We start from the raw sequence: 61,160 nt of genomic DNA on the forward strand, positions 1-61,160 counted from the left end.
TAAGCTATTTTTAAGGTATAAATACATCATAAAAAAAAATTTCCACATACGTTTTTTACTAATTTTTATAAATACCACTCAGAAAAAGTGCATTGAAATGTGTAATCAGGCAGCCTTCTAAACAACTGGTGTGTCCAAAGGGGACATCACTCAGTGCTATCTGAGTGTGAGCGGAGACCACACTTGGGCTGCCGTATCTGGGAAGGGAGAGAGGACACGCTGCTCCTGAACGGGAGCTGTTCATGGGACTGTCTGCCTACGGACACCCCACCAGCTCTGTGTCCCAGCTTTTCCGAAGGGACGCCTTTGAAAGCAAGCGCCGCCTTTCTGGAAGTCTGGTTCAGTCTCTAACCAGAGACTAAGGCAGTGCCTGGAACCTTAGTACAGGGGGTGTAGTGAGCACTCAGCAAGTACTAGCCAGGTGAACCCCCCGAATGAAGGCTTCATCAGGTGACGTTCCTATTCAGGGTGGAACTCCCAAGCCACATCCACAGAACAGGGTTTAGGGTCCTGCACGCGTCTCACTGGGAGTTGGCAGCATGTCATTCCCTGTGCGGTGTCTGCTCTCGCAACATGGGCTAAAAACTCTACTGACGTAGTCTCTGCTTAGAAAAAGGGCAACAGGAGATTACTAGCCTTTTGAAGACTGTGGGCACATCTCTTGGCACTCCGGGTTGCTCTCTGCTCGGATGCACTCTCCGAAGGGTTTCCTGGAGGGGGGACGCTAACCTTTCTGGATCGCGAACCCTTGGGGTCTGAACGTCCCGTCCCTTCTTTCTCTTCCTGCTTCTTCACCGGGATGTCCACCCTCCCCTCCCTCGCTTTCTCCTCTGCAGCCTCAGGCAAAGGCGTCTGGTTCTGCCTCCCAGGTCTCGAGCGCGTCCTCCTCTCTTCAGCTTTGCCCCCAGAGGCAGGCTTCTCAGCTCCATCTTCAGGGCTTTGGAGCTTCATCTCCTGGGAGGTCTGCACAGACTTCTTTTCGCTTCTCTTTATTTTTACCTTTTCTGCTGATAGAAGAACCTCAGGTCTTTGCTCCTCTACACAAGGTTCTAGCAGGACGCCTGGAACGCAGGGACACTCCCTAAAAAAATTCAAAAGACATCCACAAAATGTCAAGAATGAAGAATACCAATTACAAATCTCAACATGGAAAACATCATTTGAAAGTGAACTCAAAGGAGAATCAATTGCAACATCTTCCACTGATTCGTGTCCTAACATGCAAGAAAGTCTAAGCAAGTCAGGGTGTACCTGTCAGTTTGCTCCTGCAGAGAAATCACCATTTCCACCAATAAACCCTAAGTAAGGGATTCAGTATGAACTCCAACCACAATGTCTGTCATAGATGTCAATGTGATTATAACAAGTGCTAAAAGGGTATTCCAGGAAAACACCCCATTATTCAGACAGTAAATGAATTCCTACTCCTTCAAGTCATTGCTAGAGCAGGACAGGAAAATTTCAATTTCTGGAATCCAATGTACAAACCTCTCTAACAACACTTAGAGCTTCCCTAGTGGCTTAGATGGTAAAGAATCTGCCTGCCACGCAGGGGACCTGGGTTCAATCCCTGGGTCGGGAACATCCCCTGGAGAAGGAAATGGCAACCTACTCCAGTATTCTGCCTGGAGAATTCCATGGACAGAGGAGCCTGGCGGGCTACAGTCCATGGGGTAGTGAAGAGCTGGTACACGACTAAGCGCCAAACACTTTCACTGACAACCCTGACAGTTATGGTCTTCCCAGGACACGTGCACCCTGGGTAAACTGTCCTCATGTTTAAGCACTGATGTAGATGCTACTTGCACTCAGCACTCGGGGTCTCAGTGTCTAGAACAAGGTAGGACTGAGTCGCCCACTTTTTCTTGGCACAAAGCTCCATACCTTTGAAGATGAACATAGGAAGATCCCCTGGAGAGTGAAACAGCAACCCACTCCAGTATTCTTGCCTGGAGAATCCCATGGATACAGGAACCTGGAGAGCTACAGTCTATGGGGTCGGAGTCAGACACAACTGAGCAACTAAACAGCTCTGTAAGTCCTAAGGGGATGCTTTCCAGTGGTCTGCAGCTACTCACTGTGTTGACTGTGGACCCCGAGGGAAAAGGGACCCACACTTACAATGGGGTTACATACAACTGATCACAAATTTACGCCAGAATGGAGAGCATCCACCCGAGTTGCCACGCTGTGCCAAGTCATTCAATCATGTCCGATTCCTGCCCAGCTCCTCTGTCCATGGGATTTTCCAGGCAAGAATACTGTAGTGGGTTGCCATTCCCTCCTCCAGGGGATCTTTCTAACCCAGGGACCAAATCCGCATCTCTCACATCTCCTGCGTCGGCAGGCGGGTTCTTTTTGACTGTCGCCCCCTGAGAAGCCCACAGGGCACAATCACATCACTCCTCCCATCACCTTATTCGGAGCCTGTGCGACTTCTCCTCGTGGATCCGTAGCTTTAGTTTTCAGGTCATCGTCCGGCAGGTTTCCCACAGGCTCAGTCCTTTGTGCCAAAGTCCGCAGGCTTCTCTTCTTCACTCTTGAGGGTGAGGGGGGCCCCCGTGTCTCCCCGGGGGCTGTCCTCTGCTTCTTCTGGAGTGGCCTCTCGTCCTCGGGGTCCTGGGCAGCTGTCACGGGGCGCAGCCTCTTCCTGCCTGTGACCCTCCCGTCTTCTCCCTGGTCCCTCTCGGGGGACGGGGAAACGCAACTTTCACCAGGGAGTTTGGCCGGGTCTCTGCTGCCCACAAGGTCTTCTGTGAATCTTACTTTACGGGCCCTGAGAACTCTTCGGGATGTTTCGACAGGTCTTCTGTCCGCTGTTTGCTTTGGGGCTCTCTTGATGGCAGTAGCATTGCTTTCCAGTTCCTCGGCCTGATCGGGCTTTTGGAAGGGCTCCTGGAAACAGGCCGCGTCTTCCACGGTCTTCTCCTTAAATGCTTTTCGCCGACTCCTGACGCCAATGACGTCTTCTGCAGAGTCTGGGCTCCTCCTTGACGTTTCCTTGGCCGTCCTCATCTTGTTCTCATCGCCCATAGGTTCTGTGTGCGTGGTTTCCCCTGGAGTCTGTGCGGGCCTGCTGAGCGCTGAGGGTTCATCTACAGCCGCTTTTCCTGGTGGTGACCTGAGCTGTCTCTGTCTGCCTGTTCTCCTGGTGACTGGCTGTGCTGGTGGAGACTGGCGGGGCGCCGGAGCCGTCGTAACATCACTCACTGGCTCCTGGGCCCCATCTCGCCTTTGGAAGAGCTCTTTGACACCGGCCGGGTCTTCCAGGGGTTGGGTCTCTTCCTTCAGGGTTCTTAGCCGGCTCCTGACCCCGATTACATTTTCTGCTGGATTGAGTTTCTGCTTTGAATCTTCCTTCAATACTCTGTTGTCTTTTTCATCACGTACAGGCTCACTGTGTGTGGTTTCCCGCGGTGTTTGTGTGGGATCTCTAAGCGCTGAGGGCCTTTCTACATCCACTTTCTCTGGCAACGACTTAAGCTGCCTATTTCTGCTTGTTGGTCTGGTGACGGGTTTTGCTGGTGGAGACTGGCAGGGCATTGGAATGGTTGTAACATCACCCTCTGGTTCTTTGGCCTGATCTGGGTCTTGGAAGAGCTCTTTGACACTGGACGGGTCTTCCAGGGGTTGGGTCTTTTCCCTCAGTGTTCTTAGCCGACTCCGGACTCCAGTTACATTTTCTGCAGGATTGAGTTTCTGCCTTGGATTTTCCTTCCGCACTCTGCTGTCTTTTTCATCACCTACAGGCTGGCCCCACGTGCTTTCCCCTGGTGTTGGTGTGGGCTCTTCTTTGTCCACTTTCTCTGGTGATGACTTGGGCCGCCTCTTTCTGCTTGTTGGTCTGGTGACTGGTTCTGCTGGTGGGGATGGGCGGGGCCCTGGAGCTATTGTAACATCACTCTCTGCTTCTTTGGCCTGATCTGGCTTTTGGAAGAGCTCTTTGACACTGGCTGAGTCTTCCAGGGGTTGGGTCTTTTTCTTTAGTGTTCTTAGCCGAATCCTGATGCCTGTTACACTCTCTGCAGGACTGAGTTTCTGCCCTGAAGTTTCCTTCAACACCTTGATGTCTTTTCCTTTGCCTACAGGCTCTGTGTGTGTATCCCCGGGTGTCTGTGTGGGCCCTATGGATGCTGAGGGCTCTTCCATGGCCACTTTTCCTGGTGGTGACCTGAGCCGTCTCTGTCTGGTCGTTCTCCTGGTGATTGGTTTTGCTGGTGGAGACTGGTGGGATGCTGGAGCGATTTTTACATCATTCCTTAGTTCCTCAGTCTGGTTGGGCTTTTGGAAGGGCTCTTTGACCCTGGCTGGGTCTTCCGTGGGTTGGGCCTTTTCTTTAACGTTTCTTAGCCGACTCTTGACGCCAGTTACACTTTCTGCTGAGACCAGTTTCTGCCTTGAAGTTTTCTTACACACTTTGGTGTTGTTTTCATCCTTTGCAGCTTCTCTGTGCATGCATGTGGCTTCTCCTGGAGCCTGGGAGGGCCTCCTGAGTGCTGAGGGCTCTTCCACACCCACTTCCTCTGGGGATGACCTGAGTTGTTTCTTTCTGCCTGTTCTCCTGGTGACTGATTCTGCTGGTGATTTACAGGGTATGGTGGGGGGCTGGTCATCGATCATTATGGGTTGCTTTGCATGATCTGGGGTTTGGAAGAGCTCTTTGAAGCCACTCAGGTCTTCCAGGGGCTGGGCTTTCTCCTTAGGTGTTCTTGGCTGCCTCTTGCGTGCAGTTATGTTTTCTGCAGAGTCTGGTTTCTCTTCTGGAGCTTCCTGAGACACTGCAGGAAGCTCACTGCCTCTGTGACCACCTTCTGGTTCTCTGTGTGAGTATGTGGTTTCCCCTGGTGTTTGCTGAGGCTTCCTGAGAGCTGAGCAGTTTTCCTTCCTGTCCACCGTCTGGGAAGGTGTCCTGAGAGGTCCCCTTCTACCTGGTGTTATGGTGACTGGTTCTGGTTGTGGAGACCGGCAGAGCATTTCAGGGATACTGTTATCAGTCACTGGTTCCTTGGATCGATGTGGGGTTTGGAAGAGCTCTTTAAAGCCATCCAGGTCTTCCAAGAGTTGGGCCTTTTCCTGGGGTGTCCTTGGCTGCCTCTTGCTTGCAACTAAATTTCCTGCAGGGTCTGGTTTCTCTTCTGGAGTTTCCTGAGATGCTGCAGGGCTTCTGTCACCACCCTTTGGTTCTTTGGGTAAGTGTGTTGTCATCCCTGGTGTCTGTGTAGGCTTTCTGAGAGCTGAGCGGTCTTCTTGCATGTCCACTTTTTGGGAAGGTGTCCTGAGACTTCCCCTTCTACCTGGTGTTATGTTGACTGGTTCCAGTGGTGGAGACTGACAGAGTATCTTGGGGGTTTTGAGAACAGCCCTTGGCTCCTTGGTGTGATCTGGTGTCTGGAAGAGCTCTCTGAAGCCAGTCAGGTCTTCTAGAGATTGGACCTTTTCCTTGGGTGTTCTTAGCTGCCTCTTAATTCCAGTCACATTTTCTGCAGGGTCCGGTTTCTGCCTTGGTGTTCCTGTGAACGCTTTGATGTCTTCCCCATCACCTGCTGCTTCTCCTTCTGAGTGCCTGGCTCCCCCTGGAGTCTGTGCAGGCCTCCTGAGTGCTGAGAGCTCCTCCTCTGTGCCCACTTTCCGGGGAGGTGACTTGAGTCGTCTCTTCTTACTGGCTGGAGTGTTGATTGTTTCTACTGGTGATTTATAGGGTGTTTTGGTGGTTTTGTCATCAGTCATTGATTCCCTGGCTTGATCTGGGGTTTGGAAGAGCTCCTTGAAGCCAGTCAGGTCTTCCAGGGGCTGGGCCTTTCCCTTGGGTGTCCTTGGTCGCCTCTTCGCTGAAGGTACCTTTCCTGCAAGGTCTAGCTTCTCTTCTGGGGCTTCCTGAGACACTGCAATGCCGCTGTCACCACCCTCTGGTTCTCTGGGTGACTGTGTGGCTTTTCCTGGTGTTTGTTGAGGTTTCCTGAGAGCTAAGAGGCCTTCCTGCACATTCACTTTCTGGGAGGGTGTCCTGAGATGTCCCCTTCTACTTGGTGTGTTGACTGGCTCCAACTGTGGAGATTTGTAGGGTGTTTTGGTGGTTTTGTCATCAGTCATTGGTTCCTTGGCTTGATCTGGGGTTTGGAAGAGCTCCTTGAAGCCTGTCAGGTCTTCCAGGGGCTGGGCCTTTTCCTTGGGTGTCCTTGGCCGCCTCTTACTTCCAGCAGAATTCTCTGCAGGGTCCAGTTCCTGCTTTGGAGTTTCCTTAAACAATTCACTGCTTTTATCACCATCACCTGGTTCTCTGCACCATGTATTCATGGTTTGCCCTGATGCTCGTGTGGGTCTCCTGAGCACTGACAATTCTTTCTCTGTATCCACCTTCCCAAGAGGTGTCCTAGGCTGTCTCTTTCTACTGGTTGGTGTGACAATCAACTCTGGTTGAGAAGATGTGCAGAGCATTTGAGGTGTTTTGAGAACAGCCCTTGGTTCTGTGGTGTGATCTGGGGTCTGGAAGAGCTCTCTGAAGCCAGTCAGGTCTTCTAGAGATTGGACCTTTTCCTTGGGTGTTCTTAGCTGCCTCTTAATTCCAGTCACATTTTCTGCAGGGTCCGGTTTCCGCCTTGGTGTTCCTGTGAACGCTTTGATGTCTTCCCCATCACCTGCTGCTTCTCCTTCTGAGTGCCTGGCTGCCCCTGGAGTCTGTGCAGGCCTCCTGAGTGCTGAGAGCTCCTCCTCTGTGCCCACTTTCCGGGGAGGTGACTTGTGTCGTCTCTTCTTATTTGTCGGCGTGCTGACTGGTTCTGCTGGTGATTTACAGAGTATTGTGGTGGGTTTGTCATTTGCCATTGTTTCCTTGGCTTGATGTGGAGTTTGGAAGAGCTCCTTGAAGCCAGCCAGGTCTTCCAGGAGTGGGGTCTTTCCCCTGGGTGTCCTTGACCTCCTCTTGGTTGCAGGTACATTTTCTGCAAGGTCTAGCTTCTCTTCGGGAGCTTCCTGAGCCACTGCAATGTCTCTGGCACCACCTTCTGGCTCTCTCGGTGACCGTGTGGTTCTTCCTGGTGTTTGTTGAGGTTTCCTGAGAGCTGAGAGGTCTTCTTGCAAGTCCATTTTCTGGGAAGGTGTTCTGAGATGTCCCCTTCTACTTGGTGTTATGTTGACTGGTTTCAGGTGTGGAGACTGGCCGAGCATTTTTGGATTTTTGACAATAGCCCTTGGCACCTTGGTGAGGACTGGGCTTTGGAAGAGCTCTCTGAACCCAGTCAGGTCTTCGAGAGATTGGACATCTTCTTTAGGTGTCCTTGGCTGCCTCTTTATTCCAGTCACATAATCCACAGGGTCCATTTCCTGCCTTAGCGTTTCACTGGACACGTTGATGACTTCATCACCATCTGCTGGTTCTCTGTCTGAGTGCCTGGTTCCCCTTGGTGTTTGCTGAGGTTTCCTGAGAGATGAGAATTCCTCCTCAATGTCCACTTTCTGGGAAGGTGTCCTGAGACCTCCCCTTCTACTTGGTGTGTTGACTGGCTCCAGTTGTGGAGATTTGCAGGGTGTTTTGGTGGTTTTGGCATCTGTCATTGGTTCCTTGGCTTGATCTGGGGTTTGGAAGAGCTCCTTGAAGCCAGTCAGGTCTTCCAGGGGCTGGGCCTTTCCCTTGGGTGTCCTTGGTCGCCTCTTCGCTGAAGGTACCTTTCCTGCAAGGTCTAGCTTCTCTTCTGGGGCTTCCTGAGACACTGCAATGCCGCTGTCACCACCCTCTGGTTCTCTGGGTGACCGTGTGGTTTCTCCTGGTGTTTGCTGAGGTTTCCTGAGAGCTGAGAGGGCTTCCTTCACATTCACTTTCTGGGAAGGTGTCCTGAGATGTCCCCTTCTACTTGGTGTGTTGACTGGCTCCGACTGTGGAGATTTGCAGGGTGTTTTGGTGGTTTTGTCATTAGTCATTGGTTCCTTGGCTTGATCTGGGGTTTGGAAGAGCTCCTTGAAGCCTGTCAGGTCTTCCAGGGTCTGGGCCTTTTCCTTGGGTGTCCTTGGTCGCCTCTTCGCTGAAGGTACCTTTCCTGCAAGGTCTAGCTTCTCTTCTGGGGCTTCCTGAGACACTGCAATGCCACTGTCACAACCCTCTGGTGTTTGCTGAGGTTTCCTGAGAGCTGAGAGGCCTTCCTGCACATTCACTTTCTGGGAAGGTGTCCTGAGATGTCCCCTTCTACTTGGTGTGTTGACTGGCTCTGGTTGTGGAGATTTGTAGGGTGTTTTAGTGGTTTTGTCATCAGTTATTGGTTCCTTGGCTCGATGTGGGGTTTGGAAGAGCTCCTTGAAGCCAGTCAGGTCTTCCAGAGGTGGGGCCTTTCCCTTGGGTGTCCTTGGCCGCCTCTTACTTCCAGCAGAATTCTCTGCAGGGTCCAGTTTCTGTTTTGGAGTTTCCTTAAACAGCTGGATGCTTTTAGCATCTCTTGTTTCTCTTTGAGTGGGCGTGGCTTCCCCTGGCATTTCCGAGGGCTTCCTAAGGTCTGAGGAACCTCCTACATCCACCTTCTGGGAAGGTGTCTTGAACTGCATGCTCACCCTGGTGGGCGACCTGACAGCTCCTGGCTTGGGAGACTTATAGCTCATCTTTGTGGCTCTGTTCTCGGCATCCGTCACTTCCTTGGCATGACCAGGGGTCTGTAGGAGACTCAGGATGTCCACCTGGTTCTCCTCGGCCTCTGTGTCCTGCGACCTCTGGAGAGGAGGTCTGCCTCCAGACCTCCTGACCTCCTGACCTCCAGTGGTCAGGTCTGCCGCTGGTTCACACTTCAGCTCTGAGGCTCTTCTTGATCTCCTCACAGCTATCGTCTTTTCAGAATTTTCTTTCGATTCGATGTTTTGCTTACATTTTTCGAAAGACTTTTCACTTTCCTTTGTGTCTCTCTCCAGCTTCGGCTCTGGTTGTGGTGTTTTCTCCAGACGTCTTCCCAAGATGTCTTCCATGGGATCAGGTTTTGCGTCTTGGTTCTCTGGCCCTGTTCCCGGCGTCTGCACACCACCGAGCTCCGCAGACCTTCTAGACCTGTTTGCACTTGATGGTGCCTTTGGAGTCACTGCCGTGGACACTGGAGTTTTCTTCTCAGCAGCTGTGGTTTTATTCATGCTCCTTGGTGTTTTCCCAGTATCTTCGCTCATTTTAATGCTGGGGCGTCTCAAAGCAGGGCTCGCAGAACTCTGATCAGATGGCCCTTTTGCTGTGTCTTGAGTCCTAGGAAACACATTCTCGCCTGTAAGATATTAAAACACACATGACCAACAGATTCTGTTCTCTATGTTGTACCAATTTGCTATCTGATTCTCATAAAATATTACTTAAAAGCTAGTATTGGCTCCCATCCACCCCAGGATATGAGGCTGTCTCTATCAGACAGAGATAAATCTGCCTGACGTGAACCACACCCACGTATGAATAATGTTACGGGTGACAAAGAGTGGGGTCATCATAGGTGGTAGTAAGGAGCTACAGGAATTAGGTAAAAGGAAAAAAAATTCCTTAGCAGGGGTTCCCTGGGACTTCCCTGGTGGTCCAGTGGTTAAACCGTCACCTTCCAATGCAAGAGGTATGGGTTCGATCCCTGGTTGGGGAGCGAAGATCCCACATGCCTCTTGACTAAAAAGAAGAAGAAAATATGATACAGAAGCAGTATTGTAATGAATTCAATAGACCTGAAAAATAGTTCACATTACAAAAATAACCTTAAAAAAGAAGAAAGAAGGGTCCTCTGAAGGCTGCCACTCAGGTCTCAGTGACAGACATTTTTTTCATCAAGCCAGAGAAACTGCTGCTCAATCCGCTGGACCACCGATGCAAAAACGGGGATTATACTTAGCGCACTCAGGGTCCACAGGAAACATCTATTTTTTTAGCGACAGGAAGCACCTCAAGCACAGCATGCCATTCTCTCTACGACAGGCACATGGTGATCAGTGTGAATGGCAGAGAAGATAGACATCATATGTCCATCTCACACGCATCCTGCGGCAGGTGTCCACACAGGAGATGTGGCAGCACCTGCGCGGTGCCCACCTGCTGCCCTTCTCTTTGCTGACCGCACTTTCACATCTGAGTAATTTACATACAAGTAAGATGAGCGCTTCCCTTGTAGCTCAGGTGGTAAGCAATCTGCCTGCAATGCAGCAGACCCAGGTTTGATCCGCGGGTCAGAAAAACTCCCTGGAGAAGCAAATGGCAACCCACTCCAGTATTCTTGCCTGGAGAATCCCATGGACAGAGGAGCCTGGGGGGCTACAGACACGGGGTCGCAAGAGTCGGATATGACTTAGTGACTAAAACACCACCATGATGAGAGAGGGCTTCCCAGGTGGAGCTAGTGGTAAAGAACCCGCCTGTCAATGCAGGAGACGTAAGAGACACAGGTTCGATCTCTGGGTCGGGAAGATCCCCTGGAGGGCATGGCAACCCATTCCAGTATTCTTGCCTGGAGAATCCCATGGACAGAGGAGTCTGGCGGGCTACATACAGTCCATGGGATCGCAAAGTCAGACACAACAAGCAACCTAGCACACACACACACATGATGAGAGATGATTACACCTGGCTGCTTGTCACCTCTTCACTTATGCAAGATGGAGAAGGCCACGTGCACACACACGTGCACCCGTTAGTAAACGGGTTTGCCTTTTTATGCAAGTCTCTGAAAGATAGTGCTGGTTCCACTGCCAATAGAAACTCCTCCCTACAAACAATGGGACAAAGCTGGACAGCATAAGTATCAGGAGGATCTGTCGTAGAGAGTTAATACCATAACTGTTGCAGTAAAAGAAGACTGTCTACAGTTCTGACTGAAAAGATCAAAGTGCTGGGGTAAAAAAAGGAAACCAACCAAAATTTTCCAAAGTGCACAGCAGAGGTTTTTCTCCTGAATGAGGTCCTAGAAGCTCTTTTCCAAGCAAATCCTCTGAATTTGGGAAAGTAGGGGGACACATGCTCATCCTTTGCGGCTTCTCTTTCACTGGTGTCTTGAACATTTCAGGCAGCCCTGTTACATCACAACAGTGGAAAAGCAGTTAGTAGACTGCCTATACCTGCAAACAAGCATGCCCGTCCTCAAGCACAAAAGAGGGGATGGCAGAAGGCAAATAACAGATCACCCCCTAGAATTCCTGGGAGACAGGGTCTCAGGAGAGGGTGATGCATTAGTTGTGAACCCATTTTTAGAAGCGGGCACTGGGGAGTTAGATCATATATCACATCTCCTCTGCCCTTCTTAGAAGGATCGAATGAAGGAAGTCGACATCTGCAGTCTTTTAGAGTGTTCTCCAGATGTGAGCACTGCTGAGAAGGCAGAGATTGCCCCGTGGGATCTCCCTACCATGCCTGCCAAAACCTAGGGCCCTCAAGCTCCTTGAAAAAGTCCTCAGGGATGCGGTTCTGAAGTTCATGTGCAAAAAAAAGTCTCCAGATTTTAAAAGTGACATAGGACCGCCCATTTTTAGTACTCTCAAGTAATAATATCACCTTCTTTTCATTTGAACACCAAAAGGCACTACTAACAAAACCCCAAGGGGGGAGAAAAAATACAGTTCTCTAAAGGGAAGATTTAAGTTTCTCAAGCATTCATTATCCCCCATTCTCCTTATAGTTCTCACTTTAACAACAGTGGATCAAAAGATGCTCTCAGGCTGGCAGCATCTACAAAGTGTGTCTGGGAGCCTGTTCTGAAGGTGCCCAAGCCAGCCAAGCTTCTTAAAACCTCATCCCTCCACTACTGCTCAGGCCGCATTCTCAAAATATCCAGGATATTCAAGCTTCATCACGTGTTAATGTTTTGTCTTAAAAGTACTCACACTGAGGGTGACCATTGTTCCATGTCTACAAAATGTTTTGAAGGAAGGCCGAGAACATCCATATCCCACGTACTGAGTATTTAAACTCGTCTTCATCTTTGTCTTCATTGTTTCATGACATATACATCAATACACTCAATGTGCATAATTTACAGGGATACACAGATACACATGGAGCAGCATACAAGGTGGTATAAGCTCAGTATTTTTTTTTTAATTTTTATTTAATGTTTGGCTCTGCTGGGTCTTCACTGCTGAGTGGGCTTTTCTCTGGTTGTGGCAACTGGGGGCTGCTCTCGAGTTACGGTGCGCAGGCTTCTCGTGGCGGTGGCTTCTCCTGTTGCGGAGCGTGGGCTCTGGAGCGCAGACGCAGTACTTGAGGCGCAGGCGCAGTACTTGAAGCCCACGCGCATAGTTACTCCGCAGCACGTGGGATCGTCCCAGACCAGGGCTCGAACCCGTGTCTCCTGCATTGGCAGGCGCATTCTTACCCACTGAGCCACCAGGGAAGCCCAAGCTCAGAGTTTTTTTCCTCCCTCAGGGAGCATCCTGTCAGGATGCTGGTTACCACTGTTCTAATTTTTGTAGTTTGCTTTTAAAAAGCTAAATGTGTTGCTCCAGATGTGACTTTCATTAGAGGGTTATCTTGCATCCTTATGTAAGTGGTACAGTGATTTTCCCATCTGAAAATCTGCCAGGAGATAAAAATGGGATACCACCTAATGGGTTCAAGAGTCACCCCCCACTGGAAGCGGGAGCTCAGAATGGGGAGCACCGGCAGACGGTGCCCTGAGAGCATAAACTCTCAAAGCCAGGGTCCTGCCGTGGCCCTAGGCTGGGCCAAGCGTAAGCCGGGCGCATCACACTCTAAGACCGGCAACACTGGTTCAGCTATGAGAGGTTCAAGGAAGCCCTGCCACAGGACTCCGTTCCACGGAACAAGGGGAGGGCGTCTCCAAGAAGCAAAATACGGCTTAAACCAAACAGTCCAACTCTGGGGTAAGCTGCTGGTAGGAATGCCAGCCTGGTTTCCTCACCACAAGGCGGCGGCCAGCTTTCCTGTACCTATGCCGCTCTCCCAGGTAACGGTGTGTGTTTCCTTAGGTGCCCACCAAGGGTCTACTGAACAGCACATGGAGCTATCCTCCATATCTCGTAGTAACCCGTGATGGAAAAGAATTTTAAAAAGAATATAGCTGTCACCCGGTGGTCCAGTGGTTAAGAATTTGCCTTCCAATGCAGTGGACATGGGTTTGATCTCTGGTCAAGGAACTAAGATCCCGTATGTCAGAGGGGCAACTAAGCCTGTGTGTCTCAACTACTGAGCCTGCGTCACCACGACTAGAGAGAGGCCTGCGTGCCACAAAGACGGCCTGACACAGCCAAAGGAGTAAAACAGCTAAAGAAATATCTTTTTAAAATAATTATATACATATATATTTGAATCTCTGTGCTGTACACCAAAAACTAATGCAACACTGTAAACCAACAACTCTCCAATCCAAAGGGAAAACAGGTGTGCATTTCCCGTCTACTTCCTGTAGGACATGTGACCCCACACTGTCGGGGATCGGTCCATGTTCTCCAATCCCGCTCCCTCTCCCTTGAATACCATGCGGCACCCCACCCCCCGCCTCCGAGTTGTCTGGGTTATTTATCTTCCTGTCCCAGGCACAGCAGATAAACAAACGAGACGTCTAGCCGCGTGGGACCCGCAGGAGGAGGACAGGGCTCTGGTTTCTAAGAGCCAGGGCTGCGCTCTTACCTGAAAGATCTTCACTGAAGTCCCTTGGTTTGCTGACCACGAAGCTGTTTATCACCCTGTAGGGTCGAGCCGGCCCGGTCACTTTCTCGAGCTGAGCCTTCCCTATGACGATGGTGCAGGGAGAGTTCGCGTGGCCAGTGCTAAACTGACTGTGAACGGTGCTGGGCGGCTTCTGGAAAACAATCGGGAGATTGACAACATGTCAAAGCCTGAAAGCCACCCTTCGCGTCCCCCTGACGCATGAAGAGCACACACCACGTCGGAACACGCACCTTCGGAGTGTTGGCTCTCCTCTGCCGTCTGCCCAGCTGCTTGGGAGGGCCACGCTTCGCAGCTTTGTGCTGGGCCTGCTTGGCACCGAGCTTCACCACGTCTGCCCACGATCTTGCCACTGTCACGGGGAAGAGATGCGGAGACATTCCCAAACCGGCACCCAGGGGAAAGTCCACCTCGAACCGCACCTGCAGACACCACGCACTCACCAATCAAATTGGCCTCCGAGGCGCCGCTCCTTCTCCTGGAGAAAATGGTCTGGAGGATCCCGTGCTGGCTCCGCTCCAGGGACGCTTTCTGGGCAGGGAGGCCGCTGCTCCGTCTCCCCCCTCTCTTGGGGACATCTGTCTGACGTGGGGACCCGCCGACCCCGGACACGCAAGACACCTTGGACAGCCTGCGGCATCGGTTGGGTGTGGCCGCAGAAGCGTGGACTGCGTGAGGAGCCGGAGAGCTCATGAAGGTGTCCAGTGAGGTCACTTTCAGATGGACTTCTGAAGAATCTTCTTTCCCTGATGGCTGGGGCTGCTCCTGGCAAGATTGGAATGTGTGTAGGAAATCTTACCACAAATACAACATCTGTGTAATGAACGAATGTGAAAACCCTATCCGCTCAACAATTTTAGTTGTGTAAATCTTGAAGCACTGACTGCTTTGACTGGTGTCTGTCAAGCATACAGTGGAGACAGGAGTCTGTGTCTCTCATTTAAAAAGAAGAGGGAAAAGAGAGCACTGAATAAGTCTTAACTGAGGCATTGCCAGTGGAAAGGTGGAAAGAACTTCCTGATGAGTGGGGCTCTGATCTATATCCAAGGAAACACCCTCCGTGGGAGTCTAACCACCTTGGGTCAGCATGGGTTCCAAACCCATTGGAAGGATGGGTTTGGCACATTTCCGGGGCTCATATAAAACAGACAGGAAGGAGACATACCTCATGCTCCTATACCAACAGGAAAAGATCATTAATTGAAATGAAAAGAAATTAAAGATTGCCCAGGCCCTCTGAAGAACGGGAGCTACGGGGGGAGGCCACACCTCTCTCGAGATGTAAGATCACGCCCCTAAAGGGTCAGTGATGAAAAATTCTAAAGACCTGACGGTCAAAACCATGGTGTGCTTGCCATCCAAGCTCTGTCATTTCACCTTGTCATTCTAAAAGGGAAAAAAATGAAAATCTTATGGCTCTGTCTTTCCAAATGGTATTAACTATAACCTAAGAGTGACCACCTGGCCCAGAAGCGTGGTTGGCAGGAGGCCTCTGCAGAGAAGGGAAGTCCCGAGGACCCACCTGTGCTCAGCCACACTTGGGTTGTGGTTTGGATTAGGGGCCCATTTGCCAACACCCCTGGGAATGCATTCTCACAGAGATGTTGATGCTTTTTACTATTTTATTAGGTAAAAAAAAGTCTTCACTGTCATTCTACTAGTGTGAGAGGTTTGGAAAGAGTGAAAAAAAAAGTGTTCGTCACTTCAGTCGTGTCCAACTCTTTGCAACCTCATGGACTGTAGCCCACCAGGCTCCTCTGTCCATGGGATTTCCCAAGCAAGAATACTGGAGTGGGTTACCATTCCCTTCTCCGGGGATCTTCCTGACCCAGGTATTGAATCCGGGTCTCCTGCATTGCAGGAGGATTCTTTACCACTGAGCCGCCAGGGGAGCTCCTTGGAAAGAGTGTGGACCAAGGATGTAGACCATCATCAGACCCCGGGGGAGACCCGCGGAACCTCACCTTGATGATTTTCTTCAGGACAGTGGGCGTGTGGGCGGCCAGCGACCGTCTTTGCTTTGGCGTCTCTCCTCTTTTGAGAGGTGTGTTGGGAGGTAAGTTTTCATCGAATAATTCGGGTCTCAGGCGACCCCCAAAGGAGACGCGCCTCCTCTTCGCAGCCACGTCCTCCATCTTATCTAGAGGAATGGGCACAGACGTCAGACTGCAAAGGAGACTGCGCCGCAGGTGCGACCTGCTTCCACTCACCATTAAAGACAAACCTACTGCGAGTTCAGAGGCCTGCACCTCTCCTCCTTCATCCTCTCCTGATGCTGACAAAGCTAAGATCCAGGACAAACCGTGAAATGCCAAGGCCCAACAAGGCCTCTCTTTACACGCTGACAAGTCCTGTGCGGACGGAGCCCCTGATCAGTGGTTCCCACTGTGGACCAGGGGGATGCCAGCAGTGAGCTCTCTGATCAGTGGCTCCCACTGTGGACTAGGGGGGATGCCAGCAGTGAGCTCCCTGATCAGTGGTTCCCACTGTGGACTAGGGGGGATGCCAGCGGTGAGCTCCCTGATCAGTGGTTCCCACTGTGGACCAGGGGGATGCCAGCGGTGAGCTCCCTGATCAGTGGTTCCCACTGTGGACCAGGGGGATGCCAGCGGTGAGCTCCCTGATCAGTGGTTCCCACTGTGGACCAGGGGGATGCCAGCGGTGAGCTCCCTGATCAGTGGTTCCCACTGTGGACCAGGGGGATGCCAGCGGTGAGCTCCCTGATCAGTGGTTCCCACTGTGGACCAGGGGGATGCCAGCGGTGAGCTCCCTGATCAGTGGTTCCCACTGTGGACCAGGGGGATGCCAGCGGTGAGCTCCCTGATCAGTGGTTCCCACTGTGGACCAGGGGGATGCCAGCGGTGAGCTCCCTGATCAGTGGTTCCCACTGTGGACCAGGGGGATGCCAGCGGTGAGCTCCCTGATCAGTGGTTCCCACTGTGGACTAGGGGGGATGCCAGCGGTGAGCTCCCTGATCAGTGGTTCCCACTGTGGACTGGGGGGATGCCAGCGGTGAGCTCCGACAGTGGCCTGAGTAGGCTTTCCCAAGGAACTCACACTCAGGCCTCACTTAGACCTGCATGTGAGTGGAACCAGGGGCTGGAAGCTTCTCCCGGAGATCTCGACAGACAGGCCCAGCTACACACACCTTTGTGAGCTGCTTATCAACACGAAACCTTGTCTAAGCAACATGCCCCATTTGTGACACTCATGGGGACACCACGAAGTCATGCACATGAGTCTGATCTCAGAAGCAAACACCCCACCCACGGGCTCCCTGCAGATGCAGAGCTGACAGCCGGGCACAGCCTCAGAGCACCCGGGGGTCCCCTAAGGAGTGTGGGAGGCCTCCGAGCTGCCACACCTGCTCCGCGGGTCACATCTCGACCGCCTGCGGTGCCATCAGGTGACTGGTTTCCCCACTTGCAAAAGGAAGGGAATACGACACCTGCCCCACGGGCCCACCTGCTGCCAGCATGGAAGATGGGAAGCGAGTGTCTGAAGGGCACTTAGAGCAGCAGCTGGCACATGAACCCAGGGAGGTGGTCCGCGGGTGTTCCCAGAACCACCCCACGTGAAGAGGTTTCCAAGGGGTTTCCACTGCTTATTCTAAAGGCTTGACTTATGGATATAAGAGCTTATAGTTCAGAACTGAACTCCTATGTAAAGTAACTACGCTTAAGCTTATTCTCCCAAGAATCAAATATATTTTGAGGCCACGTTATCTCCTTAGACCGCTGCTAATTCTTTTCCTAGTAACCAGCACCTCCTCCGGTTGGTGGGTTTTCAGGGTTTCCACATAAATCTACGAGCAGATGACGAAAATGGCTCTTTATCACGGTCCCTTGTGGCTCACAGGGCGAATCATTAGCAAATGAAGGGAGGGACTGCTAACTCACATCTAGACGCAAGGCAGGTGCAAACTTTAGGGGGGAAATAAATGGACACTTAACAGCCTTACCTGTGGAATCACCGAAGCTGCAGACGTCAGCTGCACCGAGACTGGATAACCCAGGGCCCACCTGTCTAGCTGCCGGGCCCAGCTTCTCAGGCTTATTGAGAAAATCGCTTTGAATCTTCTTTTCAACTTGAAGGACCAGTGGAGCTGAAAGCGTCGGATGTGGAATCTCTGTTTCTGCAGTCAGACGGTCAACATTTGTAGGCACACTCTTCCTCTTTCTGGAGAAAAGCTTTTCCGGTGTATTCCCAAAACTCCCAGCTTTAACGGGTGTTTGATTTCTAGGCAAGAACTTCTGGGGTGTGAGCGTCTTATCATCTGCCCCGGAGCCTTCACCTTGGTCTAGACTCTGAGATACACGGCCACCGATGACACTCGGGTCTTCACTCCGCCGCCTCCGGGAGGGACTGTGTGGTGAACACCGCACGGGGGTCCTGGTTTTCCTTGTCTCCGTCTCCGCGCGGGCGATACCAGGACTCCTGGGCTCCTTGGGCGTCTGAACCGGCTCCCCACTCCCCTCTCCCTCAGTCTGGCTACTTGCTTGCTCTCCCAGACTGGGGTCTGCCTTCATGTGGGGGCTTCGGCCCGACTTCCATCTGGATTTGGGGGAGACCAGAGTCTCGTCCTGTAACCCGTCAGCACTTTCTCTGCCTGTTGTGCAGTGACGCTGCGGTCCTGATTTTCGGCGATTCTGCAGAACATTGCCTTTTCCTGGGTTCACATCTAACCCCACTTTCATCGACTCGTAAAGCTTCCTAAAGGGAGACTCACTTTGGTCACGCCTCTTAAGACACTGTATGGAGGAAAGAGCCTTCGGTTCTTCACGACAGGCCCCTGATGCTACACTGGGATCTTCTTTCAAGTCCCCAGCGGTGGGATCCGTCGCACCTCTGCAGTTATCTCCAGGAAGTTCTGAGGAAGGAACGCGACTGGGTGTTCTCCTGGCAGCATGGCCCTCCCCGCGCCCTGAGACGGCGTGTGCGGCCGTGACGTCCTCCCCGTGGGCCACAGGCCTTCCCGAGACAGCTTCTCCCGCGACTTCTGAGCAGGCGCCGGGATCCTGAGCTTCCCCTTCGTGACAGTGAACTACGAAATAAGAGGAAGTTCGAGATTTTCTCAGTGATTTTAACACGGGCAATATGCACATTTTTTACACTATTTCAAATTGTCTTAAAAACCTGGCTTTTCACTTGGCCTAAAACTTTCTTAATGTCCAAAATGTATGGTGACAGTATTCTGATACTAGTATTACAAACCAAATAAATAAATCACTTCAGTGGATGATAGCCAGTATCAGGCATCAAGTGCTATCAATCTGCTCAGAATTAAGGGGACAGCTGAGCCAGACAATCTGTCTCCACGTGCACCCTCCAACAAGCATGGCGCCTAAACATCACTTGGGGAAAAGGTTAACTCAGGTGCATGCCTGTCTGTCCCTTCCTCACCACAAATCTACATAAAGAACTGATGTTACAGAATCTCAGGAAAACAAACAAAAACAAAAAACTACTAACCTGGGTTGGAAGATAAGCTGGATCGTGAGACCCGACGCGATGTCTCCTGTGAATGGGCAAAATACGAAGATCGATTTAGAAGCCTTTTCAGATACTGACAGTAAATCATATTTACTAAGATACTCTTCCGGTGGATGGCCTTCCCTACCCTACTGTTCTTTAGGACTTGAAGAGACTTTGGCAAATGAGCCCAGACCTCGGGGTGCTGGGGCTCGTAACACAAGCATTTCTCAGATGATTTTTTTAAAATATAGTAGTAGAATAAGGAAAAGAAACTTAGAATTGCTTAAATTAAACCTCAGTGACTTCTTCTAACTCCACTGAACTCCTGTGAAAGAAGAATAAAAGCTGAAAGTCAACATCACCTACTCTCAGGGTCTGGGAACCTACCAAAGGCAGAGCCATCAACTTCACACTCAGTTTTAGCAAAAATTGGCTACAAGATCCGTGGGTGAAGTGGGATTAATTTAGCATGTGGGCTCTTTGTTGGCAGATACTAGAGGTGTATCTGACAGCCCAGGAGTTAAGAGGTGAGTGAGTAGATCACCGGGATCAGACCTAGCTTTCCTGCTTGGCCGCCTTCACGATCTTTCCCAGGCAGCTTTTTATCAGATGAAGAATGACTACAGAATAACAAGAATGAAAGATATAGAAGTCCAATACTGTTCCAAAGTTAGAAAAATAATGTCCTCTGAATCACTAGGGGTGGGGGGAATCACAAAATACACCCAAAGGCAAATACTTTAACTTCTGTCTTTAATTAATTTCCGATTTCTTGGTATTGAATGCACTGCTTCTCAAACTCCCTGTGTGAGGGATCAGTTTCTGAACAATAAAAATGAATTAAAATTTAAAAATCTGTACAAAATATAAGCCCGTATTTGTCTGCATGATAATATCCAACAATCATAAAGATCACAGTCAGATAAAATGTTCCAAGTATTCAATTTCAATATTTCCATTATCACAACAACCCAGATATCACTCAGGTCACAGACCCTTGGGACCTCCTATCTAACCCTTAGTTCAGCTTTTTGATTGGTTTCTTTGTACCTACTCACAAGTTAAGAGAAACAGGCTCGCAAACTCCAGGAGATAAGGAAGGACAGGGAAGCCTGGCATGCTGCAGTCCTTGAAGCAACAGAGTCGGACACGACTGGGCAACTGAATAAGTCGGGGCGGGGGGTGGTAGGCAGGATGGATGCCTCAGAAGCTGTGCGTGAGTGTTTAGTTGCTCAGTCATGTCCGAAACTTTCTGACCCCATGGACTGTAGCCCATCAGGCTCCTCTGTCCATGGATTTTTCCAAGAAAGAAGACTGGAGTGGGTTGCTGTTACCTCCTCCAGGGGATCTTCCCGACCCAGGGACCAAACCCACATCTCCTGCACTGGCAGGCGGATTCTTCACCACCTGGGAAGCCCTCAGAAGCTAGCCTTCCCCCAAAGCTGATGAGCAGGTTGACATTAGTTACTTCTCTCGGGAAGGAGCACCTTCAAAGGCAGAGCCTCCGGCTGATCTCAGGAGTCCCTGTGATAAGACTCTTAAGCCAGGGTGTTCCAACCTGTTCAGACAAGACTAGCTTGAGTAGCTTTGTAAAAAGGAGGACAGATAGGAAGTCTCAGGATTTACCTGGAACCTTCCAAGTCCTACTAAATCTCCCAGAACTGCATTTTAGGAAGATGGACCATGTGGAATGTGTTTTCTCCACTGATAAACAAAAGGCAGTGACTGTCTTTTAGTGTCATGGGTCATCTGTCCATCAAACCTGGAAAGCATCTCTGGCACCCACAACTCTGATGTGATTATCTCAGGAAAATAAAAATGGATGAATAAATGGGACACAGAATGAACCACTGGATCCTATGTTTCTGGAATCTGAGTTCTGTGTTAGGGCTGTCTTAACCAAAGGTTTGCAAAATCAGATTGTGAGACACTTGAGGAGACTTTGGGGCCCAAGGTGTAATACTCAGTATTCCCATGTTGAATAAAAGAAGAACAATAGCTTAAAAAATATATCTAAGTTCAACTTGTTTTAACATCTTAGTGACACTTTCCTACTATAACTGGTAAACTGTTCTCCCGTGTAAGAAAACACAGTGTCAGTGAAGACAAATGCTTTCATATCATCATGCAAAAAAGACTCAGAGCCCAAAGCTGGATAACATCCCCCATCACCTGGTCCCGTCTTTGTCCTGGAAATCCAGGTGACTTGCTTGCATCCTGATGACTTTCATTTTCATACCTGAAGTGCACAGAATCATAGACACATATTCAGATTAAAGATTTGTGACTGAAAATAAAACTTCTATATCTGACTAATGTCCAAGGGGCAAGGAACAAACTTCGGTTTTATTCAAGATATTACTTTATTCAAAGAAAGACATTTAGAGTTAGAGAAGTGTTTTTGCACGAAAAATTTAGGTAAATTGCCTTGTTTCTTTCAGAACACCATCATCAGAGATTGGGACCAGATTAATTTCTGAACCCTAACTAGCCTTTATGATTCATCAATATCTCTGAGCATCTACTCTGTTGGAACCGACTGCGTAATAGAACAAAATCGAATGTCTCCTAGTTTTTGCTCATGGAAATCATCTGATGGCACGGAAGGTTAATCAAGAAGCTGGGTGGTGTCTATCACCTTTTATCACTTTGTGATGTCATTCACTGAAGTAATTACAGAGCTATACTGTAACTTCAGATCACTATGAGCTCCAAGCTACTCCATCTGTGTCTGAACAAAGGCATGTTTTAGGAAGATGTAAAGATGTTTAGGAAGAGACATGGTTGTTCTAACAGACTTCGGGTATCAATTCACAGAACAACATTTTATGACACATACTGAACTTAAGTACCCAGGTAAGAGAGGATGAAAAGAATTTAGATGCCACCTAAGTAAGATGTAAAGGCTGAGCATCGAAGAATTGATGCTTTTGCACTGTGGTGTTGGAGAAGACTCTTAAGAGAGTCCCTTGGACTGCAGGGAGATCCAACCAGTCCATCCTAAAGGAGATCAGTCCTGGATATCCACTGGAAGGACTCATGCTCAGAAACTCCAATACTGTGGCCACCTGATGTGAAGAACTGACTCCTTGGAAAAGATCCTGATGCTGGGAAAGATTGAAGGCAGGAGGAGAAGGAGACAACACAGGATGAGATGGTTGGATGGCATCACTGACTCAGTGGACATAAGTTTGAGCAAATTTAAGGAGATAGTGAAGGACAGGGAAGCCTGGTGTGCTGCAGTCCATGCACAAAGAGTCAGACACAACTTAGTGACTGAACACCACCACCAAGTAAGACTGAAGGTGTCAAGCATCTGGAATTGTTTCTCCTGGTACCAGAGTTCTGAATCAAGCCCTTCTTCCTCAAACCCATTTTCTATTTGCTGCTAGAGGTATTTAATCATCTCAATCTTAATCTGAGCAGCATCTCATTTGGGGGAAATAGTTCTGGTTCTCCATTCCACATCGGATATTTCCTGTCTAGAAGTCTCTATCCAATAAAAATACCCTTTAAAAATGAAGGCAAATGTACAAAAAGCACAGAAAAAGAAATGATCAGGATATTCAAATTAGGAAATATCTATTGAATACAAATGAAGGCAATGATGAAAACAGAGTTCCATTTAGCAGAATGATGACAAAAAAGATCCAACTATTAATATATTGCTTCCTACAACAGATACAGTTGAGAATCAGACAAAAATGGTACGCAAAAAAAAAAAAAAAAAAATTCATTTATCTGAAATTCAAGCTTAACTGAACATCCTGGGTTTTTTTGCTTTGTTTTGTTTTACTGAGTCTGGCAACCTTATTGATTTGGTCACAGAAAATCGCTTACAGCATGTAAATTCTTCTAGACTTCACTCTCTTTCATATGGGATGAAAGACCTTTTTCCTTCATCCTCTACTTTCCAAAAGAGAACATCAAGGAACTCAATTTGCCTGCATGATGAGTTTCTATTTAAGACATCTTTATGACTGTATTTAACCTGTAGTTAAGTGTGCTTTGGCTAAATGTCTAACTTAGAGTACTTATAATCATTTAATGTTCAGTAAAAACATTTTTAAAGTATATATTTTCTTAAAAAGACACAAATAGAATGAAAGTATAATGATGTAGAAAGATACATCAGGCAAACAGCAACCAGAAGACAGGTTCAGAGGTTGTACCAACACCAGAAAAAATTAACTTTAAGATAAAAATTATTTAGAGACATTGCACATTTTACAATGATGAAAGGGTCAATCTGTCAAGATCAACCAGTTACAGACAAAAGTGCATCTAGCAGCTCGTTCCTAGAGACCATCTAAAACCTTAAGGATTATGAAAGTTGAAAGCAATGTGATTTTTTAAAAAAAAAGCAGAAAGAATTATAGTATGAAATCTCTCACCAAAAGCATTACTAAAGGTACAGGACATTACAGAATGATACATGATGGAGCTTCATCCTCCCAGAGGAGATAATTCTTAATTTAAGCCCACAGTATGGCCTGAAAATAGAGGAAGCAAAAACCTACAGAGCTAAAAACAAAAAAGAAAAAAATCCTAAATGCATGATTACAACTTACCTGTCCAAGTAAGTAAGAATCAGCAGAAAACATTACCAGCATTATAAGAATTTGAATCTTATGGACCTATACAGATAGAACACTCTGCCCAAGCAGCTGTGGAACACATGTTCTTTTCAAACACACAGGACAGGTTAGTACAGGGTTAACCACATCTGATGATAAAAAGCAAGCCCTGACTCATTTCTAAAACAAAATTGCTCAAATGTCCATCCAGAAAGAATGGTATATATCTGTGTATAAAACTGGTTAATTCAAAGAAATCCTTAAGTGGTGAGAAGGAATCAACTGGGATGGGTCCACGCATCCCATCCATGCTGTGAATCTCACAACCAGATCAGAACTCAGTCACAAGTGTATGCAGTTTAATAAAAGCAGACAAAACCGTAGTGGTGAGAGATGCAAGCTTAGAGGAAAACTCCAAAGCCTCTTAGGCTATCAGAAAAGCCACACTCTCGTGGTTTATGTGGTGAGGGGAGATAGTGATGAGAAGATGCATGAGGAAAACTTCCGGAAATGCTGCTGATGGCTTGGGTGGTATATTAGTTCTCTAACCAAATGCCACACCCTTAAACAAGAGAAATGTCTTTCCTCACAGTTCCCAAGGCCGGGAGTCCGAGATCAAGGCGCGGGCAGGGATGGCCTCCTGGGACCTCTCTCCTAGGCTCCAGCTGCCTTCTTGGGGTTGTCCTTCTGAGTACCTGCTCCCCTGGCTTCTCTGGGTCCTAGTCTCTTATAAGGACATGAGTGGGAGTGGATTACAGCCTCATTTTAACTTAATCCTCTTTTTCAAGGCCTGTCCAAAAACGGCCCCATTCCAGGGGAGCTGGGGGTTAGGATTTGAACTTGTGAATTTAGGAGAGCACAGTTCAGTCCCTGACAGGTGAAATCACAAGGCTGATCTGTCCCAATAAGTTGGGTCATGCATCTCGTTTGGGGTTTTTCTCTATGAGTGTACTTGACTTTAACACAGAGAAGTAAAATGGATGCAGTTTCACAACACTTGCAGAAACATGATTCTCCTTAGGACCTGGTCGCTTGGCAGATATGTGCTCTCAAATCCTTGAGCCGGGGTACAATAAACTCCAATTGTCATTCCTTCTAGATGCTCATGAATTTAGATAAAGACTTAGTGTTGGGAATTACAACCTTAAACATGTTGATCCCTGGTGAACTGTGAGGCTGGGTTTTGGTGACTCAGAAAGTCTGTCTTTAGCCCACTTAGTTCTTACCTACCTGAAAGACCGATCAACAATAGTTATCACATCACCATGTTTTAGCTGTACAGGTTTATCAAAAGTAGATCCATTTATTTGTGTTGGATTTGTGGAACTGAAATTAAACAATACTGCCTATAAATAGAAAACACAGGAAAACTTGTAAGTAATAAGTGGATACAAAGTGAAAAGTTTTTAAAAATAGACTGAGAAAAACCTACTCACCTCCTGCTCACTGATTTCAATTTTGCAGTGTTGTTTGGACACTACAGGAAGCTGAATACGAATGTCACACTCAATACTCCTTAATTCAAAAGAATAAAGATTTTTAGGTTGTTGCAATTAAAAAAAATTTATACTACTGCCTCAAAATAAAACAGCATTTAACTCTTTGCTTGATCTGTAAATGCAATGACATAAAGGAAAAACAACTGGGCAATGTAAATGATCTTTGCATTTTGCTGACAATTTTCACAAGTATTGTAGAAGCAACTGCTTTAAATCATTAAAAGTTGGGGTACTTAAAAACAATTATAATGGAAAATATTAGAATACAAAACTGAATTTCCTTTTGCTAAAATATTTATGCTTATAATTATGAGACCCAGCTAAAGGAGTACTTCACATCAGCTGGAGAATAAATATTTTTTGGACTCTGTTTTTTTTCCTGTTATAAAAAAGATTTACATATGTTTGTTGGTAATTTTATGTATGTTTAAAGGTTTAATTATCACCACAAGTGCTGTATTTCACACTAGGACCTGTTCATGCCTCAGTTTCTTCATATACCAAGAGGACTCCATTGGCATCCACATCATGGTGCTCTTCATTTATAACAATATAAATATATATATATATATACATATATAACAATAATAACAATTAAATGAGTTACTCAGGTCTGTCACTTGCCTGGCACGCAGTAAATGCTCACAACTTGTAAGCTTTTGATTGTTTTAAAACTACACTATTAACCGACAAAGTCACAAGTCTCCTCTCGTTACAGAGACTAAACATAAGCAACAAACAATTATCTAGATGCAACCTCTTTTCACAGGAAGCTGACGTCAGCAGCAAGCAGCACAAGAGAGAAATCCCCAAACCACAGAGAAACTGCTTGAAGATGCCCTTAGCAAGGCTCCCTGGGCCTCTGGTGCCCCGGTACCATCCCGGGTTTAACACTTTTGAACAGACCGTGTGACTCCTCCGTTCTCAACAGGAACCTCTGGAGCCTTAGAATAGCCCTTCCTACCCATATCACATGATCAAACACTACAAGTGGGTTTCTAGATTAAAAAATCTTGCATAAAAAGATACTTAATCACTACAGTATGAAAGAATGACTGCGATTTTATACCAAAATATTTTGCTGTTTTTTCCTTTCGAAGAGAGTGGAAGTTACGGAAAGTGAACAGCTACTCTAAGTCAATGGAAAGATTTTGATTTTGAGGCATGAGACCGTCCCAGCAAGAGAGAAAGACTATCTCGTTAGAAATGAGAATCTGTTTGGCAGGAAACTGCCAGCGAGAATCACTAGAGCAATGGTTCTCTGCCTCGGCACCACTGACATCCCAGTGACCAGTGGTGACCAGGGGTGACCAGCCAGACGGTTCTTTGTAGGGGGAGCCGTCCTGTACATTGTAGGATTGGCAGCAAAGCTGACCTCTGCCCCCTGATGTCAGTGATGTGGGGCTCCCACATCGTGACATGAAAAAATGTCTCCAGACTTTGCCAGGTATCTCCTGGGGATCATATGGCTCTCAGCTGACAATCACGGCTACATACTGACTCCAAACCCAATTCTCCAGCTGATGTTTCAACAGGACAATTGTTGGCACGCTAGACAGTAACCAGCTCTCATACACCAGACCCCATACCAGACACCAGCTATATAATTATTAACAAGATAGTTTCTGCTCTCAGGACCTTAGGAGTGAAACGCACAAACTGCAGCCTCATCACCACGTGGGGGTTAGGAAAGAAAAGAGCAGTGCTCGGTGAAGGCTTCTTCTCGGGGAACATGAGTCCCATATCTGAAAGCTGGAAAGGAATCGCTCATGTAGGAGGGTAGAGAGAAAATTCCAGAGACAGAAGTGCCAACTGGCTAAGGGAACCAAGGTGAGCCAGAGCTTGGCCTGTGGTGGAACGTGGATGCAGGACGACTGGTAGGAGGATGGAAGGTGGGTAGGAGGGGGTCAGGGCTCCCCCACACAGGGTTAGGTAGCTCACAGGGTAACTCACACAGGGAGGGTAACTCACCCATCACTTCTGGAAAATGAGAGCGGGGTGTGATTAACGGTTCCTGTTTATACACGGGCCACAGCTACTGCCACCACCAACACAGGAAGGCCAGCCAAAGCAAAGTTCTCAAAACACAACCGGAAAGACTCTTCTTCCCATCCCCACTTTTTTCCCAAAAAGATCAACTAGCCAACACAGATCCCTTCCTTGTTTGATCACTAGTAATCCCTGGCAGCCAAGAAATGCTCAGTTCAGAGAGATTTCAGATGAACAGAGTGGCCTTCGAAAGCCTGCCTGAAGTCAAGCAGGATTTGAGAATCCTTTACATTTTTCTCCAATTATAGATTTTTATCAAACCAACTTTTAAATCTTTGATTAAACACACACACACACAAACATCATCCTCAAAATTCTGTTTCATATGAAACAACCAGTCACACTGACAGTACACAGGCAGTCCTGTGCAAACCCAAGGGTTCCACTACTCCTGGAGCTGTGAATCCCATCTGTTAACCTGTGATTAATAACACTGAGGGGTTTTTAAAGCCAAATTGTCTAAATTGTCCAGGCAAGGGCAGGGCTCACCTTCCAAACAAGCAGGTGCTGAGGCTCAGCGGAAAGTGAGGGCCATCCACCCCGCTCCTTTTGATGGTAACCAGGCGTCTTGTAGGACCCATTTTCTAAGCAAGAATTTTAGTATAATCCCGGGACGGGAAGGTCAGGCATCAAAAGGTTTGCTGAAGCGGACTTACAGGTCACTGGACAGAATAACAAAAATAAAACACGCGGGGAGCCAGGCCGGAGGTTACAAAGCAAAGAGCTAAGAAGGCACTTGTAAGTGACCAACTGGGGTCGCTTCACCAATGCCTCTGCCGCCCCGACCCACACGTTATATTGATCGCTGTGGAAGCCCCAGGCTGGTCCCAGGCTTTCCCCTCACAACTCGGCGCCCCCCAGGGTCTCGGCTCCCGGGAGGGTTCCCGCAGAGACCCCACGCGAGCGCTGAGAACGAGCAGGGCCCAGCCCAGGGCACCGGCGCCCGCAGAGTCCCGAGTGGTCCACGCGGCACCCCCGGGGCCCCGCCAGCTGCCTCCGCCCCCCGAAGGGCCCCGGCCGCGCCTCACCCGGGACGAGTCTCCCGCGCCGACACCAGGGGATCGATCCAGCGCCCCGCGGCGCGCACCTCGCGTTGGCCCCGGGAGGAGCAGGGGACCAGTCCACCTGCGTCCGCCTCCCGGCCCGCGCCGCAGGGACCGACCGGGCTCCGGCCCGCAGACTCGCGCCCACCTCCGCCGCGGCAGCGGTCCCCGCTCCACCCCCCGCCCTCGCCCTCGCCCCTCGCCCTCTCCGGCAGCCGGATGGCCCAGCCCAACCACGTCCCGAAGGCGCCCGGCGTCAGCGGCTCGGGCGCGAAAAGCCGTCGCGGCGCCCTCTAGATTCAAATGATAACTTCGATTCAAATTTGGCGCTAAGCGCTGCGATTGGGCGCAGAGGCGTAGAGACAGACCAATGGGAGTGGGGGGGCGGGGCAAGGGAGAGGGTTCGGCTGCGCGGGACGGGGCGGGCTCCTGGTGTAGACACAGACCAATGGGAGTGGAGGGGCGGGGCAGGGGGTTTGGTTAGGGCTGCGCGGGGCGGGATGGGCTCCCGGTAGAGACAGGCCAATGGGAAGTGGAGGGGCGGGGCGGGGCTGGGGCAGGGTTAGGGCTGCGCGGAACCGGGCGGGCTCCGCGGGGCCGGGCGGGCAGGCTTGGCCCGGCTGGCTCGCGTGCATTCGCGGAAGGCGCGCTCGTTAAGGGTCCTCCAACCTAACAGCGCAGACCCTGCTGAAATGGAGCAGGGTCCCACCTCCGCGAAAACCTTCTTGCCTTCTTTTCTCTAAGGGTCAAACACAGTTAACAATGGTACATAGTATGTTACTCGTTGCTGGTAGGTTTATAGTTTTTTTAAGTTCCTCTATTTCCCTAAAGATGACCAATTGTTACAAGCCATCTCTTTTGTCTTTTCCCAGTAATGCACACGATTCTCTTTTTTTAAAAAAAGGCATGAGGAATGTCGTAATATACACTTTTTTCTGCACTTATATTCACTGCTTTATAAAGATGTAGGGAACGTCTTCCTCTTACTTTCTTTTTGATGGCTATGAAGTATTTGGCTTTGGAAATCGTAATTAATCTTTGCTATTGACTGTCATTAATTTAGGTTTTCTAAGGTTTACTGTGTTTTCCTGTCAGGAAAAATTTTCAATGAGTAAACCTTATGCACTACAAAATGGATGAACTGTAAAATAAATAACCACAGGATTCCCGAAAGGAGATGCTGCGGGCCATAACGCTGTGAAGGGAACTGCGGACGCCCACCCTTGGAGTTTGGTTTTCCTCCATCCGGAACTGCTGTTCTCACAGCTTGGTTTGGGAGCCCTCGGGAATCTCTGAGATCCTTGCAAAGGGAAACCCACCTTTGTAATAACAGACGGTCCTTGCCCTTTTCACTGCCATTTCTTATACGTGAAAGATGGCATTTCCCTGGTGGAGAAGCAGGTGTGAGAATTCAGCAGTTTTATTTTATTTTGTACTAAATCAGTATCACAGAGATTTGCAAAAACATACAATAATGCTGCTCTTTCACTAATTTTTATAATAGAGGTTTTTTTAAAGGTGTTTCTATGTGAAAATGAAACAGGATCATCACTGCTTTAAAATGATTGATAAACTAAACTTTTTAAAAGTATTAAGTAAAAAAAAAAAAGGATTAATAGCCTATATAAACAGAAGGGCTTAGTGGTCCTCAGTGGTTTTTTTTAAGAGCGAAAAGGGACCCTGAGACTCTGAGCCTTTCTGCTCCTGAAAGATAACTCAGATTGCCTACAGGAAGGTGGGAGAGGACCTAGAAACGTGATGCTCCTGTATAGGAGGATTTCCAGCTCCGGATCCTGTGTGACGAACCTGCTGGGGCTGAGTAGTGTAAATGTCTGGATTCTATTAACCTTCTTGGGGGATGCGTTTCATTTCTTTCCCCTTACACTATCAAAGCTCATCCCTGATCCACCCCGTAAAATGCTGCTCTGTCACTCAATCATTGCTTGTCATCAGGACTGTTCTGTGACCCTGTGGGAGCAGCCTAGTTAGAACTAGGAGGTGCCAGATTTCCTGTCAAATAATCTTCCAAACCCTCAGCCACACACACCGTACCTTCAGTCCTCCAGCGAGAGCAGGGAATTAGGAAAGACTTCAGGGACTGTCAAAGTTGGGGCGCTTAGGTCTGTGGGAGCACCCTCTTTTAAACTGTTGATGGTAAGCTGGAGCAGTGATGTTTTCTGATGAATGGGAGGCTTGCCCCACAGCCCCAGTTTCCATCAAAGCCCGGGTCTCACTCCTGGGAGGAGCAACCCTTTGCACAAACGGCCTTGAAAGGGACCTGGAATAGGGACCCTGTAGTTAAAGCACCGCAGACCCGGATGGACAGGAGTCTGCCGACCTGGGGAGCTTTCAGGGAACCACTTCTAGACCTTCACACTCTACAGGCACGCATGCGCGAAATCAATCAGCCTGAGAAAGTGTCTTGGGGTGTGGGCTGGGGGGGCGGTCCCTACCCCCGGGCTGGTCTCCCTGGCTCTGCCCCCTCCTACTCTCACCTGCCAGAAACTCAGGAAGAGGCATTACCCCACACCCAATAAAGGGACAGTTCAACAATTCCAGTAAACTCCAACCCCCTCCGCCCGATTAGAGCGTGTACTTCCAATAAACTGAATATATGTTTAATATTTACCATCTCGGAGACGTTTGTGTTGTTTGGTCATCCTTGTTCCAGTAAACAGTCTACCGTGTATACTGACAGTTGGTCCTGCTGGGGTGCAGAGAAGAGGCGAAGAGGGAGGCGGCCCTCCAGGCCCGTCCCCTCCCCCCAACACCTCCACACACAAGTTCAGGGTCCCCCCGCAGGGTCTCCTCCACACAGGGCTGGTGCTCCATCCCAGTCCATGGGCTCCCTTGGGTCCCAGCCGAGCGCCCTGGCCCTGGGAGCTCTGGCTGCAGGTAGGGGTTGCGGAGCCCCCCAGCAGCGGCCCTAGACTCTCCGCTTCACTCCCCACCCCCTTAATCACCCTGCTCCACCACCAGCCTTCCAGTCAAGGGAGGAAACAGCCCTCAAGCCTGGATCTGGGACAAGAAAGGCGGCCAAGGGTGGGGCTGGGGTCCTTCTGAAGTGCCTCCCGCAAGCTCTTCCTTCGCGTTGATCAGACGCCCTGCTGAGACCCTGGGGGCCCTGTCTGGTTGCTGTCAGCTCCAGCACCCATGCCCAGGCGTCGACCACGCCCCGGGCACCTGCCTGTCTCCAACCTCCAACCCCAAAGCTAGGCTTGCTTCCCCAGGCCCTAAATCCTGGTTCTCCTGGGCTCCCTACACAGGATGCCATTCGCCTCTCACCTCAGTCAGAAGCTGGACTCCTCGGCCACTCCCCTTGGGCAGCATTCCACAGGTGGGTTACCAAGGGGTCTGTGGGGTTGCCCCTACCTGACTGCCAGCCTCTGTCCCCATTGGGTCTCCTGGGCCGTCACTCCTGGCCCCCCTAGGAGGCTAACTGCATCTGGGTCGGCCACACTCCCGCTCCAGGTTCCCCATCACCTTCCCGTTCCCTTAGTCCCAGCTCTGAAGGGGTGTGGTACAATCCTGCTGCCCCTGGAACCTCAGCTCAGGACCTTCTGGAGAGGATCAGATCCCAGCAGACTGAGACAGCTGCTGCAAACAGGCCCCAGATCATGTGCCTTCCTGGGCCACAGCCCTCAGAGGTTGCTCACTGCTTTCAGAATTGAATAGAAACTCCTGCCAGGACCTAGAGGCCACTGTGACCCGGGCCTTTGCCTCCTTGGTCTGTGTGGTCCCAATTCACTTCCAGCTCAAGCGGCCTGAATTCTTCCATCCCCAAAGGTGCCAGATCCCTCCTAGCCTCGGGGCTGTTGATTCCAGCCACTACCCCTGGGAACTTTTCGCTGGGGGAGGAAGGGGAGGTGGGCTTTACAGACAGGCTGAACCACAACTAGACAGGTTCTTTAAGAGCCCACCTGGAGAGGGGTCACCCTGGATGCTCCTGAGCAGTGAAAGGTGGCTCCAGCCACCCAGCACCTGCGCCGTGTGCCCACACGCGACTGAACAGCAAGGGGAACCAGCATGCTGCTTTCTACTCTCTGAGTTTAGAAAAAGAAACTGGACAGAACACTGCACCGACAAACATAAAAGGAATTTTGAGAAACATTAATTTTAAAGTTAATAGTATATGTTGCTGTTATGGAATATTTGGAAAATAGACTAGTGTAGAAGAAAAAAAAATCCCAAGATGCACACACAGGCACACACTGCAAATGGCCCGGTCATGTTTTTATCTGTATAGTGTTATTTTGCATGATAAGCAGTGCATAGCTGTATAAACACACACTAGTTTTTCTTATACTTTCATTTAGGATTATTACATAAACATTTTCTCATTCACTTTTGGTGAATATCACTTTGATAATCTTAATGCCCTGTGTTTGAACATTTAACATTTTATTATTATAAATAATTGGCTAATGAACATCTTAGCAAAAGCCTTGTTTTGACATAATGGATTATGTTCTTAGTTTATATTGCCCAAAATCTAGTTTCTAGATCAAATAATATTTGCTTCTTGTCATCAAATTGCATGTTTTACAAAAGGCTTACAACAATTTTTCTACTCAGTGCAATGCTTGAAAATGCATATTTTACTACAAGTTCTGAGCATTCACATTTTAAATTCTCTGCTACTTTGATTAGCCAAAGATGGGATATTGTTTCAATTTTTTTATTTTTTTAAATATTTACTTTTTATGTTTTTTTATATTTAATTTTTATGTTTTATTGAAATATAATTGATTTACAATGTTGCATTAATCTCAGGTAAACAACAAAATGATCATTTCAGGTGTACAACTGTACATATATTCTTTTTCAGATTCTCTTCCATTGCACATTAATACAAGATATTGAGTATAGTTCTCTGTGCTATACAGTAGGTCTTTGTTAGTTATCTGTTTTTCATTTTGAATTTAAAAAGTCCTGGTAAGGTTGAATACTTTTCCTTACCTATTTAAATTTTTCATCTTTTTTACTTGTGGACAATAGTCTTCTTGTGCCATTTCCCTAAGTATCATTAATGTCTTTGAGTTTTCTTTATCAATTTATTTAACAATATATAAATTCTTGTTCTGCAGAGTTAGTAGAATTTTAAAAGTCAGGCATAAAGCCAAAGAATATTTAAAGCCAATTGTTGGATTCCTTGGATAAATGTGTATAAAGAATAAAACTCCCTAGCTCTCTGAGAAAATTCTATGCATGGCTGACATACATGGTGGGGGCAAGGGACAGATAAGATCAAAAAAGTTGTCTTCAAAGATGGCCCAAAAGCCCACAGTGAGACTCTCAGAGTAATGCCTCTTGAGTGTAAAATGGGAAAATAAAAGTAAAATAAGGTCAGAACCGACAGCAGGCCCTTGATCCCTGGATTCCTTGATCTCTATCCAGGAGTGGCTTCATTTAAACAGGGACACTGGCATATCAGCAGGCAAAGGCCAGTGCAGGGCTCTGCCAGCATGCCGACATGCCCGAAAGATGCCCAACAAACCACTGTGTCAGAGCGGAACTGACATAGGAGGAAACGATCTTACCGGAGAAGGTTATTACCTCTAGGTATATGATACATTAGTAGCTGAACTAGATAGGTTATTGATAATCTAATATAAAAGATCATTCTTTGCATTGTCAAAGATTTGAGAAACAATGTGAAATGTTCAATCCCGTGGTTTTCATAATTCTTTCAATCCTAGGGCCAGATGGTGCCCCTGGAGAAAATCTCATAAAACCTCTTTCCCAGAGGTAAAGCGTGTCTCATTATTGAAACTCCTCTGGAATCAATTTTTAGTATCTGGCTCTCACAAAATGAAAGTTAAGATCCATGAGCTTTATTGTTGTTGTTGTTCCGTCACTAAGTCGTGTCTGACTCTTTGCGACCCCGTGGACCACAGCATACCAGACTTTCCTATCCTCCACTATTTCCTGGAGCTTACTCAAGCTCATGTTCATTGAGTTGGTGATGCCATCCAACCATCTCATCCTCTGTCGTCCCCCTTCTCTTCCCGCCCTCAATATTTCCCAACATCAGGCTCTTTTCCAATGAGTTGGCTTTTCACATCAGGTGGGCAACGTTTTGGAGCTACAGCTTTGGGATCAGTCCTTCCAATGAATATTTAGACTAGATTTCTTTTAGGATTGAATGGTTTGATCTCCTTGCAGTTCAAGGGACTCCCAAGAGTCTTCTCCAGCACCACAATTCAAAAGCATCATAACATCAGAAAAGGTAATTTTCCTTGAGATCAACTCTCTTTCACCGGTTTAAAAAAAATTGCCCTTTACATATGTCTACTCCTACAAGAAGTTTTGCTTGTGATGAATTGAACAGTTAGTAATTAGCAAGGCTTAACTATTTGCTTCACAAATACAGTACACTGACATGCAACCAAGTTTCCAGATGTGATGGTTCCTCTGGGTGACAGACTGTAAGTTGAGCAGGATAGGGCCCTCGGAGCAAAGGTGAGAGGAACCATACACAAATGAGGGCATCAAGGAACTTGAAGAAAGCACAGGCCAAATTGGAACACTTGTTGCTAAAGATAGAATAAAGCTAAAAAGTTAGGAGTCCTAACCTCCTATCTTAATACTGTAGGAAGACTCTGTCACCTAAGAAATAAAGGCATGAATTGCAGTGGAATGTCCTAGGCATTTATCATGACAAAAGAGAAAATGATTTCCCTAGAGAACTGTAAAAGCAAACCCTGAAGAGGTCTTCAGGTATAGAGGCTGCAGAAAATCTGTCTTAAATGTGGAAGAGCTCGGGGTTGGGGGCTGCCCATCCTTACTCGGAATGATCATGCTTCAGAGAATCCAAGACTGAAGATGCCTTTAGTAAGGTTCATTGTTGAATATGAAATAAAAATGCAAGTGCAGAAATAAGGCTAAGTGATGGTTTTCAGGAAAACAATCTTTCATAGAGGGTATATGTTCTGACCATGCAGATGTAATACAGCTAACAGCGATTAGGGTGGGGTTGAGGTGAGCAGATATCGAAGAGAAAACAAGCTCTCTGACTGTCTTCTATGATAATTCCCATATTCCCAGGTACGAACTGGGAGTAAAAGAATATTACATCAGATTAAATACTGTGTCAGAGAAGGTTTTAGCTAATTTTCAATAAGCCTCATGTTAAGAAACCGAAAGACGGGACAAAGATATGATATTAAGCTATTAAAGTGTAGCCATTAGACCAAGACTAGAAATACTCTCAAACATCAAAGCAGAAAATACAGGCAACATATTGAATAACTAACTACATAACTGTATCCATATACCTCTGAAAATATAACAAATATATATCAAGTGTATCAAGCATATATCAAATATATCAATCATTCAATACCTTTAACTGGCCTTTTCAAACAGGAAGTTTTTAATATTTCTGTAAACTGCTGTAAAGTGACTGCCTCCAAATATTATCAAATGGAAAGATAAAGTAGGAGACATTGCATCTAGCATGCTGTGTTCATCTAAAATACGGGCCTATGAATATAAATGCATATTTGCTCTTATTAAAATGAAGCAATATACATATAGTATATATATGTACATAGACCTATGTGTATAATATCATTATAATGTAAAATGCATATAATGCAAAAATGCAGGATGGAGCACAGGTAAAGAGGCTAGATCTCTCTGAACCTACCTTCTTTGATAGATTTGACTTTTGAATCATATTAATATTTACATAAATATAAGACCAACTGAATCAGACATATAGAAAACCCTAAAAGTAGAAATGAAAGTGAAACTAACATTGAGACAGCAATAGAGCCACACAAAGAGCAATAATTTAAAGTCATTTAGAACACAATAACTTAATGGCACATCCCTTGATAGTCATTCCCTAAGGATATAAAGGAACAGAAAAATAATATCAAGTGGTTTTCAATAATTGCATTGGTAGTAATACTGATATCATTATTCTGATTTTATTATGATGGGAAAAAGCAAATAGGTAATTACGTGTGCATCACCAGAGAGTCTTTCAGTCTAAGAAAACATGATATAAATATGAAATCAACAGTGAGGGTTCTGTGCTTCCCTGCAAAGAAGGGACCACCCCCTTCCTCAGACTTGCTTTGTGTGTAGGGGCTGATGGTTGGGCCCCCCAACTCCCAAGAGGAGAGTCTGAAGGTTTCTGACCCAGATAAATGAGGCCCTAGGGGAGCAGGCAGCTTCTCACCAGGTCTGAAAAGGCTTGAGGGAGTGAGGAAAGGAGCCTGGCTTGGGGTGTCACTGGGGTCGGGAGGCGGGCCGGCAGGCAGGAGTGTAGGGTGGCAGGGCCCTGCTGTTTGAAGGAGGGGGCCTCTGGCCTGAATTACCAGCTCCCTCAGAGGTGGGGGCAGTGCGGGGGGTCAGGGGGTGCAAAGGATGAGGCTTAAACCCCGTCAGCATCAGGCATCATAATGATAGAGTCAGGCTCCTTCTTAAGCAAATTTTGAATTGGAAATGGCTATATGAACTCATTCTTTTAAAGAGTTATTTATGGCTGTATTATTTCATTTAAAATGTAAAAGAGAAGACATAATTCCTGAGATACTCCTTGAAAAAACCTTGAATTTACTCAATAGTTATGAGTGTCCTTAACCTCTTAGGTTATGTCCTCTCAGTACTGTTTCCTATGGAAGGAAACCTGATTTCCCTATGGAAATAACAGTAAAATCCATATCAGGGCAGGAACGGGGCAGGATGACCCTAGACTAATTTGTCACATCAGTAAGCAAGGATGCTTCTCAGAGATGACTGGGGTCATGTCTAAAGGACCCAGGAGCCACGGTGAAGAGGTCCCCTCTATTCCAAGTGGGGAAACTTTTGTATTTAGCAAAAAAAAAGCTACAGTAAATTGAAACACAAAACATAAATTTCTCAAGTTTACAATGATTCCTTAAAAAATGAAAAGAAAAGAAACTCACTGGACACCTTCAGAGGATGTAAGGAAACCAGTCCATTCTGGTAAAGCAAGGGAGGAGGTCAAGTGAAAACTTGTTTTTTTCTTACATGAGCTTGTCTCAGGGCAGCCACGCAGCTGATTAGGGAATGTTCCTCTTGGGCATTCAGTAAATGCCCGGAGAAGGGAAACTGCAAAAGAATCTCAAAACTCTGCAAATTCTTCATGAAAAAATACATCCAGGCAGTGATCTTGAAAGGCTACTCACATGGCAGAGAGAGATTGAGTTTTCTGTGCAAGCTGAGGGCAGTAGACACCTGGATCTCCAAAGGGGTCTGGGAATGTGGTTTGGCCTCCGGATGGAGCTACCAGTGTCTGGGAAACTCGAGGGAGAGGGTTCCCTATTAAACAGTCCAGTGAGAGGCAGAGGTAAGATTCAGGGGTGAGCAACTCTGCAGATAAGGAACATGGTTTCTTCAATGTCCCGCAAGGAAACAAACAAAAAAAAAACAAAAAACAAGGGGGCCGAAAGAACCTATATATTTAAAGGAGCAGGTGAGAAGCCCTTGGATTCAGCTATGACAGAGTAAAGGGGTCTTAGACTCACTCTCCTGCTGCCAACAGCTGTAAAATGGATCAAGATACCCGAGGCACTCTGCAGGAACTGGGCCATGGCCAGCTCAGGTTGCATCCTTGAGAGAGGAAGGACAGAGCTGGAGTCACGTTACCCCCCAGCCGCACTCTGATTTGTGTGGGGGTGCAGGGAGGTGAGCCCACGTGGAGAGGAGTCCTCTCACCGTCCTGAGGGAGCAGGCTAGAGATCGGGGTGCTGAGAAGATGGAGGCAGGGTGTGGAGCAAGAGGAGAGGCCTTGTGCAGAAGGGTGGGCGTGCAGACCCCTTGGCTGAGGGGCCTCCGCCGGGGGCCGGACTGCACAAGTTCAGGGCAAGACTTTGCAAAACCTGATAGCTGTTGGAAAGAAGCTTGTCCACGGAGATTTCTATATCCAAGGAAAATACCCTGTTTTTAAAGTGCTGTGTGTGTATGAATAAAGACATTTTGAGATAAATACAAGCCCAGAGAACTAGCATTCATTCCCAAAACACCAGGAAGTGCAATTTTAAAACCACAACGAGATACTGTTGTTACACACCCACAAGAATGGTTAAAATTAAAGAGCCAGAGAACAGCCAAAGCTGGGAGGATGTGGAGCGCGGGGGTTGGGGGTGGGGGATTTCAGACGCTGCTGTGGGCATGCACATGGCGTGACCAAGACGAAAGCTCTCAGGCAGATCCTTACAAAGCCAAACATCTTCCCTGCGATCCAGCAATTCCACTCCTAGGCATTTGCCAAAGAGAAATGAAAACACTGCCACAAAAAGACTGGTGTGAGTAGCTACATCCAAACCTGGGAGCAATCCAAATATCCATCAAGAGGGTGTTTCCTAAGAGGCGGTGTTACAGTGGAGGGGATTCCCTGGTGGCTAAAGAACCTGCCTGCCAATGCAGGAGATGCAGGTTTGATCCTGGGTCCGAAAGATCCCCTGGAGAAGCAAATGGCAACCACTCCAGTATTCTCGCCTGAGAAAATCCCTTGGACAGAGGAGCCTGGCGGGCTCCAGTCAATGGGGTTACACAAGGACAGACTGAAGAACTTTCAGGGGTGATGGAAACCTTTTATAGTTTGATTAATGTGTTCACCACACAAATGGTTGTATTTGACAAAACAAGGATCTGTATGTCCTGGTATGTGAAAAATTTTACCTGAATTAAAAAAAAATTTTTTTTAATGGATGCAATTCATGGGCTTTTTCAGACTTGATTTAGAAAAATCAACAGTTAAGGACACATCCATAAGGCAGCTGGAGAAACTGGGTCGCTGAATGAATGTTTGATGATATTAAGGAAATGCTTTTGATGTGATAATAGTATTATTATTGTGACAATAGTATTGTTATGTTAAAGACTTCTAACTGTTAGAGACACACACTGCATATTTATGGAGGAAGAGGTAGGATGTGTGGGATTTATTTAAAAATAAACCACTGGAGGGCTTCCCCGTGGCTTGGTGGTAAATCCTCCAAGGCCGGAGACGCGGGTTCAGTCCCTATCGTGGGAGGATCCCACATGCCGAGGAGCAGTTAAGCCTGTATGCCACAACTATTCAGCCTGCGCTCTAGAGCCTCGGAGCCACAACTACTGAAGCTTGAGTGCCTTATTGCCAGTGTTCTGAAACGAGAGAAGCCACTGCAATGAGAAGCCAGCACATCGCAACTAGAAAGTAGCCCCCACTCGCCACATCTAGAGAAGAGCAACGAAGACTCAGCACAACCATAGGTAAATAAAATTATTTTTTTAAAAACCCAGCTTATTTATTTTTTAAAATAAACCAGTGGAGGTCAGAGGTGGAAGTGTCCTGGGGACATGGATGAATGCAGATGCCCGTGTATATCAATTGTTGAAGCTGGATGATAGGTACATGGGGGTTCATCATGTTACACTTATTACCTCTGTAAGTTTAAACTTTTCCAGGAGAACAAGTTTTAAAAATTAAGTGTAAGAATATCAGGAGGCATTTCATGGGCGGGCATGGGGTTCTTTGGCAGGGGTGGGGATGGGGGTGGAGCAGGCTAGGTGGAGATGCCAAAGAGACAGAGGGACCCATGTGTGTTAAGTCTTAAGGGACCAGTTAAGACCCAGGGCTTCCTCAGCAGGTAATCACTGGGCTCTGGGCGGGGTCCTGGAGCTGCCTCCTGCAGCCAGATAGGTCACACGACAAGCCTTGCTCCACCTACGCCTTCAATAAGCTTCTAGTGAAATTTTTACAGTGCAGTTCAGTTCAGTTCAGTTGCTCAGTTGTGTCCAACTCTTTGTGATGCCATGGACTGTAGCACACCAGGCCTCTCTTCCGTCATCAACTCCTGGAGTTTATCCAAAATCATGTCCATCGAGTCAGCGATGCCAACCATCTCATCCTCTGTCGTCGCCTTCTCCTCCTGCCTTTAATCTTTCCCAGCATCAGGGTCTTTCCCAGTGAGTCAGTTCTTTGCATTAGGTGGCCAAAGGACTGGAGTTTCAGCCTCAACATCAGTCCTTCCAATTAATATTCAAGACTGATTTCCTTTAGGAGGGACTGGTTGGATCTCCTTGCAGTCCAAGTCAAGAGTCTTCTCCATCACCAGGGATCAAAAACAGCAATTATTCGGTGCTCAGCTTTCTTTATGGTCCAACTCTCACATCCATACAGGACTACTGTACTTAAGTAAGCAACTACTGTACTTAAAAAAATTTTTTTTACTTAAAAAAAGTACTTTACTTGAAAAAAGACTACTGTACTTGAGTAAGCAATTACTATACTTAGAAAAGATTTTTTTTTTTACTTAAAGTACTTTACTTGCTGTACTTAAGTAATTACTGTACCTAAAAAAGTTTTTTTTACTTAAAAAAAGCACTTGACTTGTAAAAAAGACTACTGTACTTAAGCAATTACTGCACTTAAAAAAATACTATGAAAAATTTTAAAGTACAGTAATTGTTAGCATTTCAAGCAAAAATCTAGCCTTGGGGCTTTTCTTGAAAGCAAAAAAAAAAAGAAAAGAAAAACCGAATCAGGCCACCAGCATCAGGCCCAGCCGGCTCCCGACGTCTCCTGGAGCCGGGGGCCTGAGCGACCCTGGCCCCGCCTCGCCTTGGCCGCCCCTTGGCTGGTGGAACCCGAAGCGGGGAGGATCAGACCGCGCGGCGCCCCGAGCGCGAAGGCCGGGGCCGCAGCGCCACCTGGCGACCAAGAGGGGCCACTGCGTCTTCAGGTAGAGACGCCGGTCCGGACGCGAGCGCAGCTGCAGCCCCGCGGCGCTGGGACAGGGGCTCGGGACGCACGGGGCCGCGTCTGTGCGACTCTGGGGGAGGACAGCTCCACGTCTCGGCGTTTGTGCCTGAGCTCATTGCACGTCTCGGAGCTGTGCTGGCCCGGGGGCTGGGGGCGCTGCAGACACGGCTGCCTTGTGCCAACGTGCGGGCTTGCCCTGTATCTCTCCAGGCAGGGAGGGGTGGGGAGACCCGGCGCGTCCTGTCCGCTGGGTTTTCAGGAATCACGGGTTCTCCTCCCAAACAAACCCAAACCTAGTGCTGCCGGAGTAGGACTGATGCAGATAAAAGATAAAAACCGTTATCCACCGAAAAACTCTGAACGCTGTTAGGTGCCAGTCTGTTCCAAAATACTATGGGAGAAATGCCTTTGGCTGTCTCATGAATACTTTGCATCATTATTGCAGTAATTCTTTTGAATAATTTGCCACTGCTGTAATGATACATTATTGTCTGAAAATTTTAACCGTTTCTTTAAAAACAGCTTGTAAACTTTAGATATATCTGCCCGATTCTGTGTTGTAGGCGTATGTGAAGTGTCTACTGAATGCCAGGCAGTGTGTTAAAAGGGCAAACAGGACGGTCTGTGTTGCAAACAGGCTCCCGGCCTGCAGGGGAGATACCCGAGAGGCCATGAATGGGGTGTGATGGACTAGAAGGTGCTGCGGCGGAGCCTGCGTGTTATTCAGAGGGCTGGACTAGTGCGCCGTCTAGAGAGAGGTCTCGGTAGTCAGACGGCAGCGCTGCGCTGTCGCTCTTTCCTCTCTGCCTCTGCGATCCCGTGGACGGCAGTCAGCCAGGCTTCTCTGGCCGTGGGGATTATCCAGGCAAGAACAGTGGAGTGAGTTATCATACCCTCCTCCAGGGGACCTTCCCAACCCAGGGATCAAACCCAGGTCTACCAACTGAGCCGCCAAGGAAGCCCAAGAATGCTGGAGTGGGTGGCCTATCCCTTCTCCAGAGAATCTTCCTGACCCAGGAGTCAAATTAGGGTCTCCTACATTGCAGGCAGATTCTTTATCAGCTGAGCTACCGAGGAGGCCCCGTCAGACAGCAGTAACCACCCCAAAGATAACACGAGGGTGTGTGCACAAGAACAAACCCAGTTCTGCTTAACTTCCATTTCCGTGCAGCTGAGAATGTTCTCCAGGTAAATTTGCAGAGAGGCTGAACTGAGAGCAGTGTGCAGGATGTTAGAATCTGTCTTCCTCGCTCACTGCCTGGAGTTCTGAGTCAGTTAACATGAGGGCCGTTTTTATCAAGGGCCTCTTCTGTATCAGGCCTCTGCTCAGCATTGCAGGCTTCTCAGTGTCCTGGAAACTGTGGTTGTTCCCGCCAGGGGCAGGACCGTGTGAGATCCTGGGGTGCAAAATGTAAGGAAGTTCTGTGTTACCCGACGCGAGTTCTTGTGCGCACTGCACAGTGAGGCCAAACAAACCCGCAGAGTTTGGAGCAGAGAAAGGTTTACCGCAGGGCTAGGCGAGGAGGCAGGCGGCTCATGCCCCAACGCCCTATCCTGAAGGTACAGCCTGGCAGGGGAAAAGGTTTCCAAAATTCAGCCTCTGAACACTGCTGATTGGTTAAATCTCGGAGACAGTTTTGGTTAAAGGGGGGCTTCCCCAGTGGCTCAGCGGTAAAGAATCTGCCTGCAATGTAGGAGACGCAGAAGATGCAGGTTCAATCCCTGAGTTGGGAAGATTCTCTGGAGACAGGAAATGGCAACCACTCCAGTATTCCTGCCTGGGAAATCCCAATCTGTAGGGTCGCAGAAGAGTTGGACCCAGGACTCAACAATAACCACAACAGCAGAAAGAAAGAGCTTTATTGCTTTGCCAGGCAAAGAGGGCCAAAAACTGTATAACCACCCCTGGAGCAAGTACTGCAGAGTCTTACAGTGTTCAAAGGGCAGGGTGTGGTCACTTAGTGGACAGTCTTCTGATTGGCTGGTGGTGAGATAATTGGGAGTCAGCATCATCAACCTGGTTCCACCCAGTGTGGGGTCTACAACTTTGTGGGCAACACACAGTTAACTCCTCCCACATGGTGAGGGTTTCTGTATCTGCTAAACAGCTCCAAAGACAATGAATGGTTCAGAATGTTACCTATAGCCCTTGAGGAGGAGCTAAGACTCCTTCAGTTCAGTTCAGTTCAGTCGCTCAATCGTGTCCGACTCTTTGCGACCCCATGGACTGCAGCACGCCAGGCTTCTCTGTCCATCACCAACTCCCGGAGCTTGCTCAAACTCATGTCCACCAAGATGGTGATGCCATCCAACCATCTCATCCTCTGTTGTCCCCTTCTCCTCCCACCTTCAATCTTTCCCAGCATGAGGGACTTTTCCAGTGAGTCAGTTCTTCGCATCAGGTGGTCAAAGTATTGGAGCGTCAGCTTCAGCATCAGTCCTTCCAATGAATATTCAGGGACTGATTTCCTTTAGAATGGACTGGTTGAATCTCCTTGAAGTCCAAGACTCTCAAGAGTCTTCAACAACACAGTTCAAACCATCAGTTCTTCCGCGCTCAGCTTTCTTTATGGTCCAGCTCGCACACCTTGACTTTGTTTAATGGCTAAAGTGTCGTTCATTTGCCTCGCTTGGCTCTTTTCCTCTCTTTCAGCATTTTCTCACTTCTCTGATTGCATTTATTCTTTGACTAAAGATTTTTTTACAAACAAAAAGGCAGGCAGAGGGTGTGGGTGGACATCTATTCTGGGCAGGCCTCCTAGGACACGGCTCCGTTACAGAGGCTGCTGCGGTGGACAGGGACTGGTCTGCTCATGACCAGCAGCCCTGCCCAGTGGGGAACCGGCCCTCACCCTTTGCTCACCCCTCCACTGAGACCACACTGTCTCTTGGCACTTGTCACAGACTGAAGCTCTGATTCACATTATCATTTGATACAAATACGGATGCTGATCATGTTGGAAGTCAGGGCAGGGTCTCCCATCTGTTGTGAACCAGGCAGGACAGTCCCTGGTTTCCTGTGCTATCTCAATATCCTTTGTGACAATCTGGTGGGAGAAGAATCATCTCCGTTTGGGAGAAAGATGTGGAACATGTATACAATGGAATATTACTCTGCCAGAACAAAACAATGCACTAATGCCATTTTCAGCAACATGGATGGACTTGGAGACTGTCATACCAAGTGAAGTAAGTCAGAAACAGGAAGGAAAATATCATGTGATATCATTTGCATGGTCTTCCCTGGTGGCTTAGTGATAAAGAATCCACCTGCAATGCAGGAGCTGCAGGAGGCCTGAGTTCGGTCCCTGGGTCAGGAAGTTCCCCTGGAGAAGAAAATGGCAACCCACCCCAGTATTGTTGTCTGAGAAATTCCATGGACGGAGGAGCCTGGAGGGCTACAGACTATGGGGTCGCAAAAAAGTCTTGGAGATGACTCAGTGACTAAACAACCATGACAAAAATCAAGTACATGGAATCTAAAATAGGACACAAATGAACTTTTCTGTGAAACAGAATCACAGTCATAGGGAACAGACTGGAGGTTTCTCAGGGAGAGGGGGGTTGGCGGAGAGATGGAGCAGGAGCTTGGGGTCCGCAGGTGCAGCGTATTGTAAAAAGGATGGATGAACATCAATGCCCTACTGCAGAGCACGGAGAACTCTGTTCAGTGTCCTATGATAAACCATAATGGGAAAGAATTTAAAAAATTTCTCCCCGTTAGATAGCTGGAGATCTGAGGCTCAGAGGGTGAAGTGACTTGGTCTTGGGGCACACAGGCCGTCCGCCTCAAAGCAGGAGGCCTCGGGTCTCTCTGTGGTTCCATCGCTCCGGACCCCCTGTCTGCAGACACTGTGTGTGCAGGACTCTGTCTTCACACGTTGCCGAGTGAAGGGGATGGCCACTGCCTCGTTTGCTTTTTGTGGCGAGGATGCTGCTCTTAAGGCCTGTCAAAGGGTGTGATGAAGCAGTCAACGGTGCGGAGACCCACAGGAAGTGCTGAGATTACCCTGCTCCCAGTGAGTGAGACGCGGACCCAGGAGAAGCAGAGCCTCTGGAGTCAGGGCTGTGCCCTTCGTCCTGGGGTCCACCTGCTTCGGAGACTCAGGGAAACGCGATCGGAGCGGGGAAGCCCTCTGTTTCGTGGATGTGACATAGGCACCCGGAAGCTCAGAACATCCCACTTGGTGGTGGTGGTCAGTCGCCAAGTCGTGTACGATTCTTTGCGATCCCATGGACTGCATCACGCCACCCCTCACCATCTCCCGGAGTTTGTCCAAGCTCATGTCCTTTGAATCAGTGATGGCATCCACCTTCTCGTCCTCTGTAGCCCTCTTTTCCTTTTGCCTTCAATCTTTCCCAGCATCAGGGTTTTTTTTCCCCCGTGACTTGGGTGTTCACATCAGGTGGCCAAAGTATTCGAGCTTCAGCTTTAGCATCAGTCCTTCCAGTGAGTATTCAGGGCTGATTTCCTTTTGGATGGACTGGCTTGATCTTGCTGTCCGAGGGACTCTCAAGAGTCTTCTCCAGCACCACAGTTTGAAGCCATCAATTCTTTGGCACTCTGCCTTCTTTATGGTCCAATTCTCACATTTGTGCATGATTACTGGAAAATCCATAGCTTTGACTATACAGACCTTAGTCTGCAAAGTGATGCCTTTGCTTTTTAATACACTAACATTGTCATAGCTTTTCTTCCAAGTAGCAAGCATCTTTTAATTTCATGGCTGCCATCAACATCCACAGTGATTTTAGAGCCCAAGAAAAGGAATTCTGTCATTGCTTCCACCTTTTACCCCTCTACTTGTTTGAGACTTAACCACATTCTGAAAATTTTGGAAATACTATTTTTTCATTATTAAGGTTTGCTTATAATTGGATGTTGATTCAAATGAGAAATAACGACCAAGTTCATTTCTAAATAAATGTTAAAACATTCAGTTTTTCTTTTATTGAATTCTGCATAATATCTGCAGATCTCCTTTAAGCATGATAATGCATCTTCGTGGATCAGCAGCAGCTTTGGCTGCTGACGAATTGGGCTTTAGAAGCTGTGGACCAGGGCTTACCACCCTTCCTCTCCTCTTATCACAGTGCTAATAATTTTAACAAGACACTGATGATAATACCAACATTGTGGGTTTATTTTGAGACTTACATGAGATAAAACATGTTAAATGGATGCTATGGACTGAACTGTGTCCCACTCCAACCCAGATTCATAGGTTGAAGTTTTAACTCCCAGTACCTTAGAATGTGGGTATATTTGAAGACAAAGTCTAAAGAGATCATATATGTTAAAATGAGATTATCAGGGTGGGCCCTAATCCACTGAGGAAGAGGCTGAGCAAAATGATGCCTAGTTGTGGGTGTGTCTGGTGGTGAAAGTAGAGTCTGAGGCTGTAAAGAACAATATTACATAGGAACCTAGAATGTTAGGTCTGTGAATCAAGGTAAATTAGAAGTAGATAGGAATGGATGATTTTAATTCAGATGGCCATTTTATCTACTGCTGTGGTCAAGAATCCCTTAGAAGAAATGAAATAGCCCTCATAGTTAACAAGAGAGTCCAAAATGCAGTACTTGGGTGCAATCTCAAAAATGACACAATGATCTTGGTTCATTTCTAAGGCAAACCATTCAATATCACAGTAATCCAAGTCTATTTCCCAACCGCTAATGCTGAAGAAGCTGAAGTTGAACAGTTCTATGAAGACTTACAAGGACTTCTAGAACTAACACCAAAAGAAGATTTTTTTTTTTCATCATAGGGTACTGGAATGCAGAAGTAAGAAGTTAAGAGATACCTGGAGTAACAGGCACGTTTGTCCTTTGAGTACAAAATGAAGCAGGGCAAAGGCTAAGAGAATTTTGCCAAAAGAGTGCACTGGTCATAGCAAGTATTCTCTTCCAACAACACAAGAGATGACCCTACACATGGACATCACCAGATGGTCAATACCAAAATCAGATTGATTATATTCTTTGTAGCTGAAGATGGAGAAGCTCTATACAGTCAGCAAAAAAAGAAAAGACTGGGAGCTGACTGTGGCTCGGATCATTAACTACTTCTTGCAGAATTCAAACTTAAATTGAAGAACGTAGGGAAAACCACTAAGCCACTCAGGTGTGACCTAAATGAAATCCTTTATGCTTATACAATGAAAGTGACAAGTAGATTCAAGATTAGTTCTTCAGAGTGCCTGAAGAACTGTGGGCAGAGGTTCATGACATTGTGCAGGATGGTGGTTTAGTCACCAAGTGTTTCTGACTCTTGCAACTGCATGGTCTGGAGCCCGCCAGGCTCCTCTGTCCCTGGGATTCTCCAGGCGAGAATACTGGAGTGGGGTGCCATTTCCTTCTCCAATTGTATAGGAGGTGCTGATCAAAACCATCCCCAAGAAAAAGAAATGCAAAAAAGGCAAAATGGTTGTCTGAGAAGGCCTTACAAATAGCTGAGAAAATAAGAGAAGAGAAAGGCAAAGGAGAAAAGGAAAGTTATATCCATCTGAATGCAGAGTTCCAAAGAATAGCAAGGAGAGATAAGAAAGACTTCTTCAGTGAGCAATGCAAAGAAATAGAAGAAAACAACAGAATGGGAAAGACTAGAGATCTCTTCAAGAAAATTAGATACCAAGGTAATATTTCATGCAAAAATGAGCACAATAAAGGGTAGAAACGATGTGAACCTAAAGCAGAATATATTAAGAAGAGGTGGCAAGAATATACAGAACTATACAAAAAAGGCCTTAATGACCCAGACAATTGCAACGGTGTGATCACTTACCTAAAGCCAGACATCCTGGAATGCCAAGTCAAGTGGGCCTTAGGAAGCATCACTATGAACAAAGCTAGTAGAGATGATAGAATTCCAGCTGAGTTATTTCAAATCCTTAAAAGATGATTCTGTTAAAGTGCTGCACTCAATATGCCAGTAAATTTGGAAAACTCAGCAGTGGCCACAGGAATGGAAAAGGTCAGTTTTCATTTCAATCCCAAAGAAGGGCAATGCCAAGGTATGTTCAAATTACCATATATTTGCACTCATTTCACATGCTAGCAAGGTAATGCTCAAAATCCTGCAAGCTAGACTTCAACAGTAGGTGAACTGAGAATCTCCAGATGTACAAGCTGGATTTAGAAAAGGCAGAGGAACCAGAGATCAAATTGCCAGCATCCACTGGTTCACAGAAAGAGCAAGGAAATTCCAGAAAACATCTACTTCTGCTTCAGTAAGTATGTTAAAACCCGTTGACTGTGTGGATCACACAAACTGGAAAATTCTTAAAGAGATGGGAATACCAAACCACCTTACACGCTTCTTGAGAAACCTGTATGCAGGTCAAGAAGCAACAGTGAGAACTGGACATTAACGAATGGGCTGGTTCAAAATTGAAAAAAGAAGTACATCAAGGCTCTATATCGTTACTGTATTTATTTAACTTATATGTAGAGTACATCATGCAAAATGCTGGGCTGCATGAATCACAAGCTGGAATCAAGATTGCTGGGAGAAATATCAATAACCTCAGATATGCAGAGGACACCACCCTTATGGCAGAAAGCAAAGGGGAACTAAAGAGCCTCTTGATGAAGGTGAAAGAGGAGAGTGCAAAAGCTGGCTTAAAACTCAACATTCTTAAATGAAGATCACAGCATCTGGTCCCATCACTTCATGGCAAATAGATGGGGAAAATTGGAAACAGTGACAGACTTTATTTTCTTGGGCTCCAAAATCACTGCAGATGTGACTATAGCCATGAAATTAAAATACACTTGCTTTTTGGAAGAAAGCTATGACAAACATAGACAGCATATTAAAAAGCAGAGACATCACTTTGCCTACAAAGGACCATATAGTCAAGGCTATGGTCTTTCTGGTAGTCATGTATGGATGTGAGAGCTGGATTATAAAATAGACTGATTGCCAGACGATTGATGCTTTTAAGCTGTGGTGTTGGGGAAGACTCTTGAAAGTCCCTTGGACTTCAAGGAGATCCAACCAGTCCATCCGAAAGGAAATAAACCCTGGATATTCATTGGAAGGACTGATGCTGAAGCTGAAGCTCCAATACTTTGGCTACCTGATGCAAAGAGCCAACTCATTCGAAAAGACCCTGATTCGGGGAAAGATTGAGGGCTGGAGGAGAAGGGCGCGACAGAAGGTGAGATGGTTGGATGCCATCACCGACTCAGTGGACATGAGTTTGAGCAAGCTCCAGGAGATACTGAAAGACAGGGCAGCCTGGCGTGCTGCAGTCCATGGAGTCACAAAGACTCAGACACGACTGAGCAGCTGAACAACAGCAACAACAAATGAAGAACACAGTCACTGAGGTCAGGTGCACGTGTCCTTGTTAACACGCATATATCCTCATGATTTCAAGGTTATAGCGTGTCCTTGGCTTCTGCAGGGAACAAGAGTCCACAGATAATGTCCTAGGAATCAGGAGGACCCAGACGCAGCCCTTGACTCCAGGAAAGTACACATCTCCGTTGTTAACTCAATCTGCTGGAGCTGAGCTCGCGGGAAGCTTGCTTGGAAGAGCTGTGGCCATAATTAGAACAACCCCCCCTCTCTTCTCGATAGGCTCATGTCTTAGGATGGAGACGCCATGCCCGCTCCTCCAGTAGTTGGAGGTTTTGTTCCATTTACTGGGATCTCAGAGGAAGGGCTTGTTCGAGCTGGAATTAAACAGACATAGCAGGTGCTACTTCTAAGAAGTTCTACACATTTTTCCCCGTAATCAATTATTTGTTGTTCCCCCAGTGGCACCTGATGCTTGAGATGTTCTGTTAGGGGGTGGATGCGGAAAGAAGAGAATTTACCCCGGCGTGTTGCTGACTTCTGCCTCGGGCCACATGAATGAGTAGGTGAATGAATGGGACGATAATATAAGGACAACAGTGATAATGTTAACGACACAGCATTTAGGAGGCCCTTCCTATGTGAGCTGAGTACCTTAGAGATAAGTGTTTCTCAACTCTGGAATCCCATTAGAATCCCCTGGAACGCTTTAAAGGGGAAAGTCTGAACTCTATCCCCAACCGGCTTAATGTAGAACCTTTGATTTCATGACAAAAGATTCTCAGTCTGAAAGTAACCAAGGTGGATTTTATCGTCTCAGCTTCACAAAAGGCCTGAGATCAGTTTCCAGGTGAGTTAATGGCACTAACAGCCCCTTCATCTCAGGGGTAATTGAAATACCATTGCAATTCTATTTAATTTTAACCAAGTCCAACTTAGCGATTTATTTTCTTTAAAGAATCTTACTTACTTGTTAATTACTATGGCCACCTGATGCGATGATCTGACACATTGGAAAAGACCCTGATGCTGGGAAATATTGAGGGCAGGAGGAGAAGGGGACGACGGAGGATGAGATGGTTGGATGGCATCACCGACTCAATGGACATGAGTTTGAGTAAACTCCGGGAGTTGGTGATGGACAGGGAGGCCTGGTGTGCTGCGGTTCATGGGGTCGCAAAGAGTCGGACACGACTGAGAGCCTGAACTGAACTGATAATTATTTCGGCTGGGCTGGGTCTTCGTTGCTGTATCCTGGCTCCCCTTCGTGGTGTGTGCAGGCTTCTCGCTGCGGAGGCTCCTCTCGTGTAGCACAGGCTCTCGGGACGTGGGCCTCCGCAGCTGTGGCCTGCGGGCTCCAGATGCTGGCTCAGCGGCTGTGGCACCCGGGCTGAGCTGCTCCGAGGCAGGTGGGAACTTCCCAGACCAGGGATCGAAGTGGTGTCTCCTGCGTGGCAAGACGGAGTCACAGCCACTGGACTGCCAGGGAAACCCCTCAAGAATCTCATTTTTATACCAAGACTTCTTGTGCCTGTTTTGAGCCTAAAAATATGCACCTTTCTCTGTCTTGTTTGCTCAAGTTACTTGGCCCTGTCAGACTCCTTGCGATCCCGTGGACTGCAGCCTGCTGCTTTCTCTGTCCATGGAATCTTCCAGGCAAGAATACTGGAGTGGGTAGACATTTCTTACTGTCTCAGGCTGGCAGATTCTAGCACCTGCTCTTAGATGTGTGAGCCGAGTGACTTTTTGGCAAAGTTTTCATTCGTGACACCAGTGACTTCACGGCATACTGAGGTCCTTTATGTTTTCTTCATTCCTGACCCTGGAGTAACACCTGAGGCCTTTTCTCCCTGAGGTGCGCTTGTCTTAGAACGTCCGTCCCCCACCCCAACCCTGTCTCTTTTCTGCATCAAGTGCGTTTAATCCTGCCTTTCGTGACTTCATCGCAAAGCTGCCCCTTGTGGGCACCCCACCGCCTACCCGAGACCCCGAGCTGCTGCTCCTGAGCAGATCTGGAGGCTGCAAACCCAAGACCCAGCTGTCCGCAGGGCTGGCTCCCCCGGGCCTCTCCCCTGGCCTTGCAGACACCTTCTCGCTGTGTCCTCACACGGTCTTTCCTCTGGGCATGAGCTCCTGGCGTCTTCCTCTTCTTATAGGGACACCAGTCCTGTGGGATCAGGACCTGCAGCCGTGAGGGTTAATTTTGAGTCCAGATCCGCTTCTGTAACTTCCCCGCCTTTGCTATATCAGGCACCCAGAGTGGCCTGCCTCAGGCAGCCCTGCCCACCCCCTGCGACCCGACCCTTGGGCTGGGGTGCCCTGGTTTGGCTCACAGGGAGATAGCCTGACCCTGCCCACCTGTGAAGGCTTGTAAGGAAGTGAAACTAACACATCCCCTCTCTGAGGCTTGCCATTTTAGGAGATATTTGCAAGAATTAAACGGTTCTTTTTGTTTTGTTTCCTCACCTACCCCCATCTCTGATCCCTAAAAGAACCTGCCTTCCAGGGCCCCACAAGATGGCTATTTTGAGGCGCTAGCCTGCCATCTTCTTGGTCAGCCAGCTTTCCAAACAAGGTCGCCTTCCTCACCTCAACACCTCGTCTGGGATGCGCTGGCACACTGGGACTCTTGGGTAGCAGACCCACTCTAATGACCTCCTGTGTCTGATTACCTCCAAATGCAGTCACATTCCGAGGAACTGGGGGTCAGGACTTCAGTGCTGTGTGTTGACAGGACACAATTCCGCCCGTAACTGACCTGAGACAGTTGAGGGGCCCCTGGGGGTGGTGGCAGTGGGAGGACCGGGTGGCTCTGCTCGGGGTGGAGGGTTTGTGGGGTCCAGCCCGCAGACTGCAGGAGAGAAGCCTGCCGTGTCGGGACGGTCCAGGCGCTTCTTGAGCTTGGTGGGGGCAGCAGGATGACTCGTGTGTGGGGGCCCAGCCAGCAGACCCCGCCGCTCTGAAGACAGGGCTCCAGGGACTGGGGCGGGGAGCGGATAAGCTTGACTCTCCGCCAGACTCTGAGTATCCTCTTTATTCTCCGCTAGTCGCCTGGCTTCTTCCCCATCGTTGCCTTTCCCTTTTCTTAGAAACCAGACGAGAGCAAATAAACCCGGGGGCTGGTGTTTACCGTCTCCCTGCCGGGCCTGGCCCCTTGTCCTCATCCCAGCCTGTGGCCGGTCAGAGCCCCCGCTTTGGCCTGACTCTGGATTTCGTGTGTCGGAGGTCGATCCTGGTCCCAGCTCTTCCAGCTCAGGAGTGGGACTGCAGGATCTTACCTGAGTTCTAGGCGTAAGTTTTTTGAGAAAACTATATATTATTTTCCATAGCAGCTGTGTCATTTTACATTCATAAACTCCTCAACACTTATTCTCTCTCTCTCTCTTAATATATATATGTACACACACACATACACACACACACACACACACACACATAAAATCACCATCCTAACAGGTATAAGGCTCGTCAAAGGATGAATGCATAAAGAAAATTTGCTATATGCAAACAGTGGATTATTATTCAGCCTTAAAAACAGAAGGAAGTAAAAAAAAATAGAAGAAAATCAGATTCTTTACCCATATAGGTTATTATAGAATATTGAGAATCTGAAAAATAATGATTATAAAACTGAATCACTTTGTTGTACACCTGAAACTAATACAACATTGTAAATCAGCTGTTGCCGTTGTTGTTTGGTTGCTAAGTCCTGTCTCACACTTTTGACCCCATAGACTGTAGCTCACCAGTCTCCTCTGACCATGGGATTTCCCAGGCAAGAATACTGCTGCAGGTTGCTATTTCCTTCTCCAGGTGATCTTCCCAACCCAGGGGTCGAACCCGTGTCTCTTGCAGTGGGAAATAGACTCTTTACCACTGAGCCACCAGGGATACCCCGACTGTACTCTAACTTAAAATAAGCTAGAAGTCCCCAGGCCGGGGGCCTGCAGAATGAGCATTTGTTATGGAAAAGGCCCTCATTAAAGTTTACATCTTTTGAGCTCTGTGTTCGGCTTCAACTTGCTCCTAATTGCTCGGGTGATGGGTGTAATAGCAAAGCGGGAGATAATGATGGAGGAGGCCATTAGCTGAACAGCAGTCTGTGTGCCAGCGTGGAGGGAGGCGAGTCTCCCCTCCTGGAGCCGAAGCCCCTTTGTTCTGCGACAGGAAGCCCCTCCTAACCTGAAGGCAGCGTCTGTTTTAGACCCGAAGCTCTCGGGCGACTGCAGCTGGAGCTCAGTGACTGCTCTGCGGCTGCCTCTCCATCAGGAGGACACGTCTGCCGAGGCGATCTCCTCTGTAAACACAGACACTGAGTTTATCATCTGCTCTCAGCAACTGATGGGGGGCTGTTTTCCTCCTGCCTTTTCACACCAGCTAAATCACAACCAGGGCTTTTCAGAGCTCAACAAACCCTCATTATTAAAAACAAAAGTTATTAGCTTTGACGCCAAACAGTAAATCAATGTGAAGACTTTGATGGCTCCATGAAGGGAGATCTCTGCTTCCTGGGTCCAGGAGAAGCCCTGACCCAGGGCTGACCTGTAAGCTGACCCTACACTGGGGACCACTGGGGTGTGCCTGTGAATGGGGACCCTCCTGCTGGGGTTTGAAATGGTTGCCTGTGTGTGTGCTAAGTCGCTTCAGTTGTGTCCAACTCTTTTCGACCCTGTGGACTTCAGCCTGCCAGCATCCTCTGTCCATGGGATTCTCCAAGCAAGAACATTGGAGTGGGTTGCCTTGCCCTCCTCTGGGGGATATTCCTGACCCGGGATTGAACCCCTGTCTCCCATGTCTCTTGCATTGGCAGGCAGGTTCTTTACCACTAGCATCACCTGAAATTGTTGCATCTCCAGGTAAAGGTAGACCATTGAGTAGGCTTCCTTGGTTGATGCCATTAGGCTTGTGAAGGCTATTCCCCCTTCAGGTCCTGCAAGTTCACAGACAGAGAAATAGAAAATGGAAGGAACAGAAAAATGAAATGCAGCTGAAATGAGTGAGTGAAATTCACGTCTACACTCCCTCTTTCTCCTTTCTCCTCTTGCAGAGCCTCCTCCCATCTCTCATGTTCCTTCTCTCCTTTGTGATGTTCCTTCCTTTCTGCAGCCCTGGGTTTGGACTGATTGCTGCGTTTTGCACAGTGTGCTTGCTTCCTCTTAGCCCTGAGCAGAGATGGGTGCCTGGTAGGTACATAACTGTGACTGTTAGATGAGCAAGAACATTGGTGTTTGAATCTCTGGATGGCTCTGGGACACTCCCGCCTGGCATTCTAGAACTGTTCCGAACCAGCAGCTTCAGACCAGATGGCAGGTTTTGTTCTCTCTGGACCTCAGTTTTCTGTCTTCAAACCTCAATGTGTGTGTGTGTGTGTGTGTGTGTGTGTGTGTGTGTTTTAATTTTTAATTTTTTTATTTTAAAGATTTTTTTTTGATGCGGCCACTTTTAAATCTTACTGAGTTTGTTCCAGTGTGCTTCTGTTTTATGTTTTGGGTTTTTTGCTCTCCAGACATGTGGGATCTTGGCCTCCTCACTAGGGATCAAATCCGTACCCCCTCTATTGGAAGGCAAAGTCTTAACCACTGGACTAACAGGGAAGTCCCCCTTGATGTGGTTAAAATTATTTTTCTTTATTGTCTGTAAAGTCCTTTATTCAAACTAATAAAAGCAGGAATGTGTTTTGAGTGGAGTGAGGGGATAGAGGGGTCAGGAAGACGACCTCAGCCCTGTAGCTCTGATCCACCTTGGAGGCCCACGGGGTCCGGGTGGTTCTGAAGATCCTCGGCGGTTCTGCACTCACTGGCCTGGAGGCCTACGTCCACCAGCTGCTCCGTCAGTTCTGTCTCAGGCCATTTGCTTCCTCGGGCCCGTTGTGCTTATTTGAGGAGCCAGTACTCACCAGGCTGCCACTCTTCCAGGCCAGCCGTCTCTGATTCTGTGAGAGGTCTGTGATTCTGCAGGGGGGCCAGGGGAGGGGTTGGCAATCATCCTACTGAGGGTGCCCCGCCCTGGCCTCTCTGCATCCCTCGGGTCTCCCCTCATCTCGCTGTCATCCTGCCACTGGTCACCCACCCTCAGAGCTGCAGGTCCAGACGCCTCACAACCTCTTTTCTTTCCTTCTGACCCCTTGTCTCTCTCCATTGCAGGGGTCTGAACATAGCTGCCAGGTGGAGCCTTTGCAAAACGTTTGCCCACCCATCACGTTCCTCCTTCGAGAGTTTAACCCCTTCCCCACAGGCCCCAGTGGCCATAAAATGAAGCCTCAGTGCTTGGCATGGCATTTAGGGCTAAGCACATTCTAGCTGGAAAAGATCCTGATGCTGGGAAAGGTTGACGGCAGAAGGAGAAGAGGGTGAGAGAGGATGAGATGGTTGGATGACATCACTGATTCAACGGACATGAGCTTGGGCAAAATCCAGGAGATGGTGAAGGACAGGGAAACCTGGCGTACTGCAGTCCCCTGGGATCGAGAAGAGGCGGATACGGCTTGGCTACTGATCAGCGTTCTAGTTACCACCCATCATCCCGGTTCTGCCTCTTACGGGTGCTCAGCCACCACCAGCACCCGCACTGGGCTGGCTTCCTTCCAAATTGTGAGGAGGAAGGAAACAGAGGAAGAAAGAAAGACACACGGGTAAAAACCGGAGGGCAGGGGTTGGAATCTCTGCGGCCCTGACTCTGGCCTGCTCTCCCAGGACCCACTCTCCCTGCTGGGGGACAGAGAGCTCCCACCCCCACGCACTCCTCCCACCAGCGGTAGAGTTTCTGGAACTCAGGATGTGGTTCAAACAAAGAAAAAAAGAAAAAAAATCCCTTAGGATAATGGCAGAATTGTGATCAAATGAGCTGATGGGGATTTGCGTTAGTTGCTCAGTCGTGTCTAGCTCTTTGTGACCCCGTGGACTGTAGCCCGCCAGGCTCCTCTGTCCATGGAATTCTCCAGGCAAGAATACTGGAGTGGGCTGCCATGCCCTCCTCCAGGGGATCTTCCTGACCCAGGGATCGAACTCAGGTCTCCTGCATTGCAGGCAGATTCTTTACCATCTGAGCCACCATGGAAACTTGATGGGGATTTACTAATAATTTATTAGCAATCTCAAAGTGTATATCAATGTGTCTTGGTCTGTCCTATAGAAGCTAGACTATGATGGAATGAACGGATGTGGTAAATACACCTGCCACCCCCTTACTCCACCCCACCCACAGCATGCTGGAACACCACGTGTGTGGTAAGTGGACATAGCTGATATTAGCCGGGGGTGTCGCCGCATAAAGGATCACGCATTTCAGCAAGTATTTACTGTCCATCTTTGGTTCCCCAAGTGCCGTCTGGACCTTTAGGGAAGCCACAGTGAATGGTGCAAGAGAGGGCTGTGTGGCCTCCTGTGAGTTGCTGAACCTCTCTGAACCTCAATTTTCTCCCTTGCAAAAGGGGAAAGTCTTAAACTGGTTGACACAAGTGAACGTCACAATCCACAAGAGTTTCACTTTCTGCCTCCTTTAAGCCAAAGCTCCCTCTGGTTCTCTGCCCAGAATCGCCCCCCCCCCCCAGGCACTCTTCTTTGGGATCCACAAATTCCTAGGCTCTGAGCCTGGACAGGGGCGACTGACCTTGGGGACAGAGAAGGTGGAGGGAGAAAGTCCAAGGGAAAGACGGACTTTAGGCTAATGCGGCTGGGACTTCCCTGGGGGTCCAGCGGTTCAGACCTTGCCTTCCAGTGCAAGACACGCAGATTCAGTCCCTGGTTGGGGTGCTGAGACCCCACATGCCTGGAGGCCCAAAAGCCAAAAGCATAAGACCGAAGCAGTGTTGTAACAAATTCAACTAAGGCTTTTAAAAAGGAAAGCGAGTGAGTCTCCCATGTGGCTGGGCTGTGGGGAATCCCATGTGAGGGCCTGGTCACCAGCTGGGGTTCTAAGGTCCAGGGAACTTCTGACTGCCAACAATTAAGGCAGCACCTGAATTTTGTGTTTATTTACTTATTTAGTTGGCTGAGCCAGGTCTTAGTTGCAGAATGTGGGGTCTTTTAGTTGCGGCATATAGGATCTAGTTCCTTGACCAGTTTTGAACTGGGGCACCCTGCTTTGGGAGCATGCAGTCTTAGCCACTGGACCATCAGGGAAGTCCCCTGAATTTTTATGTGAGAAAATAGATCACTATTTTTCACAACTTATAAGATAACATTATTCACATTTAGATGGAATAATCACTTAATTCATTTAAAAGCTGGAATGTGGAATAGGAAATTAGGGGATTTTTCTTTAAAATGTGTACATTTTGAACCTGACACAGAAATTCTACCCTAAACTCCAGATTCTCTTGAAAAACTGATTTAATAAAATGAAGAATTAGAAAGATTACCCATAACAGCTTAAGGAGGGTTTAGTGGTTTAACAAGCAATGCAGATATATTTTGTTACATGAAGAAAACACACTTTCTAAAACAGGAAGGTATAGTGTGATACCATTTTATGGGAAAGATCCAAGAAAGAAAAATACAACATATATAGACAGTAAACTATCTGAAAGTATATAGCCTATTGAATTTTTCCATCTTTTGAATTATATTTAGTGCTTACATTGAATGTTTATCTGATAATAGGAAGCAATCATACTTAAAAAGTCTTACTTTTATGTAACTCTTGATAGAAATACATGCTCCATCTATGAGTCAGTCTTGCCAAAATAATCAAACCTGAGTCTCCGTAGATGTTGCAGTTTCAATGACCAACTCCCAAGAAATACAGGGGATGGAAGAGAGTGTCAAGGAGACCCACAGGTGAGTGATCAGCCCAATGCAAACGGAGGAGAATGCTAAGGGGTGAGTGACTATTTCTTTAATAGATAAAGAAATTGGCCAGAGATCAAGATGAAGATAGGAGGAGAGGGGGAGAGAGAGAGAGAGAAGGAGAGAATTTAGAAATTCCAGGAGGCTTAAGAAGGGCAACAGCCATTATAGCATGTGAAACTTATTTGAATCTTAACTCAGACTGTAAAAAAATATCATCCAGCACATTTACGGGACAATGGGAAAGTGAAACTTGGTCTATGTCATGCTATTAAGGAATTCTTGTTAATGTTCTTTTAGGTATGATAATGATTTTTATTAATTTAAAAAAATATTTATTTCACTTCTTTCTGACTCCTCTGGGTCTCAGTTGCAGCCCTCGGGACCTTGTTTTGCGGCCTGAGAATCTTTAGTTGTGGCGTGTGAGCTCTTTGGGTGTGCTCGGGTGCTCAGTCATGTCCAACTCTGTGACCCCATGGACTGTAGCTCGCCAGGGTCCTCTGTCCGTGGGATTTTCCAGGCAGGATACTGGAGTGGGTTGCCATTTCCTCCTGCCGGGGATCTTCCTGACCCAGGGATCAAACCCATGTCTCATAAGATAATGATTTTTATATGTTCAAAAAGACCGACCCTTTAAGATAGACCCTAAATATCTCCAGTTGGCTGGCCAGGCTGTCCAGGACCTGCTTCCCAGTCATAAGGGAAGGAGGCAGACGGGTGGGTGGGGACCCAGGAAACAGGATCCGCCCGTGAGTTTTGAATATTGAAACTGGGTGGGACCTGGCGATCCGATCACTGCCGTCTTTACTTGCATGCCTGTCGACATCTCCCGTGATGACGGAGTCAGCAGAAGCTGCCCTTGTTTTCTGGAGTGACCCTGACCCGCTCGCCGGACTCGAGGTCTCTGCCTACCTTTTCCCTGGAGGACCCTCCAGTGCCCTCCTTGGCCATTTCCTCCTCTTTCCCACTTTGTGGTTATCTGGAGAACTCTGGGGGTGGACTTGCTGGAACCTCGGCAAGGTGTTTCGAGTCTCTCCATTCTGAAAGGTTTTCCACTTGAGTACTCGAGGACCAAAACTTCCCAAGCTGGGAAGTCTCCTCCCCGGGGTTTTTCCATGCCTGCCACGTGCCACTCATGGTGGGCAGCGGGGCACCACCTTTGCTGATCAGGTGCGTTACCAGCTAAACCCAAATGATTAGCCTTAATACAACTTTAAAACAATTATTGAGCTAACTGGATGCAAATTAAACAAAATGAACCTATAAATATATGTGTTTTCAAATTAGTAATTGGATTTTTTGATGATCTTTGGCGTGACATTGATAAGCTGCCTCTCATAACGGTCTAATTAGGCAATATGTAAACTTTGGCATTCGGTTCTGTCCTGGTGCCTTTTTCAAATGATGTTTGTAAAATTTGCAATTTCATATTACAGATTAAAAATTAAAAACTGCAGGAGGCTAACATTAAAATGAGAATTCATTTCAGGGAAAGCCCTGTAGACAAAATTCACCCTAATAGAATTGTGCATAAGGGGCTGCAAATCACGATGTATAGTTACACAAGGGAAGCCTTGTCAAAACCAGTATTGTTGGTCTGTAGTTCTATTCACAGTATTAAACCCATCAGCAAAGCCACTTTGGGGAAAATGTGAACATTATCAAAGAACAGTAAATTAGCAAGAAATTAAAGCATATACCCTTGTATTTCCAAAACAAAAGATCCCTTCATTAAAAACCTTTCATCAGTGGTTTAATATTCATAGCAGTAATTTGCATAACTAAATCAGTTTTCACTGATGAGAGACGGCCAAAGTTTTTTCACTAATTTCTTTTTTGAATGAGCTCTCTAGTTTTTTGATTAAAATTTCACACCAGTAGTTGAACAGAATTGAATACACGGCTTAGCCATATTTGCAAGTATCATCTTTTAAAACACCAGATTAAATGTTACTTCTTGGGAAGGAAGGTATTGTTCAAAAAGCCTTGTTTACCTTAACTGCATCTATTTTTCTCCCCTTGACATTTGGGTCCTGAGTAGACTAGCTTGGTAAGGGGTAGAATCAGGTTCGGACTTGTTTCTTGGTTTTTTCCCTGAACCTGTCGGTGGGCATTGTGTGAAGGAGCCGCTGAGACCGGCTCGTTCTCACAAAGTGATCTGCCTACACACATTGGGACGTTTGAGCATCTTTGTGAAAGTACTGTCATCTTCCAGCACTGCTTCTCCTTAGAAAAGGTGGTACCCTGGTGAGGAGGAGAGGCAGGGAGGCCAAGCCCGCTGGGTAGAACCTGGAGATGAAACAGGGTGACTGTGATTTTCAGTTTGGTGTTTTTTCCTGTGACATCTGCCCGCCTAACACTTTAATCCGAGTTAAAACCAAGCTTACAGCCTCCGTTCAGAGTGAGAGAGCGCACAGTTCTTTTCTCCCCTTTCAACCTGAGGGGTTCAAAGGTCAGTTGGTGCTTACTTTTTGATAGCTCAGAATGTAGAAGGTAGTTACATGACTTTAATTAGTTGTAGGTGATTTTCAGACTTCTTGAAAAAGTGCAGTTGAAGATCCTACGGACTTTTCTGGGTGTGGAGCTTGCTGCTTACTTGAAAAGCCATATCCAGAAAGGTGCATCGACCTTCTGGGAGCAGCATCTCCCCGCTTTCTTGGTCCCAGGTCGCCCCCAGTCACTGCCTGAGATGTGGCTCAATAATTCTGACTCTGGGGAGTTGTGGGTCAAATTACTCTTTTCCCACAGACGTTCAGCTCTCACTGATGAACTGGTGAAATTCTTCCGTTTTTGAGGGCCAGTTGTATTTCTTGATACCCAAACCGGGAAACTCAATCACTGGCATAAAAATGAGGACGTTAGGATAGCAGTGTTTAAAGTTGAGTTTTATTGGAATGTAGCTACTTTATAATGTTGTGTTAGTTTCTACTGTACAGCAAAGTGTATCAGCTGTCCATGTACATATGTCCCCTCTTTTTTGAATTTCCTCTCCATTTAGGTCACCACAGGTCACTGAGGAGAGTTCCCTGTGCTGTCCAATAAGTTCTCATTAGTTATCCACTTTATGCATAAAGTCAGCAGTATACATGT

At 47.6% G+C, this 61,160-nt stretch overlaps 1 protein-coding gene across 1 annotated transcript; it reads right to left on the reverse strand.

The window, feature by feature from the left end:
• Window positions 1-1,000: 1,000 nt before the first annotated feature.
• MKI67 (marker of proliferation Ki-67) lies at window positions 1,001-28,343 on the reverse strand. The gene is made up of 14 exons (XM_020879342.2): window positions 28,238-28,343; window positions 27,699-27,871; window positions 25,098-25,176; window positions 24,892-25,007; window positions 21,257-21,323; window positions 19,082-19,127; window positions 17,571-18,653; window positions 15,574-15,749; window positions 14,053-14,374; window positions 13,843-13,961; window positions 13,571-13,742; window positions 10,842-10,997; window positions 2,416-9,224; window positions 1,001-1,081 (listed from the first exon to the last, which is right to left on the reverse strand). The coding sequence occupies exons 2-14, from the start codon at window positions 27,788-27,790 to the stop codon at window positions 1,022-1,024; spliced, it is 9,297 nt and encodes a 3,098-aa protein (XP_020735001.2). The 5' UTR covers window positions 27,791-27,871; window positions 28,238-28,343; the 3' UTR covers window positions 1,001-1,021.
• Between the last annotated feature and the right edge of the window lie 32,817 nt (window positions 28,344-61,160).

This window comes from Odocoileus virginianus, chromosome 7 (assembly GCF_023699985.2).
Source record: "Odocoileus virginianus isolate 20LAN1187 ecotype Illinois chromosome 7, Ovbor_1.2, whole genome shotgun sequence".
NCBI lineage: Eukaryota > Metazoa > Chordata > Mammalia > Artiodactyla > Cervidae > Odocoileus > Odocoileus virginianus.

Coding starts and splice junctions, on each gene's coding strand:
- MKI67 (XM_020879342.2), bottom strand. CDS start 27,790: ATGGGTCCTACAAGACGCCTGGTTACCATCAAAAGGAGCGGGGTGGAT. Junction 14,375..15,573: donor TCCTGAAGAAAATCATCAAG/GTGAGGTTCCGC, acceptor CAATCTTGCCAG/GAGCAGCCCCAGCCATCAGG. Junction 10,998..13,570: donor CTTCAGTGAAGATCTTTCAG/GTAAGAGCGCAG, acceptor GTGATGTAACAG/GGCTGCCTGAAATGTTCAAG.